Raw genomic sequence first — 72089 nt, 5'->3', positions numbered from 1 at the left:
TTAAATGAACCAAGATTTTTACGAGTAAAAATTTAAATTTTTTACATTTTTTATATATTTTTTATATGATAATTTAATATTTGCAAATGCTATAAATACAATATCTTTTACATATGTTTAATAACATAATAATTATTAAATTATATTAGTTTAAAAAGTGAAAAACTATATTTTTTTAAATTTGGGCCTATGTTACAATGAATACAATATCAGATATCTAATTATATTAGCAAATATATGAATTTATATTTATACATTCTATAATGATTATTGAATTAACCATTATTTTGTGATCTCTGGAAAGTAAGCAATGGTCTTTGCTATTATTCCAGCTTAACATGCATTTGTTTAAGATTTTATATTTTTATCAAATTTTAAAAACTTATCTGAACTCTTATTTATGCTTTTAAGAATTTAGTTATAAGGCTAATCTTGTTTTATTAGTAGTAGAAAGGAATAGTTCACAGTTGTACTCTTTTGTCATTCCTTAACATAATACAAACTCACTTCAAATAAAAATTATTAATAAATTAATCGATTTTTATCAGCCATTTTAATAATTTAACAAAATTTTTTTCAACCAATCACTGTTAAGGATAATCGATCACATTAATTATTATTTTTATTCTAATGATCCTAATTAATTTTAGCAGCATTACTATTTAATACCCCAAATTGGCTTTAAATGTTTTAATATTTACTAGATTAATTGGATTTTTATTGTAAATTTTAGGAATCCAATTCACCTTGAACCAATATAACGGTTCCTAACTTATAGCATACATTATGGTCAAGCGGTGCGTTAATAATCTAGTCAATAAATAGGTATAATTTATAAATACGGAGCGTTAACCCAACGTTTGAACCGTTTACTATAAATTCATCGTTACAGTGATTAACTCTCATTTTTCATGCATCACATTATAATAATTGACGTAAGAATCTGATAATTATCCTATTTTGTCTTTGAAAATTTTTTCTCATATTTTAGATATGCTAGTCGTTATATGGCGTTAACAGGTATATTTTTTACATAAATATTTTAAGCATGTTGAGAACTCGGGTTACTGCTTGCGATGCCGCTTATAATCTTACCTTTTCAAATATATCAAATTTCTGATTTATATGACACGAAATAGCTTTTAATATTTTACCCTTTTTTTCTCTTACCTGATTCTATTAAAATTGATAATTAGGAAGGAATTTTATCTTATATTTCGCCATTTTGTTTTTTTGTTATAAATAATAATTACCAGATTTTTTTCATTATTTATTTTTTTGTAATTTAATTTCAACCAATCAAAATTTCGCAATCATATTTATTTTTCTGATAAAATGCGAAACGAAAAACGGAGGATAAATCAATAAATCACGTGAACTTGTTCATCATTATTTATTATTATTTGTTTATTTTAATATTTATTATTATTTGTTATTTTTCTAATTATGAATTACTTTTTTATTTTTTCCTTTCTTTTTTCATTTTTATTTCTTTTATTAAATTTTTTTAAAATGATATTTTTCGTTATAAAAAATAAATTATAATTATTCAAAAAAATAAATAAATAATAAATACAATTTGTAATTATTTATCGATAAATTTTTGCTTATTTTTTTATTAAAACCTTTAGTTTAGCAAAGATTTTTTTTCTCTGGAGTTCAGCTCCAGAGATTCCAAAACTATTTTATAAAAACTTAAAAAAGTACACCTTATTAACACCTTAAATTATGTTTTTATTACTTGTTTAAAAGAACAAATACACGACTTTTAATTTTGAATTGGTAGAGGGTAAATATTAATTTGTCGAATTTTGAGAATATTTCATTAAGAAAAAATCAAATTTGAACCTGCAATTTTTAAGTTTAGGTCTAATATATCTATCCTGCCCCCCTCATTAAATTAAGATTCACACCCGCCCGGCTTTGATCATATTGTAAGATTAAGAAGCTTGAGCATAATCTCACAAAATGTTAATCACCCATCTCACTATTTTCAAGGAAATTTCGTAACAATTAGTTTATTATAGGGCAAGATGTAAATATATTTCAGACCTAGGCCGGACCAAATATTTGAAATCACCATTTAAATCAAAAATAAATAATATATTTTAAAAAAACCCGGGCCGAAAATAATTTCTGAAAAAAAATTCGGCCGGGCCGTACAAATGGTACCTCTGCAGGTCTCTGATATATTTATTATACCGTTATTTGGAATAGGGCTATATTGGAAATTTGCTGTGAATCAAATTTCAAAGCGCGGCCATACTGAAATATAAGATATAAATTTTAGTGTAATAATCGTGGATTTTTATCATTTACAGTTGCTCTGTTTTATTGCTAAGTTAATTTTAAAATACATTTTTTTTTGCGAGTGTGGAATCTAGGCCATAAGTTAATTTTGAACATTGACAAAATATTATCCCTCATAGCGAACGAAATTTTATTATTCTATCTGTTCAGTATATTCATATTTAAAAAATAAGTTAATTTTTTTTAGGCTGCTTCTATAATTAAAGCACGAAAAATGACAAGAGACTAAAATGTAATAAGGTTGATACTTTATTAATTATTTTTATATAATTAACATTCTAAATTATATTAGGCTAAAGTCAACAGCATTCTAACGTTCAAGTGCATAATGCTAAATGCTATGTTAAAAGTTGAGTTTGAAAAGTAACTAGTTACAAGTTATATTTCAAAAGAAACTTAGTTACATTTCAAGTTACTTTATAAATATTTATAGAACTCATCATTTTTAATATAATGTTTTTATTATTACAAATAATTTTGCGATTTACAAATTTTAATCAATGGAATTAAAATAAAATTTGAATAAAGAAATAAACCTAAAAAATATGCCATAATATAATATTTATTTGCACTGGAAAAAATATAAAATTTACTTGCACAAATTATATATAATACAATTTAATATTCATTTTTCAAAGAAATTGATATTAAAATTTTGTTATTTGATTTTAATAATAATCTATTTTCAAAATTACTGTCTAAAAGGCCTGCTAGTTTTTCTCCAAAAAATTAGCTTCCGGCTAGAATAAACTAACATGCTACAGGAAAGCTTAATGCAAGTGCGACATTATATTATATTTGGATGAGATCATATAAAGATAATGAATGAGATCTACATTATAACATAAATATTTAATCAAAAGAGACTTATTACAGTTATTTTTTTACAAGAGTGTATTTAACAACACTTATTAAATAGTCAAAAATCGAGCATTGCAAAATATCATTTACAAATTTTTTATTTCAAATAGTTTCCATATTAAAAAATAGGCATAATCAATACGAATAAACTAATTAATCGTTTTGTTCATGCAGAATTATTCGATTCGAATATTAATTCGTTTTATTCGAATCGATTTTCTCTATTAATTTGATCGAATATTCGATTATTCAGAAGAATTATTAATATGATTTTTAATAAAATTTACTCTTTTATAATTTCTATTAACCTATCATATCAATCTGATAGATGATATGATTAACAAGGCATAACTGCGTGTGAAAAGTTTTTCATAGTTGGAACTAATTTGCTGTCAAAAAATCATATGTTCTATGAAGAAAAATAATAAGAAAGGTTTGTAATTTATAAATTAAAATAATATGCATTTGAATTTTATTAAGATGGGCAATAATTAAAAAATTTTGTCAATATATTTTTTTTTAGAATTATTTTATAAAAAAACGAATTATTCACATCGAATACAATTGGTAAATTTTATTATTCTTGCACCGAACACTACACTATTTGATTTCTGTTCGTTTTTAAATAGGCGTAATTTATATTATATTTAAAACTGCCTTACATAGCTTTAATATTTTATGATGACTATCAAACGCCCAATTTATTGAATTCTCAAATGCTAAAACACTCTGATAGGGCCTTAGCCTTGGAGATTTTTAAAATATTTTATACCTGTACCATCATGGCTCAATGGTGATCTAAAAAATGATTATTAGATGTAAAAATAAATAAAAGATTCCTCAAGGAACATGGAATACTTAAAAATAATTTTAAATGTTCTAGATTAATTCTAGATTAATTCTATCAAATTAAGAATGAATCAATTCGATAAATATTTTTTTTTCATTTATGTTCTTTATGAATTTTTTAATCGAATAACACTTTGTTTTAGAGTATATTTTCAGCATTTAAACTTTTAAATTTTACTCTCGAAAAGCACTAAATAATACATTTTTTTTAAATTAGTGATTCCAACAAAAAATACGACACACCATCTCCAAAATCTATGAGTGAACCCGATAACTCTTTTATTCTTCCTCAAGCCTTATCTGGCAATGCGAAACCTTCCGCTACTTTGGAAGATGAAGGTGAGGAAACCGATTCTTTAATTGCGGAAAATTTGGAAACCCAATCCGAAGTTGATTCTGCCACCTTCGCCGGAACAAATAAAGGTCAATATATTTTTTGTCAAATCATATCGGGTTATTAAATTTTTTGTGCAGTTATTTATATAGTTGTTTTTAGTATTTTTAATTGGGACATATAATAACAAGTGTTTTTTATGTTTAAGCATTTACTCTTATTAAGAATGAGCTTCTTCCCTAATTTTATCCATTATTCTGGTAGTATTTCGAATATTATATTTAAGATAGTACGCATCGTTTATTTATAAAACACTTAATGTCTCATAATCCGTTCAAATTATGCAGAAAAATCAAGAAATACTTCGAAATTTTCTATTGTGCCAAGGCGGTATTTGGTACATTATCACGAATGATTAAATGAATTTTTTTATTCCCCAAAAGTTAATCATCTCATTAAAATATGGGTTATGTTTTTAACTGAATATAACTTAAATATTTTATAATCCTTGTTTATTTTTAGCTACTCTTTCATTTAAAATAATTCAATTTTTTAGCCCGATTCTAATATTTTTTAAAAACAAAAATATTGGCTCAGCTTTAAAAATGATAAATTTAAAGGATATTGCTTAGATTGGCGCAATTCTATCATTGCATCATATATCACATCAAAAAATCCAAATAACTTTGCGACTCATTTATTATTTTAATTTTTAATACACCAATTTAAACAAGGTACATGCTTTTTTAAAATTTCTTTTGAATTGAAAACGATATATATGTAAGCACCATTAGCGACAAATTTATCCATTGCCAAATTGGTATATGTTAGCACAAGGTTTTTAGTCATCCTCATCTTTTAAATTAAGGGAAAGGGAATTAAAATAGTCTCGGCTTTATTTCGAATATTCATAAATTTTTTGATCGTAAATGATATTATTTTAAAAATTCGGGCCTGGTTTAATAACAAAATATACCCAAGCTTGGTCGGCATAAGCGTATTTTTTTTATACAAAATCATGCCGTGCCGCCTTTTAAAAATAAATTTATTAATACCAATTAATTGGAAAATCATATAAATAAATCGTATTTGCCATTCATTTCCTCCGTATATTTTCAATTTCTTTTTGAAACAAAATACACCAAAAATTATGTAAAATGTCTAGATTTAATAAAATGCTGGCAAGGCCGGGCTTAAAATAATAAAAATACTAAAGACCAGGGGCCCAGCTTTAATCAAGATCCAAGTTGGTAAAAATGTGAAATTTTGAATCCGGGCTGGGTCTAAAAAGCTGACCTCTGCAATTTGATTTTTACTTTCGTGTAGTGGCGTTACTAGTTGCAAAACCGTTTAAAATAGCTATATATTTTAGCCAAACGTTTTTTTGAGCATGTGACTAATCAATTTTTTTTAAAATTTTTAGTTTGCTTAAATAATAACTACATGATACTATTAAGAAGCTTACTTGCTATGAATTAATTTAATACTAAAAAATATCTTTATAAAATCAATATTAGATTTAATTTAAATTATATGCTTTTTTACAAATCAAAATTGTTTATATTTATTATAGAAATTTGAAATTATAAGGTATTATAAGGCTGAAATTAATAAATCTAGAATTTTTCTTATTTTTAATTAAAACTTTTTTCTTACATCTTAAATAAAATGCCTTAAATTTAAAATCAATATTTTGATTTTGAAAAAGGGATTTTTATTTTTATTGACTAAATTAAAATGCCTTTTAAATTTACTTATATAGAACTCTCAGTATTTATTACGATACTTATTTCAAAAATCTTACTATCACTACTTTATAAAGTTGTTAATAATTTAATAGGTATGATCACTTATAGTGTTGTAAGGATATCTTGTCCAATATTAACTAAACTACCTCCTTTTATTTTATTTTTTTATTAATAAATTTATTTATACTCATTATACGATATAAATTAAAAGAATAAAAATATTATTACCCCTTAGATTCGGACCACAAACTCGCCAACTCTCCCGCTTTTGAAGGATACCCTGGTACTGGTTCGATTGTCAATGAAATATCACATCCAGCCCCACTTTTATCTACTGACACCACACGAAGAGGCTCAGTGCGGAGAGAAGTCAAAAAATTGTCGGCTCCAACAGGAACTACCCTCAAAAGAGGGAGCGTTTCGGGTGGGGCTCGAACTCGCAAACGTGCACGAAAAAACAAAAGGCGAAAACGTGATCACAATGGATACGGCTCTATAGACGAGGAAGATGATGACAACGATTCAGAAGTGGGTCATGATCGAGAAAGAGCAACCAAAGAAGAGCACATGGACGGTGACAGAGATAGATCAGACGAGCATGCGGTAGAAACCAATAAACGCGCCAAGAGAGGAAGATTGGAAGGAGAAACGGGACGTGGACGGAAACTCGTAGTTGCACCACTCAAGATAAAGCTGGGAGGGGGCAGAAAAAGAGGTGCTATACCTGCTATAGGAGAAGATAAAACGACTGAAATCTCTCAAGATGCTTTCATTGCTTCGGCCCAGAATGATGCAATTACAAATGGGAATGGACCGATTAGTGGTGATTTATTACCTATTGCGGCATCTGCTCGCAATAAAAGGCGTGGTGGACTACAAAATGAAGCTCCTCTTATGATAAATACGGAAACTATTTTGACAGGTGGAAACAAACCGTCAGCTAAATTGAGCTCTAACCGAAGGCGCAAAATTTATAAATTGACGGCGGAAGAAGCGGGGGGTATAGAGCCAGTTGATAACACTATATCCATCGATAAGACATCACAGAAACACCAAGATGAGGAAGAAGGCTACGAGACCGAGCACCAAGATTACTGCGAAGTATGCCAGCAGGGAGGAGAAATACTTCTGTGTGACACATGCCCACGGGCTTATCATTTGGTGTGCCTTGAACCCGAGCTAGAGGAGGCACCTGAGGGGAGGTGGAGTTGCCAGCATTGTGAAAACGAAGAGACGGCCAATCTAATTCCCCTTCACGACCCAGACGAGGAGGGTAGTGGAAGCGTGCTTGCCAACAAACTCGAACCACTCTCTGAAGGCAAGGGCGGGGAAGAATCTAGCACCATTCCAATATCGCGCCTTGAAAATTGCAAGATTTGCAAAGAAAACACAACCAATGATCCATCACAATTTTTTCTCCGTTGTGACACCTGCCCTAATGCTTATCACGTCAACTGTATAAACCCTCCCCTATCCGAGATGCCAATCGAAGCTGTGCCCTGGATATGTCCCAGATGTTTGTGCCCACCTTTGAAGGGTAAAGTGAAAAAAATTCTTACCTGGAGATGGTTGTATCACACAACACGTAAAATTAAAATGCCCGATGAAAGTGGTGGGGGAGAATGTGTTTTGCTTCAACTCGAAGACACCACGGCTGTAGAAGAAATAAAAGAGACAATTTCTTCCCAGGATAAGGATGACAAAATTGTGACTGAAAAGGATGATTCATTGGTTGCTCTGTTTGAAAAAAAGGATAACAAGCTCGAGTCTATAAAGGAAGAGATCGGCACCAAACGTTCAAGAGAATTTTTTGTTAAGTTTGAACAGTTGTCATATTGGCATTGCGCTTGGGTTTCGGAATTAGAACTTGAGGTTTGGCACCCGATTCTTTTGCGAATTTACTTCAAGAAAAACGATCCAGAGGAGCCTCCCGTACCCGATGAGGAGTTTTGCTCGTTCAAAAAAAAGAGCCATACTAAGGGCGACATTCAGAAATACGACCTGATTAATAGATTTTACAAATTTGGAGTCAGACCGGAATGGCTCGAAATTCATAGGATTATAGGACATCGGGCGACTAAAAAAGGTCGAACCTTTTACCTCACTAAATGGAAAGATTTGCCTTACGACCAAGCTGTATGGGAGAGGGACGATGCGGATATTGTTGATTTCAAACGTAACATCAAAATTTATCATCGTTTGAAAGAAACTATCGATGCCGACATCGCTATGTCAAAGAAGTTGGCTGCCAAATCGAAGCGAAACAAGCTAGATGACGCGTCCCTCAAAGAGGATCGTAAAAAGGAACTCAAAAAGAAGTTAGACCTGCAACCCGATTACATAACCAAAACTGGCGGCACTCTCCACGAGTACCAATTGGAGGGACTTAATTGGCTCCGTTACTCCTACGCTCACAATATTGACACGATACTGGCGGATGAAATGGGTCTAGGTAAAACCATACAAACCATCACATTTTTATATTCCCTTTACAAAGAGGGCATCACTCGTGGACCCTTTCTTATAAGCGTTCCTTTATCCACCATAATAAATTGGGAACGGGAGCTCGAATTTTGGGCCCCCGAATTTTATGTTGTGACTTATACCGGTGATAAAGATTGCCGATCTATAATACGCCAACACGAATTTTCGGCATTAGATGGCGCTTTTCACTCCTACAAACAGGCACATCGTTTCAAGAAGGATCATCCAATTAAATTTAACGTACTTCTCACTTCGTATGAGCTCACTACCATCGATTGCACCACCTTAAACTCAATCGAATGGGAGATATGTGTAGTGGACGAGGCTCATAGGCTCAAAAGTAACCAATCTAAGTTTTTTAAAATTCTTAACGATTACAAATTCAACTATCGTCTACTACTTACCGGCACGCCCCTTCAAAATAACTTAGAGGAGCTTTATCACCTTTTGAATTTTATGAGCCCTGATCGTTTTAATAATCCGCAACTTTTTTTGGACGAATTCGCAGATCTCACTAAAGAAGAGCAAGTTAAGAAATTACACGATCTCCTGGGTTCGCATTTGTTAAGGAGACTTAAATCGGACGTACTTTTTAATCTTCCAAAAAAGAGTGAAGCAATTATTCCGGTTAATTTGACTCCTTTGCAAAAGAAATTTTGTAAATATATCCTGACGCGCAATTTTGAAGCTCTAAACGCTAAAGGAGGACCTCAAACGTCTTTATTGAACGTTATGGTAGACCTCAAAAAATGTTGCAATCATCCCTACCTTTTTTCCAATGCTGCATTGGAAGCACCTAAGTTACCCAACGGCGCTTTCGAAGGTACAGCTCTCGTAAAGGCTTCGGGTAAATTAATTGTACTCGCTAAGATGCTCCGTATACTTAAAAAGGAAGGGCATCGCGTTCTTATTTTTAGTCAAATGACCGCGTTATTGGATCTACTTGAGGATTTTTGCGATTCTGAGGGTTACAAATTTGAGCGGATCGATGGAAGTATAACAGGCAGCCTCCGCCAGGATGCGATAGATCGCTTTAACACTCCTGACTCTCCTATGTTTGTGTTCTTGCTATCAACTAGGGCCGGTGGCCTGGGCATCAACTTGGCCACAGCCGACACTGTCATCATTTACGATTCGGATTGGAATCCTCACAACGACATTCAGGCCTTGAGCAGGGCCCACCGCATCGGCCAATCTAATAAAGTTATGATATATCGTTTTGTCACTCGTAACACAGTGGAAGAGCGCGTAGCTCAAGTCGCCAAAAAGAAAATGCTGTTAACTCATTTGGTCGTCAGACCCGGGCTCGGTTCGGCGAAGGCTTCTGGGCCTTCTTTCACTAAGAAAGAATTGGACGAGATATTAAAATTCGGAACGGAAGAGTTGTTCAAGGAGAATGAGAGTGAAGATCGGTCAATCGTGTACGACGATAAGGCTATCGAGGAACTTCTAGATCGCAACAAAGAGGAGGCTCTATCTGGTAGCAAGCATCAGTACGACGATTACCTCAGTTCTTTCAAGGTCGCTGAGTATCAATTCGAGGAGGAAAAAGCCGACCCCGATGAGGACGAAAATGACGAAGTTAAGTTGAGCCTTCTTGATGGCGATGATAGATTCATACAAATCGGCGACCTCAAAAATATGGACCAAAACGATCCGACGTACTGGGAGAAATTGTTGAGGCATCACTATGAACAGCATCAAGAAGATTTGTCTAAGACGCTCGGCAAAGGTTTTTTTAATCATGTTGCTTATTCTTATTTGGTTAATTGTTAATATGCTTTTAGATACAAGTACGTAGGGTGTGGAAGGAAATGATTAATTTGATTTAAATTACAAATGAAATCTACCTATTTTTATTTAAAAATAATTTATTTTGGGGTTTAATTAATCATCAAATTTTAAAGCTTACTCCAAAAAGCTTTGTTTGATATCGATTTCATCCTTCGATTCCTGATTTTTATTATATATATTTGTGGTAAATATTATCTGATTTTAATGAATAAGAAACATTTTACACCTATATTGATTTTATTACAATATTAATTTTTCAAACTCAGGATTTTAGTACAATTCTTTCATCTAATAAGAGCAAGATTTTATAAATTCACATGAATAATAAATCTAATTAAGAATCGAAAAGTTCATAAATTTATTATTAAATAGCATGGTATATAATTTTTATCGATAACACTGGTTGTAATATATAGTCAATTATAATGCTTGGCCATATAAAATCAAAAAAATCCGAATAAAAAATTTTGAATTTTTTTAAAAAAATACCGATAATTTAAATAAAACCCTGCACGTATGTAATCATTTTAAATTAAAAAAAATAACAGACCGTGTCATGGATTATTTAATAATGAAATTTATGGTTATCATTGTATAAATTTATGGTTTAATGATCTATATGCATTTATATATCTAACCCCCAATTTAAAGGCAAACGCGTTCGAAAGCAGGTCAACTATAACGATACCCAGGTTACTAGTTCCTCCGCTGCAACATCCACTTCTTTGAACGCTCCAAATGGCTTTGACCGTACCGTTTTAACTTCAACCATGGGAACTGCCAATCATTATGACTCGGATTATTCGCTGACGCCCGCTGAGGATATGGACGAGGAGGATGACTTTGAAGACGAGGATGATGGTGACGAAGATTTTGATGAACGCACTGACCGCTTGAATGGAGGAACAGGTGGAGGAGTGAATTTTATGTCACGAAGGAGAGTCAACCCCTCTACTGTCGACAATAAGCCCCTTCCCCCTTTGCTAGCCAAGGTTGGCGGTTCTGTTGAAGTATTGGGATTCAACGCACGTCAACGTAAATCTTTTCTCAATTCTATCCTTCGATTCGGTATGCCTCCTGATGACGTTTTCAATTCTCAATGGCTTTCACGTGACTTGCGTGGTAAGACGGAAAAGATTTTTAAAGCTTATGCATCACTCTTTATGCGTCACTTATGCGAGACGGGCGATGAAAATGCTCCAACTTTTTCAGACGGTGTACCGAGGGAAGGTATCTCACGTCAGCACATTCTAGCTCGCATCGGAATCATGTCGCTCATTCGTAAAAAAGTTAGCGAATTTGACTCTTACAATGGTCGTTTCAGCATTCCTAATTTAATACCCAATCCTCCCATCCTCGATATTTCCACTAACAGTTCTCTTCCCCAAAACGGAGAACCATTGAATGATTTAAATAATGACAATGATATAACTACATCTGATTCGATTCCCTCAACTACCTCTACACCTAACCCACTTAATTTGTTCACAAGCAGTGCCACACCCAAACCTGAAAAAGCGAAAACCTCCACAGTGATGCCCAAAAAGTTTTATTTTAACATAGCTGACGGGGGTTTCACCGAATTACACACTCTCTGGTTAAATGAAGAGAAAGCGGCTGTACCCAACCACATGTACGAAATCTGGCATCGACGTCACGATTATTGGCTTTTAGCTGGGGTTGTTAATCATGGATATGGTCGTTGGCAGGATATCCAATCTGACACCCACTATGTCATCATTAACGAGCCTTTCAAAATGGACATTGGTAAAGGAAACTTTTTGGAGTTAAAAAACAAATTTCTTTCTCGTAGATTCAAGCTTTTAGAGCAAGCACTCGTAATTGAAGAACAATTACGGCGCGCCGCATTCATTAAATTACAAGAAGATCCTAACCAATCCGTCATGACTCTTAATGCTAAGTTTTCGGAAGCTGAATGCTTGGCCGAATCTCATCAACATTTATCCCGTGAAAGCTTAGCCGGTAATAAACCTGCAAATGCAGTTCTTCACAAGGTTTTGAATCAATTAGAAGAGCTGCTTAGTGACATGAAACAAGATGTGGCCCATTTACCCGCTACCTTATCTCAAATCCCTCCCCCAGAACAAAGGCTTCAAATGTCGGAAAAGCAATTATTACGATTTTTGACTCATCCAGAGGAAGCCCAAAATTACCCATATTTTAAACCTAGCTACACTTCAGGACCATTTATATCCAACTACTTAGTCAAACCAAATAATTCCGGAAATTCGCAACATTCTTTGCCCTTAATCACTAAGTTTGATAAGGGAAATTTATCAGGACACCAATCCTCGCAATCGCCCATAACTAATACCCTGAATAGAGAAGATAGGAATAGTGTTCGGAAGGATGATCGTAAAGAGATAATATGTTTGGATGATTAAATACATTAAAATTATATATGTTCATTATTGTTTATAAAAAAATATTTTCCTATTGTAATATACTAATTTAAGTTATTTTTTATAAATTTTGAAATAAAATTTTTAAAATGTGCCTTTGCGTATGATTTATATTTATAATATACTACATTTAATTAAAATAAAAATTACCCTACTGCTATTCTATTCCTATTTGAATGCTACAATTCATATTTTTTAAATCTAGTCAAAGTTAAGTGATTAATGTTTTTTCCAATCATGATTATTCCATTTATCACCCCCTTTATTTTGACAGAGATATTGATTTATTAAAACCAGGGACGTGTATTGCGAGGGGGAGCCTGCTAATTATTTTTAAGTTTTTAGCTCCTTTTCAAAATTTTGAAGAGGGGCTGAGTCCCCTGGACAAAATTTTTTAAATAATTTTTCTATAGTGTTAAATTTGATTAGTGACGGCGCGCCGTTTAAAATTTTTTAAATGCGATTTGATTATATTTATACATTAAATTATTATTTTTTAAATTTGAATATTAAAACTATATACAATTATGAAACAACTCTATCTAACAATCTTTTAATAACGAATGAGACCTAGTTTACGAACTATTCGCATTGATCGATTCAGAAAGTTTAAAATTTCATTCCTCCCAAAGGGGATCAAAAGTTAAATAAGGGTTATTATTTCACAGTTAAATAATATACAAATCAATGAATCTGATATCTCAATCATTTGTCTAAAAAAGTATGTTAAAAAAACTTGACCATAGCTTTCTAATTACCGAACTGCAAGTAATTTATTCTATATAATAATCTTTATTTGATATTTTTATTAATAAAAATTTATTTAAAATATTTTGAACATTCGATATTAGCGACACCTCTTAGTCCGATTCCAAAATCTTAAATTAAATTTGAATTTTATTACATCTTTGCCAATTTTAATTTGACATTTAAAACTTTTTCTTGACAGAAACGCAGAGAGTCAAATAAGATAAAAGTAAGCTGCAAACATCCAAATCAATTCACGTATAGCTAAAATAGCTCGTAAACATTCCTTTTTAATCAATTATTATAACACTAGCAATCTAGAGCAGGAATGTCATATTGCTCGACCAACATACTATACCAGAACAGGATGTACTAACGATTTGGGAAAAAGTGATTAGAACCTTTCTGGACTTGCTAATTTAGTTAGAAAAGCATTTTGCATATCTGCTACCAGTACATTGAATGAATTTTTTTCATCGCTGAATTCTTACTCAATGTCAAAAGAGCCTCTCAACAAAATTATATTTATTGACGGTAATTATTTTAAATAAATTTGATTTTTAATTTATTTATATTTCTTATTTTATATTCTGTTGCATTCCAAATTTATATGTTAATAAATTTGTTTTAATAAAAATCGATAGAATATGACCTGGGTAAAAAGGCAATTTCCTAGACTATTTCAGAGAATGAAAAATACATAAATTTATATAGGGTGGGAGAGGAAATGATTTAAAAAATCATATTAAAAATGTTGGAACTAAGATAAAAAAAGGTAATAGATTGAATTAAAAATTAATACATTTCTAAGATACGTAGCACTACTGACACCGTAAATTTCTTAGGCGGTTCAGCGAGCCGTTGAAGTCCAATAAACAATATTAAAAATACCGTCGCGCTGACTGAGAATACGATGTACAGGTCTAATCAGATAGCATTAAAACAAAAGCCAATAGAAACAATGCTTCTTTTCGGAGAAGAAAATGAAATAATAAACTGAAAGGTTTTTAAATTTTAACAGTGGCGTCAACTCCACGAGGGTGGCAGAATTTTCTACCGAATGAAATATTCCAAGAAATAGATATTATTGATCCCTTAATATTTTAAACATCAAATTTTCTTTGAAAAAATTCATAATACCTATAGTGCTTTATTTAAAGCATAGAGTCAAATTCCAAGTAGTGGTGATAAATGGCTCCATTTTTAGTAGCTTTTAAGTCGACTCTAGAAAGACTAAACCAAATTTTTGAGTGATATGATAACTATCTTCGCCTCAATCGAGGTTTAAACTTAGATTAACTCACTCTTATAGGATTGAGTCGATTTGACAACATTACCTGCAAGTAATGTCCATTTATCAAAATCTTTTAAATTTTAAAAAATTTGAAATTTTAAGGTAGGTTGATAACTGTTAAGATTAATCTATCTACTTTGAAAATAAATAATAAATTAATGCCAATGAACCATTTTTTTTAATTGATTAACTGATATTTAAAAAAATTAAATCATTAGAAACATGTTGGCATAATATTTAAATATCATGTTTGTGATATTTACAAATGTCGCTCGATTCAGAAATTTAACTTTCATTAAAAATATATACTATTAAAAAATCCGAAAATATTAAGATTAAAAACAAGTTTATAATTTCTCTAGAAAGCATTATATGGTCCCGTCTGATACCTTTGAAAACAAGAGTCAAATTACTTGAATAAATTTTAATATAATAATTTTTTTATTTTATAAATTTCCAATTGGCCACTACGCGATTTGGCTAGATGGAAATAAAAAGAATCTGCCAAAGTTCAAATTAAATAAATATAGATAATCGAGCGATTTTAAGTGTAAATAATTTGTCAAATTTAATATTCATAAATATGAATCTTCGATATCAGAATGGATTCCAGATCCAATCTGTAGTATTAGATTTGTGAATTATATATATAAAATAGTGGCTACCCCAACCTCCCCCCCCCCCCAAAAAAAAAATTTTTTTTTTTAAGCAATACACCATTTGACCTTACTTGTAAACAAAATATAGTAAATAAATATTTAAAAGAAAAAAAATGTTGCCTCAATACAATTTATATGCAAAAATGCTTGGTCTCTGTTACCACATGGACAATCTGCAGATTGCAAAACTACCAAGGCGACTTCATGATTTATTACCAGAATTTGGAGTAGTGTTGTTAAATTGCCTAACTTTATACAACTATAAAACAGCGTAGCTATGTATTTATCCAAATATATTCGAATCAATCTTCAAGTTGAGACTCAACTTAGAAGCTTAATTCAATTTTTTAGGCTAAAAGCTTGACTAAGCCACAATAGAAATGGTCAAAGATAGGTAATTTAACAACACTAATTTGGAGCAACAAGACATTTGATGAGTCTGGAAAAATAGTTATTCATTATTTTCTCCTAATACTTTAGAAATATCTGATATACTAAATAAATGCATCTTAGCTCATCATCAGAATTTGGAATGTAGCAATACAATTTGACTAGTCTATAGCAAAAATTTTATTCTTTATTTTAGCTTCATATTTAAGAGATAAGTGATAGTCTAAATTTTAAAATAAGAACTTTTAATCTTCACAAACTTCCGATTTTAGCTAGAAAATCTAGCTGCAAGCGAATACAAGAATCGTGTATCCATAGATGGATCTATATTCTGACCCTCAAATCTTAATAAAAATATTTTATACAAGATAATTTTAACCTAATAAAACCGTTAAATTGATAAATTTAAATGATTTTATAATAAATAAAAATTCGAAATCTTTATAAGTTTTATTTCAAAATAGTGTTTCCAATAAAATGAAATTTTTTTAAAAAAAATATTCGGCACCGCCGATTCATGATAGCGTCAAATTTAATAAACCTGATCAGCCGATCTTTGTAAAAAAATAAATAGAACTCTTAGTGCACAACTACTTATAAGTAACTAGTTATAAAAGTAATCTAACAAAGGTAACTATACTAGTTAAAAATAACGGAAACTAGTTACAAAGGTAATTGTAACTAGTTAAAGTTACAAGTAACTAGTTATATTTATTAGTTATAGGTAAATAATTACAGATAATTTAGGTAACATAACTAACTAGTTATAATGAGGTGATAGTTAATTTTTGTCAAAAATATTTCTACTTATGTTAAAAAAAAATTTAAAGTTATTTTTAAGTTCCATTTTATAGTATTAATTAAGTTTATACAATGATCTCCAAAATTTAAAAATACGGTTTATTTACAGGGGTTCCCTTTCAAAAAAGGAAAAGTCTTTATCAAACAAGGAAAAGTTTCAATCATAAAAGGAAACGGTCCGATCAAAAAAGGAAAAGGGTTAATCATAAAAAAAAGGTCCAATCAATAAAAAGTGTCAATCAAAAAAGAATTCCCAAAAGGAAAGGAAAAGTGATCAAAAAAGGACTTTTTCAAAAAAGGAAAATCGTTATTTTTTTAAAAATTATAAATTTTTATTTTTCTTACTATATCTTTTCTCAATATTTTGTTCTTCTCATTTTTGATAATTCTTTTGTCTTTTTAAATATAATTTATATTTTCCGTTATTTTTTCTTCACCTCTCTGCTCCATATTTTAAACAATTCTTTACTTTTATTTTGACTTTTCATGATTTTTTCTCCTTATACTGTAATTTTTTACATACATTTCTAACCTTTTCAATCTTTATTTTTTGATCTTTTCTCAATTTTTTTTCTTCTCATTTTGATAATCCTTTTTAGGTATTATATTTAATTTTCACTAAACTTTTAGCAGACAATTTTTTTTATTTGAATTTTTTGCATATTAAATTATTTAATTACATATATTAAATTAATCATTTGGTTTTAGTACCTTTTTAAAATTAAATAAGTTTGAACTGTAATACCAAACGATATATAAATTAATAAAACATACTCATTTTTAAATTCTTATAATATTTATGCAAGAAGTATTCAATACTTTTGAGCAGGTAAATGATTTTTTTGTATTTTTAAAACTATATTTTCTGATTTATGAATAATTAATCTTAAAATGAGGTAAAAGTTGTAGTCTTTTTGTCATTCCTTCCATTTGTTGAGTATATATCTTAAAAGAAATTTTTATTTGTTTTAAAAAATAAAATTATGAAAATGTATTAAACAAGGAGGAAAACATTAATAGAGTTACAAAAGCTCTAATAATTGACGGTTAAAATGGGATAGTATCAAAAATGTAGAATCATGTTTTAAAGTAAGCTATAAAAGACAGTGACAAATATTAAATACTCTTGTCTCAAAAATGGAATCCAAAGGAGGTTCATGTGAACGCAAGAAATTAAATCAAGAACAGGAAGAATATATATTACAGGGTTTCCAATTCAAATAAGTAAAAGTCCCAATCAAAAAAGGAAAAGTTTCAATCATAAAAGGAAAGGGTCCAATCAAAAAAGGAAAAGGATCAAGCATAAAAGGAAAAGGTTCAATCAAAAAAGGAAAAGTATCAATCAAAAAGGAAAAGTACCAAAAGTTAGGAAAAAAAGTCCGATCAAAAATGGAAAAGTGTCAAAAAAAGTAAAAGGTCCAATCAAAAACGGAAAAGTGTCGATTAAAAAAGGAAAATCACCAAAAGGAAAGGAAAAGTGTCAATTAAAATAGGAAAATTCCAATTCAAAAATGTAAAATCGTTATTTTTTTAAATATTTAAAAAATACTTTCTCAATTTTTTTAAAATTTTTATTATTCCTTTTTATTTTATTTCTAACTTTTTGCAATTTCTTTTCTTTATTTTACTTACTATCTTTTCTCAGTTTATTTTTCTTCTCATTTTTGATAATTCTGTCTTTTTAAAAATAATTTATAAATTTTCCGTTATTTTTCTTCACCTCTCTGCTCCATTTTTTAAATAATTCTACTTTTTTTCATCATACATACGATATTCTTTTTATAATTTTTTCTCCTTATATTGTAATCTTTTACATACATTTCTAACCTATTCAATTTCTTAAAGTCATTTTTAATTATTTTTTTGATTTTCTTATCATTTTTGATAAGTCTTTTTAGGAATTATATTTAATTTTCACTAAATTTTTGACAGACAATTTTTTTTATTTTAGAATTTTTGACATATCAAATTATTTAATTACAATTACGATATATATTATAGTAAGGAACAAAAATTTATATTAATCATAAATAATTTCCCCTCCTCTACATTTTGGAATATAAATCTCCATATTTCAAAAATAATTTTTTGCATTCTCAGATACTCCTCTTTCTCCATACTCTATGAAACGAATTAATTCTTCTTAGTTACTGGGATTTTGATTTCTGACAAAATCCTTCCATTGAAAAAACACATTTTCAATGGGATTAAGATAAGGACTCTTGCCCTCTTCTCTCTATCGATTCCCTAATTTTATGATTAAGATGAAATGGAACATTATTCATCACAAAAAACATATTCATTATGTTACCTTCTTCACAATGATTTAATACTTCATTTACAAATTTACTAAAGTATATAGCCTTGCAGGCGCCATCAAGAACTTCGAATCTGAATATTCCTACAATTATAAGAGCAGCAATGATAGTTTAATTCATTGTATTTATCCCTTGAACATTTTTAATAGCCTTTTTATTTATTTGTGAATATTCATATAATCGTCCCATTGATGTTGAAACCCGCTCTCATCGATAAATATAAATTTTTCCTTCATATAGGCTACATCTACAAACCAATTCGCGTACTCTTTGCGAATCTCGTATTTTCTCTAACTGAACTTAGTGATACTCTTTTAAAGTTATACCTAAATCCTGAGAGTAACCTACCGTATTTTTTTATATTTCTACATCATATCTTTCTTTAATCATTTCACATAACCTTTTTAAAAAAGTGCAATCCAATAATATATATTCTTCCTGTTCTTGATTTAATTTCTTGAGTGCAAGTGAACCTCCTTTGGACAAACATATTTTATTACATTTTTGAGATGAAGTATTTAATATTTGTCACTGTTTTATAGCTTACTTTAAAACATGATATTATATTTTTGATACTACCCTTTTTTAACGCGTCAATTATTAGAGCTTTTGTTTCACTGTTAATGTTTTTTCCCCTTGTTACCATATCTTCATTATTTTATTTTTTAAAACAAAAAAATTCTTTATATAATATATACCAGGGATGTGAACCCGGACCAGGAACCTGAACCCTCCAGGACCCTAGTATTTTGGCTGAACCCGAACCCGGACCCTTTTTAAAAGTGGAGGGTCCAGGGTTCTAGGTGTCATAAAAATTTTAATAAAATATTTTTTTTAAAAATAATATAAATTTTTTAAAAATTTTATTAACTTTTTTTGTGGAATCATTTATTTTATCTTCGCGTTTTCTTTCAATTTTCTTCCTGGAATCCATTTTATTTAGAGATTGATATCATAATTTTCCAGTGTAATAATATTTTATTATGTAAATTTATTAATATGCTATTAAGTTTGAAAGATTTCTGTAATGATTTTATTATAGGAGCATGTAAAGTCATTTTGTCGGAAGATGATTGGTACCAAATAAAGGACCTTACTAGTGTATTAGTTTAGTTCCTTTAAAAATAACAATATTAAAATTACAATCAGAACAATTATGTTTATTTGATTTGTATGGAATATGGATTATACGCCGATTAGATTTAGAAAAATTTACAGTCCTTTTTATACGAAGAAAACATGAAAATTCGAGAGCAACAATATTTGAAAATAGTGTTGTATACGCTTCTATATATTTAGACCCTCGATAACAAGTTTTATTGAGTATTTACCAAAAACAAATGACTAAAGACCATTTTAAGGATTCATTGCATATGCAAAACTCCTTTATTTATAATATATTGAAGACTACGACAATACTATTGGTTATAGTGATAATAATAATAATTATGATAGCAACATTTATGATCTTGAAATTTTACTTTTAGATAGAGAAAAAAAAGGTCAAATTATCATCAGATAGAAAGGAGGATCAAAAAATGCCCATTGCAACTTTAATAGTAAAGTTCTCAGAAGTTAAGAGAATAAATAAGGATATAATATTTTAAAATTCTGGGAAGAAAATTTTTCAATATATCCAGAATTATATATCTTATCTAGAATCTTCATGGCTGCACCAGCGACACAAGTACAATAATTTTATAAAGATAACTATCTATTTTAGGTAAGGGTAGAACGTGAATTTTCATCTTTGAAATAGATATTGTCTACTTTACGTGGAAATCTCAAGGATGATATTTTAGAAGATATTATGATTGTGCGAGAATAAAACATTTAAAATATAAATTATTTTATTAAATTTTTCATTTGTAAATTATGATATATAGAAATCTATATATATAATAGCCATATTCAAGAAATGAACGTTTTCGTATCTTGGTAATGTTAATTTTTTTTCTATCAACTTTCCTATCTTCATAACGTTAATTTTTTCACTTTCCTATCTCATAATGTTAAAATATTTTTTTTCCATCAACTTTCCTATCATCTTAATGTTAAATAAATCGAGGGCTATTATTATCTCGCTAATGTTAAAACTTTTTTTAAAAATTTTTTTATGGCAAAACATAGATTCGACGAACTAGCGACCTATCGTTCGGTAGGCAAACGTTCTTACCATTGAGCCCCCCCTTCAATATTATATTTTGATATATTTGTGTATATATATGAAGCTTTATATACTTTGCGCATGCGCCTAATTTTGACGTAATTTTTGAATTTCTCACCAATATATTTTTACCGTCATTCAATTAATTATACCGTTGGAATCTCTTGAAATGACATTAGCTACCCATTTTTATCATGCTTCCTTCATTATTGATTAAAATTTCATAAAAGTAATTATTAAAATTTAGATCTTATAACTATTCTTTATATTATATTTAGCTATTTGACAAACAAAAATAAATCTCACAATACACCCTGACATTAGCTACCCATTTTTATCATGCTTCCTTCATTCTTGATTAAAATTTCATAAAAGTAAATTATTAAAATTTAGATCTTATAACTATTCTTTAAATTATATTTAGCTATTTGACAAACAAAAATAAATCTCACAATACACCCTGACATTAGCTACCCATTTTTATCATGCTTCCTTCATCATTCTTGATTAAAATTTTATAAAAGTAATTATTAAAATTTAGATCTTATAACTATTCTTTAAATTATATTTAGCTATTTGACAAACAAAAATAAATCTCACAATACACCCTGACATTAGCTACCCATTTTTATCATGCTTCCTTCATTCTTGATTAAAATTTTATAAAAGTAATTATTAAAATTTAGATCTTATAACTATTCTTTAAATTATTAGCTATTTGACAAACAAAAATAACACAATACACCCCAAACAATATTGGAATCTCTTAAAATGACATTAGCTACCCATTTTTATCATGCTTCCTTCATTCTTGATTAAAATTTCATAAAAGTAATTATTAAAATTTAGATCTTATAACTATTCTTTAAATTATATTTAGCTATTTGACAAACAAAAATAACACAATACACCCCAAACAATATTGGAATCTCTTAAAATGACATTAGCTACCCATTTTTATCATGCTTCCTTCATTCTTGATTAAAATTTCATAAAAGTAATTATTAAAATTTAGATCTTATGATCTATGATCAGGCCGAGCCCAGGCCTGCAATAAAATTTGTTTAGTTCAATGTCTGACTCATAGTTAATAATAAAAAAATTCCCAAGCCCAGCCCCATAATTCATTTAAAAATACAATCAGAATATGAAAGTCGCATAGGCCTTGGTTTTTTGATAAGGCCTGGCCATGTCTGCGAAAAAAAATTTCCCGGCCAATGTTATCTCTATTTTAAATTTTACTTAATATGATATCTATCACAATTTTAAATTTTATTCTAAAATCTAAATATAAAATTTAATTTAAGACATTGTTATTAAATTACAATAGAAATAAATGGAATATAAAATTAAATTTAAGAAATTGTTATTAAATTACAATAAAAAATAAATGAAAATTATATAAAAGTTGCATTGGACTTGGTTTTTTGATCAGGCCTGGCTATGTCTGCAAAAAAAAATATCAGGCCAATGTCTATATCCCATATTTAAAATTAAAAAATTTTCAAGAATCTCTATTTTAAATTTTACCCAGATATTTCTAATACCCATAATGCTTGCTCGCGGGTTACATTGCAACAATTTTACCTCTTTTTCTCTTAAATTTTAATATTTTTATAAAATATATTAATAAAGCATATTTCTTATCATATACACATAACTAATTAGTAATTACCCACAATAGAAATAAATGGAATATTAAAATTAAATTTAAGACATTGTTATTAAATCAAAATAAAAAAAATGAAAGTTGCATGGGACTTGGTTTTTTGATCAGGCCTGGCTATGTTTGTAAAAAAAAATTTTCAGACCAATATCTATATCCCATATTTAAAATTAAATTTTCAAGGATCTCTATTTTAAATTTTAGCCAATATGATTTCTATCACAATTTAAATTTTGATATTTCTTATACCCTTAATGTTCACGTGTTACATTGTAACAATTTTACCTCTTTTTCTCCTAAATTTTAATATTTTTATAAAATATATTAATAAAGCATATTTAGTATCATATACACCTAACTTAATAATTGCCCATCAACCCGTCATTCTAATTAAATTAAGTTAATTTTATAAAAAAAAGAGTTTCATATATATACAAATATATCAAAATATAATATTGAAGGGGGGGGGGCTTAATGGAAAAAAGTTTGTCTTCCGAACGATAGGTTGCGAGTTCGAATCCCAGTGTTGCCATAAAAAATTTTTTACATTAACGAGATAATAATAGCTCTCAATTTATTTAACATTAAGATGATTGATAGGAAAGGTGATAGAAAAAAGATATTTTAACATTAGGAGATAGGAAAGTGAAAAAATTAACGTTAAGATGATAGGAAAGTTGATAGAAAAAAAATTAACATTACCAAGATACGAAAACGTTCATTTCTAGATTTAGGAATTTTTTTGTGTTACCAGTTATTTGAAAATAATATTTAATTTTTATTCTATGTAACGTTAATAAATAGAATACTATGGAAAATAGACAATCTCCCAAACAATTAAAGGAAAGTATCCGCAAATTACGGAATCACATAAAATCCAAATATAATAATCCTAAATTAGTTTCATTAACTACAACTCATAATCCTAATTCAAATTTATATCTCCCACAATTGATTTATCAATTAAAACTGCTATGATTAGCGCATGCATAAGCCGTTTTCATCAAAAAATTAAACAAATCTTCCCTACCTCTTACACTTCTATTTTGGGAAATAGAAAAAGATTAAACATAACAAAAGAAGTTTTATTTTCCAATAATTTAGATAAAATATTTTTATTTTAAGGAAAGTGGTCGTAAAGTGCGAAGTCATATAAAATCCAAGAAACCCAAACCTATAGTAGCTTTAGTACCTACACCTCAAAGTATTAATTTAAATAAACCTTTTCCTATTGATATATCAACTAAAACTGCTAGGATGCGGGCATGTGCTGCCCGTTTTCGTCTAAAGCTTAAACAGATTTTCCCCACCACCTATACATCTATTCTTAAAAATAGAAGTAATTTAACACATTTTAATACTAATGATATTCACTTAATAACTGAACATACTTGCGGGCCTATGAATATCATATGTCAATTTTGTTTTTCCATGAATTTCATAGCTGAGAGACCGACCGACGGTAAATTCACACAGGTGCTGTCATAAAGGGAAGGTTATCCTTACCCAAATACCATATCCTCCTTATTTAAAAAATCTTATATCAAACCCTCAAGATAAGTTACATAATAATTTTATGAAGAACATACGTTCTTATAATTCAGCAGTAGCTTTTGCATCGATGGGCGCAAAAATTTCGGATCTTACAGGTAGTGGCCTTTATTGTTTCAAAGTGCACGGTCAAATATATCACCGCACATCTAATTTATACCCACCTTCTAATGCTTTGCCTACTTATGCCCAGTTATACGTGTTAGATACGACACAGGCTATAGATAAGCGTATACACCATCCAGCAAATAGTAAATGTAATAAAGATATTATAAAGCAATTAGATCAGTTAATACGACAAATTAACCCCTATGCTCTTAGTTTTAAGACATTAGGTGAAGTCCATCAATCTGCATTAGAATTAGCAACTACTTCTAATACAAAACTCCCAACCATTAATATGATCTTTAAAGGAGATCGTTCTAGCGATCGACGCCGTTATAATTTACCATCCTATGGATGACGTAGCTATGATTTTCAATAATGAAGATGGAGAGCCTCCTTTCAAAAGAGATATTAAAGTCTATCCTAAATCTAATGACAACGATCTCATTATTCTTAATGTATTGAGCCCAAATTTAGACCCCATGGTTTATCCTATACTATTCCCTCATGGTGAACCTGGTTGGTCTCCTAATATGATCGCTGACAATTCTGACTAACAGGAGCTCTGGTAAATAATGATACTATTTAAGGTGCTACTAAGAGATATTGCTTCATTAAAAATAATATTCCCCGTCATTTTTGACGGGTTATCAACTAGTATAATAATAAATGAATAAAAAAAAATCTTATTTTAAATCATTATTTTTATGTTCCCTGAACCCGAACCCTGGACCCGGGGCTTTCAAATTTTATTCCTGTACCCGGACCTGGACCCTTTTTTTTGTTGAAGGGTTCACATCCCAGATATATACTCAACAAATGGAAGGAATAACAAAAAATAAAATCCTTTAGATTATAACATTTACATTATTTTACGTTTATTCATAAATCAAAGAATATTGTATTAAAAATAATTACAAAAAAATTATTTTCTTGCTCAAAAATATAATGCTTCTTGCATAAATATTAAAATTTAAAAAAAGAATTTAAAAATGATTATATTTTATTAGTTTATATATCGTTTGGTATTATAGTTCAAATTTATTTAATCTCTAAAAGGTACATTATAATAACCAAACGATTAATTTAATTTAGCAATTGTAATTAAACAATTTGATATGTAAAAAATTATATAAAAAAATTGTTTGCCAAAAATTTAGTAAAAATTAAATATAACTCCTAAAAAGAATTATCAAAAATGAGAAGAAAAAAAGAAAAGATAAAAAAAATAAAGATTAAAAATTACTTAAAGAGATTGAAAAGGTTAGAAATATATGTAAAAGAATTTAATTAGAGGAGAAAAAGTCATAAAAAGAATATTGTATGTATGATGAAAAATAAGTAACGACAGAGGTGAAGAAAAATAACGGAAAATTTATAAATTATTTTTAAAAAGACAAAAGAATTTCAAAAATGAGAAGAAAAATTAATTGAGAAAATATATAGTAAGAAAAATAAAGTAAAGAAATCGTAAAAAGTTGTAAGAAAAATAAAGTAAAGAAATCGCAAAAAGTTAGAAATAAAATAAGAAGGAATAACAAAAATAAATAAAAATTCAAGAAAAATTGACATAAAAATTACGATTTTCCTTTTTTTATTGACACTTATTCTTTCCTTATAGGAATTATCCTTTTTTGATTGACACTTTTCCTTTTTTGATTGGACCTTTTCCTTTTTTGTTTGACACTTTTCCTTTTTTGATTGGGACTTTCCGATTTTTGAATGTGAAACCAGAGACCCGGAGTGAACCGTAACGAACCGTTAAACCATTACAAACCGTTATAAATATCAGAACCGTAACCGAACCGATATAATTATTTTTTGAAGGAGTAAAAAGAACCTTTATAAAAAAAGGTTAAACCGGTTCAAACCGGTTCAGGTTTTATAATTTAGGAATCAAAAAATTTTAATGTCCAGAATTATATAAACTTGCTCTTATAGTACTGATGGTTCTCGCAACATAAGTTTCTGTAGAAAGGGCCTTTCGGGGCTAAAATTTGTGTTATCGTCACAACAAACAAATATGAATCCTACGAGAAAATATATTACATATAATATATTTAAAAATGAGTTATTTTGAATCTTATATATTTTTTTTTATATAATTCATAGATGCTTATAATAAAGATAAATTAGACGATGGTGTTGCTTCAATAAAAAAAAATATTTCTAACCGTAATGAACCATTATGAACCTTTATAATTAACTGAACCGAACCGAACCTTTTTAAATTTTTTCTTAAGAACTGTAACCAAAACGTAACCATTATAATTTTTTACATATCGAACCAACCAAACTGAACCGTTATATATAACGGTTCGGGTCCCTGTGGGAAACCCTCTAAAAGTAAAGAATTGTTTAAAATATGGAGCACAAAGGTGAAGAAAAATAATGGAAAATATATAAATTATTATTAAAAATGCAAAAGAATTATTAAAAATGTGAAGAAAAATAAATTGAGAAAGATACAGTAAGAAAAATAAAAACTTATAATATTTTTTTAAAAAATAATGATTTTCCTTTTTTGAATGGGAATTTTCCTTCTTTGATTGACACTTTTCCTTTCCATTTGTTACCTTTTTTGATTGACACTTTTTTGGGGGACTTTTCCTTTTTTGAATGGGAACCCTGTAATATAATGTTTCACTTCCATCAATAAAATCTAGTGAAGTTAATTTTAAGAGAAAAACGAGTAACATTTTAAGTGCAATTTTAAAGGTAGTTTATTGTTAAAGTCAAATAAAAAATTTTTAAGCCTTAATTTTCATGAAAAATAAATATTATAATGGGATTATTCCATATCAAATCCATTAAAAAAAGCGTGATTTTGGACTGACCTATTCAGATTTGAGTAAATTTTGTGTGAAAACCTCGTTCAAATTTTAGCAATATATATTTGGAGATATCAAGGGTCAAGGTATGAAAATAACTTACGATTCTCGATTGCCATTCAATTAAAGATTTACTATAAAATAAAATACCCATATTAAATAATGATTCGAATATCAAAAAAGGTGCATATATTCTATTTTCTTACTTTTATTTATTTTCTAATATGACTGCCCATTAGTCAGTTTTAAAGTCCAAAATCCTTGTTGAATTTGTACGCTTTATGTAAATTTCAAGCAAATGTCTCTAAGATCATTCTATGCTTATCTGTATAAAAAAATTGTAAGGCCAGGTTTTCGCCTTTATAAAAAAGAGATCAAAACACAAACAGATAATATTTTTTTAGCATAATATGTAATTAATTGTTTTAATATTATTATGTTATTCTTATTATAGTAAAAAATATACAATACTTAATTAGTTAATATTACCTCTGGCAACAGATGCCTAAACGAGTTTATGTTTTTTGTTTTGAATTTTTGATATATTAACAGTATAAATTTTAATTTAGCTTTTATTGCTCCTTGTGAAATTAAAGATTTATTGTATATCTATTTTGGAGGGGTTCTAACGCGATTACTTTGCACTCTTATCTCCTAATTAATTAATTTATTAACGTTATTCAAGGCCATGGTACTTTAAAACAGGCTTAAGGCCACCCCATTATAAGAGGTAAAAATTTTATTTTTAACTTTAATTATTCTTATGAGATTCAAGTTTTATTTTTTATATCAAGTTTTTGATGGCATTTGGGGGGGGGGGCTCCATTTTTTTGAAAACTTCCTATGGAGCTGCAAAATTAGGCTCACAACTTTTAAATTTACTTAGAGAACTTGCTTAATATATTTTATTTTTGACCAAATTGTTCTTTTGAACATCGAAATATAAAATTTATTGACTATTTATTAATATGCTTAAATTGTAAGATCTGCTGTCGATATTCTTTATAAGAATTATAAACAATTGGCATTAACTATGATCCTTTTATTAAATTTAAGAGAAGGCGCCAGGTTATGTACTTCTCCTCAATATCAATTTTGATAGACTAAAATTCATCATAATGTTTTTATATATTTTAAAATAAAAATCAAATTTTTATGAAATTTTATCAGAAAAAAATGAAATAATATGGTATATTTCATTTTTTTAAGAAAAAAGAAAGGATTTTAAAATATATTCATAATTATTTAAAAAAAATTGTGAAATTGTGATAGGAACTAGAGATCTGCAAAAGTAAGTCACGCCCGTACCCAGCCTGCGGGTTGGGGCTTAATATTTTTTAAGAAAATTCGGGTCGGGCCGGGTCGGGCTTTAGAATTTTTTTAAAATATATCTAAATTTATCAATTTTATGGTGAATTTTTAATGTGAAATAAAAATATTTGATTTTATTTATAGAAACTAGACACCATATAACATATATCGTTTATTTTGAATTATTTATAAAAATTAATTTCTATATTTATAATAAATTCGGGCCGGGCCGGTGAAATTTTTCAAAAATAATTGCGGGTTCGGGCCGGGCTGGCAAAATTTTTTAAAATATTTCGAGCCGGGCCGGGCTTGAAAAATTAGGCCCGATGCAGATCACTAATAGGGACCCTGTGGTTGTAAGCTTTGGTTGTAGATTTTTATTTTTATTTAGATTCTGGTTTCTATATTTATCTCAATTTATTCAAAATCAATTTGAGGCGAATTTACAAATATTTGTCGAAATAATAGAACATTTAATTAACCATTTTATATTATCTAATAAAAATCATTTGTAATAAAGGACTGAGTTGGTAATCAAATGCCATTAGTAATATTTGAGTTAGTAGAAATCGAGTTAGACTAGAACTACAAAAGCGAAATGAAATAAGAATCTTCATAATTTACTGTAATAATTATAATGAATTATATTTTCAGGAATCTTTATTGGATAATAAAAAAATTTTTAAATCACCGAAATCTTTCATTTACATAATTTAAAAATGCAAACATTTCTGAAAGATTTTAACTAAAAATTTGTCAATTTCTTAGGATTATATTTTGATAACCAGGACAGTAACTGGAAATTTTTGTTATAAGAAATGGCAGGGTGATGGGGCTAATTTTTTAAATATATTTTGATCATATTCTCTTTGTTATCTTTTTCGCATCCTAACATTCGTCGTTTTTAAATGGGATTCGGTGATTGTGGATAAGGAATTTAGAATATGAATTAGGTAATACTAATGAAATATTGTAAAATTGTAATTAACAACTAATTGTGTATAATTTATATAATATTTATACATTCTTTTAAATAACAATTCAATTAAAGCGTAAAAATTTATGAAAAGGGCGGGGGGGGGGTGTGCAAAAAATTAGTGAAAACTACTCTCCCCTTCTCTCGTAGTAATGGCTCTATCGATTTTTAACGCCATTAATGTATTCACTTAACTTACTTACCAAGTCAGGTGTGATCTTTAGGAATTATTGCGGACTATTGGAATTATACTCTTTGAACCGGTTGTAATTTTTCAAAATATATTTGATACATAATAATATAAGGTTTGTATATGATATAATGTTTAAAAAATTTTGTAAATAGTTACAGTTAATAAATAAAACATCTGCCATAAGTTGCATATATAGGAATACGTTTTATTTATTTATAATGCTAAAGTTTCGTTTTTTCATCTACTTGATTTTTATTTTGATGATATACCTTATTTAAGTATTCCTTGTTATTATCTTTACGGATTTTGTTCAAATTGTTTTCATCTCTTTTTTCATTTAGTTTATTTTGACTACTCAATTTAGATGTTTGACTTGTTGATTCTAAAATAATATTCAGAAAAGAAAAAAATATATATAGGATGGAAGTGAAAGAAAATTTTACTTTCAAAGTTATCAGTTCGTTCTAGATATATACTACTAGGTTTTCTTGGGGGTTCTTGCATCACGTCTGGTTCTATATTATTCTTTTTCCAAGGCAAATTTTTTTCAGCCACGGTCAAGGAATAAGCTCTCGGATGGACTAAGGGATCTATCGCTGGTTCAATTTGAATTGACGGTATATTACTAGGCTTAACAAGATTATATATAAATATAAAGATGAGAAATTACTATCACTATTTATCTGTATTGATAAATATTTTAAATATGGACCTACTTACATATATCTATATAAGAATTATATTTATATTTACAATAAAAATCAAACTACTCTATAAAATCAAAATTTTACTCTATTTTTAAAGAATGCATTTAATTTAAAAATTAATTAAAATAGCCTATTTACGAAATTTTAGGCTTTATTTTTAAAAAAATATTATTTCCCATGTGGCATAATCATTTTATTATTTCCTTCCTTTTACCTTAAGCATAAACAAAATGGTGAAAAATGAAAATATATTATATTATATTATTTGATAAAAAGTATATAATCTAATATAATTATCGTATTAGATGATCGTATATATTTTAAAACCTATACTTTAAATCGTCATTATTAGCTGTAAAAATTAAAAATAAATATAATATATTTCTAAAAAAATCGGATCGGGCTGAAAAATATTTTTTAAAAAATATTCGGACAAGGGCAATGTGTAAAAAGGCAATGGTATAAGAAATGCTATATTTTTTTTAATTTAAAATCAGTGAATATACCTCTAACTATACCTATAAAAATACGCGAATCAAATATTCACATTATTTGTATCCGATTCGTATTTTCGAGTTAAATTGTATTATTCATATTCACACAAATAGAATAATTCCTTAATTCGCACTACTATTAAAAACATTATTCAATTTTATTGATCGAATATTCGATTTGCCTCAAAAATTAAATTCTTTAAGAAAAAATGAATTATTTTATTATATGATTTATAAATGAAAAGGTTAAAAATAAAAAGTTCTGTAAGGAACATATTAAATACTTAATAATTTTAAATACTTGAGAATAATTTAAAATATTAATGTATAAATAATTTCAAATATTTACATACATTTAAATAATTTCGAATGCTTATATAAATGATTTAATTTTATATTATACAATAATAGATAAAAAGTTATTTGACAGATAATATATTTCGGAGGTATCATTTGCACGGACCCGCCCGGCCCGGATTTTTTTTAAAATTTTTTTTTGCCCCGGCCCAGGTTTTATCTAAAATTCAATAAAACAATTTAAAATTTTGATTTTAAAAACAGTATTTAAAATATTTACATTGATCTCTTCTTGCTTTAATGTCCCATTGGCATGTATTGGATAATCAAAATTTTTCAAACCTAATTTAGGGAATTAATATAATATTACATAAAGATGATCGTTTTATATAAATTTGATCTTGTTGGGTTCTGTAGTTTGAGAATTTTTTCCTTATTTAATGTTAAAAAACTGTTAATGTAAAACTTGAAAAAGATAATTATAAATATAGTTATATAGTTTACATTAATTTGAGTGGAATTATCAAGCTATGAAATAATTTAAATGTTAAATTTTGATAAATACATTTTATTATAATGAATATAAAATTTATTTAAAATTGAAATGTAATTACGAAATTAGGAATAATAAAAACAATAGAGGTAAATTTTATATCTCATAAAGGTTGTATTTAATGTATTATTTTCATAATGTTTAATTCTAAATCTGCTCGTTCCATTGCTAGAGCCATTTCCATTACCTTGTTTAAATTCAAAAGTAATCACCGTCTATAGTATCTGAATATCTTAATCGTAATTCTTTATCTAGTTGAGTTATCTTTAATCGAGCAATTAATTGATCGCTTATATGTAATTCTATATTGTCTTCAAATTAACTGAAAATAGTAATAAAACAACAAGCTAAATTAAATACAATGGAGAAGAAAAAGGAAGATTTGAATCCATTATAATTTAACATATATAGTTAGGAGATAAATAATATATTAAATAAAACTTTTATGAGATATAACAGTAGGATGTTTATGATTAAATATATAAGTACAATACAATATCTTATTTATTTCAGATTTGGAAACACCCTTAATAAAGATATTTTTCTATCAAACATCGTCAAAGAGGTTAACTATGATTTAAAAAAAATCACATTAACTGAGTTTTGAACTAACTTAAGGATAATAAAAAATAGGTTATCAGAACACAACTGAACTACGGCTTATTAGAAAAATGTGATTTAAATTTATATTTATAAATGAATAATTTTTAATAAGAAAAATTTCATAAAGAGTTTCTTCGATTAAAATATCATATAGAAAACATATGGTTTAATAAATGAATTGATGAATTCAACACATATTTAAATCAAAATATACATTCGAGATTCAAATTAATATTTATTATAATATTTTATGTTTTGATATTTATTGAATTGTAAAGAAATAATCGTCAAGATTGTAAGTTTTTAATTAGAACTTATTCAAAAAATATATTTAAATTCTATTCAAGATAACTTCAATTTGATTGATATTGAAAAATAAAATTTGACCGATCTTACAATGAATAAATAAGCTAGTTCACTGATATTTTATAAATAAGCAGCCCGCAACAGCCGAAAATATGATAAGATTTTAAAAATCCGAGTCAGGTCTAAAAATTTAAAAAAACCGCGCCACCGGGCTGATTTAAAATTATATTAATTAATAGTTAAAATTTTGCGAAATCATAAAATGCTTAAATATTCATTTACTACTAATATTTTCAAATGCCCTTTGAAATAATTTACAAAAATTATTCAAAATAATTAAATTTTTTAAAATTCCGGGCCGGATCGAAGAATGATCAAAAATAAAATCCTGAGATAATATTAAGATATAAAAAAAATCATAATAATCTTGTTGCGTTTTTCAAATTAAATGAGTGAGAACGAGGAATTAAACTTTAATCTGCTATTTTAAAAAACTTGATGGATTTTTAGTGTTGTTTAAGTAACAACTAACATAACAGGTTACAAGAGTAGTTCCATTTGGGCAAAAGATAACTGTAAAAAGTTACTTTTAAAAATATGACTGTAACTAGATATTTTGGAATATAACTACAAAAGTAACTAATTACTTTTCAAGGTACTTTTAAAAATATATGTTAAATATTTATATATAATCATTCATTTTCTTCACATGATGATTTATCAATTTTAGAATGATTGTTTATTAAATTAAATGTTCATTAAATATAATATCCTATTTAAATCAAGCCCTATAGAACATTTATGCTTGGAAGGCTTATGTCTGGAGAAAAGTTAATTCTCATGATTCCAGTTTTGAAAATAGTTTATTGTTATTGTCAAACAAAATTTATTAAACCCAATTATGAAAAACGAATATTATATTGTGTTATTTAATTTTTTTTGATGCAAATATATTATATAGTGATATTTTTTTGGTACTATGTGATATATTTCAATGCTATTATTTTATTTAAATTTCTTTGATCATTATTTTTAGAATGTAAAATTATTTTGTATAATAAAATGATTATATCAAAAATGCTGAGTTATATAAAGTAATTTTGAAAGGAATTTGGAAAGTAACTAGTCACTTTTGCAATGTAATTATAACTTGTTACAAGTAAATTTTTGTAAAATATAACTAGTAACGATAGCTAATTATTTTTTAAAAGTAAATTTTTACAACACTAATATTTTTTTTGGCTTAAGCATATTATACATAAGCATGAATTAAATCCAATAAATAATTATTTATCAATTAAGATCCTGAAGTATCATTGTTAAATTTATAATATATTATACTTGTTACAGTTTGGCTCTTAAGATCTGATAAATCTGGCATACTGTTACTTGGGTTGGGTATACCTTCTATAATTTTGGGGGAATTCTTTAACGAATCACTTCTAAATTTCTTTATAAATAATTTAGTTATGGATATATTGGCATTTGAAAATTGAAAATACATATTATACTGAACTTAAAAATGAAAGTGTTAAGGAAAAAAGTTGTATACACTTAAAATATAAGCAATGTTCAGAATAACCCAAATGTAATATAGGCTCTAGAACATTTTCTTAAAATATTCATATGATGCAAAAGTAAAATTTTATACTGGTAATGGTGGGAACCTATAAACTAGAAAATACTCTATAAATTTAAAGTATATATCTATGAAAATGTAAGAAATATAATTAAATTTCTGCCCTATATTTTTAAAAATATCAAAATCAGAGTTTGAAAATATTTTTCTACACAAATATTTGAGCAAAAATTTTTTGGAGGTAATAAATTTTATGTAAAAAATAATTTGAGATTTAATCCCTTCAAGTTTTTTGGTCAAAATTTTATCATACTTTAATATTAAAAAATATTATGGAATTAAATCTTTTTTAATTTTTTGATCATTTTATTTGTGTAGATTATTTGGTCTATATTGGCTGTTTATTTTCTATAGACCATTTTAATTTAAGCAAATTTAATTCTAGTTTTATTTATAATTTCAAAGATGTTTAAAATTTTTTTTAACAGAAATTGCTAAAAATAAATTTTTATATAATTAATATATTTAATATTATACCCGAGTTTATTTTATATTACAAAATTAAAAGCAAGTTTTATTTTACGAATGGATGATGTAAACATGGAATATTCTAAGTTAAAATTGTTTTATATATCTTAATTTTATACATGATTAATATTACTAGTGAAGATGAATAAACAGAAAAAATAATTAACCCAGCATCAGCGGGGTCAAATATTGAATTGCCTTGGCCAATTTATAAAGCCCATTTTAAATAATCTCTCATAAAATCTCTGGTGAAAAATATTTGTTTTGTCTTCAAAAAAATACTAAAATATCAGTTAGAATTACTTCAACATGTAACATTGTATAACACTTAAAGGTAAATGCTCAATAAAATATTAACAATTTTACAAGTAATATTATTTATAATTTTAAGAGAAAACATAAAACTCTTTGCAAATAAAAGAGCAAGAGGAAAATAAATCAAATTAAAAAGACCCATTAATATTTTTGCAAAAGACTTCAAAAACATAACCTCCAGTTACTAAAAATCGTTCCTTTATTAAATTTGATTAATAGGGGGGTAAAATACGAAGATGGAAATATTATCGCAACCATGTTTCATCCTTATTTCAAACTTGATTGGACTTGCATTCAATAGTAGAAAATAAGTTAATGCAACAATTCAACTATTAAAAGTTTCCAACTGATTGTAAACAGATAACCGCTGAAAAAAATCAAATAATTCTATTAAAGTTGTTATTCATAAAATATAACACCATCTTGCCGTCAAGTACCCATTGATATACTTTAGTGAGACAAAAAATGTTTTTAAAGATAAACGCGAATTAAAAATTTTTTGAGAATGAATGACCTATTACTAAAATCTTAATAATATTTAATAATTTAATTATATATCGTGTATAATACATGAGATAACAACTCAATTTTTTTGAGCTCTCTAATTTGTATTTTAACAAAAGAAATCTAAATTAGACATTTTTCATACCTTACATAATTATAAAATAAAATGTATCTTGGGGAAATTATATCAGTAGCTAGATACATTTGTAAGAATATATATATAGATAAAGATTTTGAAGGTGTACCTGTATTTAGATACGTTTTTAGACTTATATATCTCAAAGGTGTATCCAGGATTTTGCTAAGAGAGAGGGGGCACTATAAATCAATTTTTTCCCATATTGGAGATCTTTAGGTTCATTTATTATAGACCTTAGCCTATATTAGATTATAATAATAATTTTGGGTTTTCACTTTTTTTAAATAAAAATGTTTTTTTCTAAAAATTTTGAATTATACTCCCTGTTTTAAAAATTTATTAACATTTATTAAATTTTTTTCCAAATTTTTTCTTGCTTATATATTGTATATACATTATTTAGGGAGAGGTAGATGGGAGAAGGGGTGTAGGGTTTTTAGCTTTGATGATGTTCAACGAGAACAGGCAAATTTCCGATGAGGGAGGGGCCCTTTGGATTCGGGCTATTAGAGCATTATAAAAAAATAAATTAAATATAATTTTAATTATCAAATTTCATATAAAATAAAAATAATCCATAAATAAAGAGAATAAATATTTATCTTTAAATAACGTTAATTTTGTCCCTGTGGTCACCTACACACTCAGAAACTTTTGGCACAAAAAGTAGAGAAAAAATTATCAGCTAGCCATGGCGATCCAAAGAAATAATTCAAATTGAGACAAAACAAGGAGATGAAAATAAATAGATCTTATCTAATTTAAATCCGAGGTTCTAGGTCATATTTAAAAATATATTATAGTAGCGCATTATTTTTTCTTTTTAAATAGCGAAGTTGTTAAGTCAGATACATAGTCTAAAAATGCATCTAGATACAGGTACACTTTTACAAATGTATGTAAACAGATACAATTTTTATCATACTTATATACAGGGTTCGCCGTTCTAGAACAAACTCTTATTATGAGATCACAAAATATATAACCAAGATAATATTAAAAATGTCAATACCCTTATTTTTATCATTCTTTCGACCTAATTTTCCTGTAAAGCGAGCATTAAAAAATTTATTCATTAAAAGTCAGAGGAGTATCTATAAAATGATTTAAAAAAATTATAAATAAATTTATTTCCTTAAAATAATTTTGTGCATCAATGGTATTGATTTAATAATTAATGGGCGTCATGGCTAAACAAGGATTTATATATTCCTTTATGGTCCGCACAAATTGAGTGTTTACGTTTGCAGTACGTTTTCCAACGTACATTATAAAAATATCCCCACAATCTTGAACTGATATCTAATTTAAAGAATATTTATATATTTTGTCTATATTTAAGTTTCAATATTTTATATATAAATTTTAATATTTTATATAATAAGTTTTAATTTTATATATAAGTTTTTAATATTTAAATATAAGTTTTAATATTTTATATAAGTTTTAATATTTTATATAAGTTTTAATAATTTTATAAATAAGTTTTAATATTTTATACATATATATTTTTTTATTATATTAGTCTTAATATTTTTTAATTAAATGCTCATAGTAAATAAAATGAATTTTGCATTCAAATATTTTTATTTTTAATATAAAAAAGCGTTAAATAAAAGTATATCAAAATAAAACTTGAAAAGTATCTAAAAACAGATATAGATACCTTTAAAATAGTATCATATAAATACAACATTTTTGTATCTAGATACTTTAAGAATGTTAAATAAAAATGGAATTTTAAATATTTTATATTATTGTTTTTTAAATAATAATAATATTTTTATATAAAAAATATTCTAAATAATCCAAAAAAAACGATAAAGAATCCCATGAAATTTGATCCTATAAATTTAAAAAAAATAATCTTAAAAATTTGAAAATTTTTTATTTTGAGGAAGCTTCAAAATCTGAAAATTATTTATTTCAAATTTAATTTTTTGCTCATTTCTAGAATATTTTATTTTTTCAATTCTAACTGGTAAAAAGGCATTTGTGATCTTGTTTGAATAACGTCGTAATGTATTTGTTATACCGGAGCCTAACCGTACCAGCTTGTTAGAGTCCTTATATTGTTCTAAATATTTGTTTTTATATAGAATGTATCAGGATGTCGAACCGTTAAGTATGAGGTTTAGTTCCAACAGTTTAAAACTGTTAGGCTCCTTTTTCAGTTTTTTTGGAAAAATTTATTTGGATTTCTTCGCTTTAGGTTTAAAATTCAAGTTTTGTTAAAGAAAGAAAGAAATAGTATTTTATACTTTATGAACCTTAGCCAATACTCTCGATATTTTCCAAGGGGATATCTACATGCACCAAGGGTTTTATATCACAACAATATCTCAACTATCCTCTAACTGAAAAACATATAGTTTAAAATAGTGTCAACCTTGCCAAAAAAGCAAACAATTACAATCTATAGAAGTTATTTACTCCTTTAAAGAAAACTCCCATTTTTAAGCAAAAAATTGTGATAAAATATATGAATTTTTCTAAAAATTATATTTAATATACTTTCTATGATAGGGTGATGTTGTTTGTAATTGGTATTAGAATATCTGTTGACTAAAGACGGCAAGTTTACAGGGTCATCATATATATCTTGACGACTGAATCTTTTCAGATTCTATTTTTTGTTATACAATTAAAATAATATATAATTCATTTTTTTTTGAATATTTGTTTATCGGATAGAAAAATGCTAAATTTTAATAAAATAATTTTTCATCATGTTAACTTTTTGATTATTGATAGTAAATCTAAGATCTTTTCTAAATTAAAACCAATCAAAAAAATTTCTCATTTTGTTGAACTAAAGCAAACCCCTTCTAACACCTTGAGTGATCATGCTATAAAATATATAAATAAGTATGTTTAACAGCGGTTCTCCTTTTAGGCATCAAATTATCAACGGCGTCATGCCATTTAGAAGCTATCCGATTGGCGTAAGCTTCATCCATATGACTTGTATCCAAAACAGGGAGATCGATTGATTTTCTTTGATCTTTTCTGATACCTCTGCATAATATTAAATATGAAACATGTATCCATTTATAAGTAATGTATAATGTGCATTTCTGAGAGCGGTCTCAATGTAAATATTTATTTTGGGCTTTACAAGCTTTTCTAAGAGTAAGAGGTCATAAGCGAATCAAAATGATTGAATTATTAAGCTTAATTTGAATTTTATGAAAATATTAATGAAGGTAAAGATACTTCGAAATTAAAAAAAGAATTATACCAGCCGATTGACCGACCAGTTATTTTTCATGGAATGCTGTCTAGTTCGGTCTTCACTTCACTAGACTAGACAAGATAATATCAAATTTTAATATTTAATAAATCAATAATCTCTGAGAATCTTGTGAGGTAAAAAAATTATATATAATAATTTAATTTCTAACTATATTAAAATACTTTATTATTTGAAATATAGGCATTTTATTTACTTAAAAAAATAAATTGATACAGGCGAAAATGTGCTAGGAGCGATTGATTTTATAGAAAAAGAATTAAAAGTTAGTGTCTTGAATTAAATAAGGATAAAATGAAAATATTATGGAACCCCTACTGACAATTGTAACAACTTTAAAATTATTGATCGAGAGTCAATTTTATTATTAGGATCTCCGTTAATTAGTGCCATAACTAGCTTTAGAGAATACTATATTTTGTGTAATAAAATTAAAAACCATACATCGAAAAATTCCGGTTCATCAATCCTTGTATTTGATAAGGAAATCGTTATGTCTTTCCAATATCAATTTAGCTCATCTTCTTTGTTTCAAAACTTTTCCTTCCTTCTCTCTCTAGATATGAAAGCAAAAACTCCCTAGAAGTTTTCCCGAATATACATTTCTCCGATTTTTCGACCAAACATGGTACTTGCGATTTACCACAATTTGGTATCTCTATTAGCTGCCTTCCTTTTATGCAGGCTTCAATGCTAAGAGATTATTAGTAAGCTTGCAAAGGGGAAAGATAGTTTAATTGAAGCTGTCTATGACTTATAAATAAAATATTCTTGCATTTTATCTCCCCCACAATCCACTACAAAAGTAAGTTTTCTCAACCCTCTTATAAGAAATATGTAGGTAAAAATTCCCATTCAAGGTACTCCCACTTGGGAAAAACTTGAATATGAATGGATAGAAAAGGCTATAAGTACCAATCATGATCTGATGCTATCAGATCAAGAGTTGTGGGTGTCATTTAGATATAGACTAGGCTGCGACATATGTCTACCTTACAAATATAAAAAGTGTGGAAAAGAGTTCGATTATAAAATAGACATGGCTTAACTTGCTTATATTCTAAAAGTAGCCTCCACAGAACAATTAATTTGATTATTTCAAATAAATTAGGTTTGGCCAACTAAGCAAATCGGCTTGTACCCATTCTCTTATCACTTTCCGATGGCAAAAGACCGGACTGCTTACAAATACTGCTTGGTTTAGGAAAATATCTTGGGATTTCACTTTGCTTCCCAGTTTTCCTCTAACCTAAACATTGTTCTGATTCAACAGCTGAAAGGTCAAAAATCAGATAGTATCACCACCTTTCTGATTTTCATCTCCCTCAAAAGTCAATTCAACCAGAGGAATCCTTGGGTCCAAGGCAAAAAGATTTTAGGTCAAAAAAGTTTCTTACATAATGGGGATCGTGAATTCTCTTAAAATTTTACAATCAATTAAAATTTTTAAAGTTTCCTCGGAATTAATGACTGCCTTCTTATCCGTATTCTATATTTTTTAAAATAAACAACTCAATGTACCTTTTTAATATGTTTTTATATATCATTTTAAACAGAGATCTGAAGGCCCGACCCAACCTAAAACCCGGCCTAGATATAATGGTATGGCTGTAGTAAATTTTTAAAGTAAAGCTAGGTGGGCTTAAATTTTTTATACCCAGGCCTGGCAGGACAGAATATTTTCATTCTATTAATCCAATCAGGGCCGGGCCGAAAATTTTAAATGTGATCATTGTATAAAATATAAATATATATATATAAATAATAATAATTGTTGTATAATTGAATTATATATCACATTCATTCCACTTCTCATATTTCATAACATTTTAAAACAATTTTATATAAAATATTTTTATATAACTGGACCGGGCATAATGTTAAAAAATCCGGGCCATGCAGTTATTTTTAGAAATCTGGGTCGGATTGTACAATTGGTACTCTTACAGGTCTGTGTCTCTAATTTTTATATAGTATATATATATATATTTTTATAAATAGTTTAAATGTTATTTTTAATATATTTTTTAAAATAAATAAAATGCCTCGTAAAAAAAATAGCAAAATTCATAAAAACTTACGTGATTTCTTCCTTGAGCATAATAATATCACCATGATATTGGTTTAATAAATTTTTAGCTTCGTACACGTTCAATTTTTTGCAAATATCCACAAGATTATCGTCTCTGGATGACAATTTTTTTACTAAGTAAGGTTGCAGGTATTTGTATTGGAGAAATTCTAATCTGTAATTTTCAAAAAAAGAATAAAAAATCTACAACTTATAATTTCCAATTAATTTCCTCTTATTGAATGTAAAAATCTCAATTTATTGGCATATATTATACCTAGGGACATGAAATGGAATGTTTACGAAATGTTACGAGAACGAAACATAGGGAAAATTAATTATGGGACGATAAACAGAATTTCGAGAAATATGCCAGAAGAGTTCTGGAATGTTATGAAAAAATTATATAAAGATTCATTTAAACTATCCTATTAGTAAATAAATTCCAATTTTTCACAAACATAACTATAACTATTATTGACCATTATTTAATATTATTATTATGTGATTTTAAGATTATAAACACATTATTTTTAGTCAAATTTTTATAATTGCTTTGTTATAAGAACAATATTATTTAAAAAAGATTTAAATTTAAGTGGAAACGTTTTGTGCACTAGACCTATATAAAAATGATCGAATATTCAATTCGTTTTATATAATTTAAATTGAATAGTAACGAATACGAATAGTAAATTATTCGTTATGTTTGAATAGGAAACTTATTCAAATTATTATGTTTTAAATAAAATTAACTTATTTGTCATTAATATTGATAATATCAATCTGATAAGTTATATGATTAATAACGTATAATCAACTGCATGTGAAAGGCTGTTCTCAGTTAATTTGCTATAAAAAAATGGCTTTGTAAAAAGAAGAAACAATAAAAAAAGACTTTCTGCCTTAAAAATCTTGACATTATCTTTCAGATAAAGACTCAATTAATACTAATATAAGTATCATAAAGACCAATAAATAAAATTAAACAATTTAAGGAATGCGTTTTTAAAAATGGAACAAGATTCTTTTTCCCGGAACGGGAACCAACAGCACATAGGCGTAGCCAGGATTTTCCTAATGGGGGGGGGGGGGAATTAAAAAATTTTTGGGGGCTTCGCCCCCAGACTCTATTTGGACGAGCCTTCGGCCGGGTTACCATCTATATATAGTCATAAAATACTTTTACAAGATAGGAGGTTAATTTTAATAAAAAAAAATAAGCCTGGAACAAATATGAAATATATTTTTATTAGTTTATATAAAATATAATAAATTACTTGTATATACATTAATATAAAAGCATGGTAATAATTTATTCCAAACAAATATAAGAAATTTATTTATAAAAAGTAAGTAGACATATAGTTGATACTCTATTATATACAATTGGATACAAATTACTAGGTAAAATTCCACTTTTAAGACATATTTGATAGTTAAGAATATATTACAGTTAATATTTTAACAAATTTTACTAATCAATGCTCTTGATAATAAATATAGCAACAATTAGCATTCAATTAATTAACGCCATCTATTTATTTTAAATAAAAAAATGATATTAAAAATTAATTTTTATATTATTCATTGCTCAATGTCTTTAAAAGATATTTTCAGATGTCCTTATCAATATTAATAGTTTTCTGTAAAATATATAAATCACTATATTGGTAAAAATTATTTGATTGTCATATGATAATTGATTATTAGATATACTATAAATCTACGACATATAATATTCCACTATTTGTATTGTGCTTTAATTTTTTTATTTAATTTATGATTTCACTTTATCAATAATTTTATAATTATATTTTACTTTTATTAAGATATATAAATTAAAATTACTCACTTTATAAAAAATAATATTTGATATATTATATTATTTAGTAATTTTATGAATCTATTAATAATAATTATAATACATTTCACTTTTGTCTAAAGACTTATCTTTGGCTTATATTCCATTTCTTTAAAAACACTTTTGGTTCACTTTTTTTTATATATAAATGTTTTTTTCCACAAATGTATAAATTATGATGAATAGTTTTAGTTTAAAAAAATATCAACTTTTACATTCTTTCATTCAAATTATTGTTTAAGATATATGCATACATTTTTGAGGGTCAGGAAGTGGGTGGAGGACTAAGGGGGGTATTTTATATTAGCTTAAAATGATATTCACAAAAAATGATAAATTTCTGAAGGAGGGGATTTCCCCTACCCTTCTATTTCGGCTACGCCTATGCAACAGCAACTCAGAGATACCCTTGTTCCATGTTCTTGAATATACTATGTTTAAGTATCCATGTTAGCTACATATACATGGTTTCCCATTTAAAAAAGAAAAAGTCCTAATCAAAAAAGGAAAGTTTTAGTATTAAAAGAAAAAGGTCCGATTAAAAAATGCATCAATCATAAAAGGAAAAGGTCCGATTAAAAAAGGAAAAGTCAATCAAAAAGGGTAAAGTTCCAAAGACTTAGGAAAAAGTTCGATCAAAAAGGGAAAAGTGTCAAACAAAAAATGGAAAAGGTTCAATCAAAAAAGGAAAAGTGTCAATCAAAAAAGGAAAATAGGAATTTTTTAAATTTTTTTTCTTGTCAATTTTTCTTAAATTTTTATTATTCCTTCTTATTTTATTTCTAACTTTTTACGATATCTTTATTTTTCTTACTATATCTTTTCTCAATTTACTTTTCTTCTCATTTTTGATATTTCACTTTTGTCTTTTTAAAAATACAGGGTTTCCCATTCAAAAAAGGAAAAGTTATAATCAAAAAAAGGAAATGTTTCAATCATTAAAGGAAAAGGTCCGATCAAAAAAGGAAAAGGTTCAATCATAAAAGGAAAAGATTCAATCAAGAAACAAGAAAAGAAAAGACCCGATCAAAAAAGGAAAAGTGTCAATCAAAAAAGTAAAAGGTCCAATTAAAAAAGGTAAAGTGTCACAAAAAAGGAAAATTCCCAATCAAAAACGGAAAATCGTTATTTTCTTAAAAATAAGAAAATTTTTTTTCTTGTCAATTTTTATAAATTTTTATTTGTTTTATTATTCCTTCTTATTTTATTTCTAATTTTTGTGAGATCTTTACTTTATTTTTCTTACTATCTTTTCTCAATTTATTTTTCTCCTCATTTTCATTCTTTTTATTTATAAATATTCTCTGTTATTTTTCTTCATTTCTTACACCATTTTTTAAAATAATTCTTTCCTTTTTTCATCATACATAACAATATTTTGACTTTATGATTTTTTCTCCTTATAGTTATCTTTCACATACATTTCTAACTTTTTTAATCTCTTTAAGTCATTTTTAATCTTTATTTTCTGATCTTTTCTCAATATTTTTTTCTTCTCATTTTTCATAATTCTTTTTTGTAATAATTTTTAATTTACACTTAATTTTTATTTTTCAATGGCAAATTTGAAAAATAAGAATTTAAAAATGATTATATTTTATTAATTTACATATCACTTGGTATTACAGTTCAAATTTATTTAATTTTAAAAAGGTACATTACAGGCGCGTACGCAGGAATTTGGTCTGGGGGGGGGATAATAAATTTTTTTAAGAAATAATATTGTTTTTTAAAAATATCAAGCATAAATTTATTAGGACTAATAACTATTTCTAATACACAATTTTAAATTTATGTGAATTATAAAAAAATTATATGTAAAGAATCACTTAAATGACCCAAAATAGAAATTTGAATTTTTTGAGCCTTTACACAAAAAGTTTCTTAGGAATAATTGCATTTTGTATGTTATATATTTATAATGTAAAATCCAATCTTCGTTGTAATTGAGCTAATTTTTCAATTATCTCATCCTTGCTTGTCGTCAAATGCCTATGAATATTCAAAAGATTCAAACCTTTCAATCTACTTTCAGATGTTGTACTTCTTGGTATGTTTTGGGCCGGACAATATTTTAATTTTTTTAAATATACCCGAGCCAGGCCCGAAATTTTTTTAAAAAAACACCCAAGCCGGGCCTGAATTATTTTAAAAAAACACCCAATCCGGGCTGTATTTTTTAAAACAGTCTATATTTGAAATCGTTATTATTAACTATTAAAATCAAAAATAAATATAATTTAATCCGGGCCGGGCCTGAAAATTTTTTTAAAAAATCCGAGTCGGGCCTAAAAATTTTTTTAAAAAAAGCTGGGCCTGGCCTGAAAATTTTTTAAAAATAACCCAGGCCGGGCCGTAAAAAATTTTTAAAAAAAATCCGGGCCGTGCCCTGCAAATCTTATTTCTGCAGGCCTCTGTTATTCTTCTTAAAAAAGAAAATGTTCTCTCATTAGTTTACTAATGGGAAGAGTTTATAAACCCTTTTATAACATTGGGAATTTAATCTAAAATGTGTTTGAAATAATGCAGAGCATCCATAGCATTTTTTGGGACTATATCAACCATAGTTAATCTTATAAACATAGTTATTCAGCTAGTAAGGCATCATAAGATACTTTAACATCTTTATAATAAAAATTCTAACAAGTATTTTTTTTCTAAAAAAGGTTGGGAATATTTGGGTTATAAATGTATCTATATTTAAGATATACTCTTCTACTGATCCTATATTATGTTTTAACGATGAGCTTGACTTGCTACAAGTCGATTTCTTTTTCCCTGTTGGACAAGAAGTTTCAGAAATAATTATGAAATTTGAAAATGGTAGATTAATATTACGCTACTAAAATTTTGAAAATAATAAGTAAATATTACGCCGAAAAACTTGAAATCGAAATTAATTGATAATAACTTAGTAGATAAATTTGATAATAAATGTAATTAAATATAATTTAATATGAGATACGAATAAATATTAACAAATATAAACAATAATATTTCTGAAAAATATATCCGGCATCTGCATTTTTTGGCTTTGGGGGGGGGGGAGGTTTGCTCCCCCCTTCCCTCCCCCGCTGCGTACGCCAATGAGTACATTATAACCAAACGATTAATTTAATTCAGCAATTATAATTAAATAATTTAATATGTAAAAAATTTTAATAAAAAAATTGTCTGCCATGGAGAAATAAAAATTAAAGCGAATAAAAATAATTATCAAAAATGAAAAAAAAAATGAGTAAAGATCTGTAAAATAAAGATTAAAAATGACTTAAAGAGATTGAAATGGTTAGAAATGTATGTAAAAGATTACAATATAAGGAGAAAAAATCATAAAAAGTCAAAATATTGTTATGCAGGATGAAAAAAGAGGAAAGATTTTTGTTAAAAAATGAAATAAGAAATGTAGTAGAAGAAGTGAAGAAAAATAACAGGAAAAATTTATAAATTATTTTTTAAAAAACAAAAGTGAATTATCAAAATTGAGAGGAAAAAGAAAGTAAAAAAATCGCAAAAGGTTAGAAATAAAATGAGAAGGAATGATAAAAATTTAAGAATTATCAAGAAAAAATATCAAAAAAAACGATTTTCCTTTTTTAATTGAAACTTTTCCTTCTTTGATTGACACATTTTTTTTGATTGAACCATTTCCTTTTTTGTTAGACATTTTTTTCTTTTTTGATTGAACCTTTTCCTTTGATCGGACCTTTTCCTTTTTTGATTGAACCTTTTCTTTTAATGATTGACCCTTTTCCTCTTTTGATCGTACCTTTTCCTTCTATGATTGAAACTTTTCCTTTTTTCAGGGTTAAAACTTTACAATACTTTTCAATATAAGTTTAATATCTATATCTTTTTGAAGAAAATAAAGAATATTTTACTGAAATTTGGATAAAAAGATTTATTATTAATGAAAATTTAATATAACAACTAAAATAATTATAATGATAAAAGCAAAAAATGATAATAATAATATTTTAAATTTTATTGTTACTTTACATTCCTTTTTCCAATATTATTTCATCCTATATATCTGTATATTTTATATTTTTTTAATAGATTAATTTAAATGTAAAAAAAAAATCATATGTGTTATATTTTTAAGTTAATGGATAAATTCTTTAAAAAAAGAAATAATAAAAAATCGATCGTTAATGGATACTTTAAGGTAAACGTTTAATTTAAATATAATAAAAAATCAAGTTAAATCGTTTAACAAAAAAAATACAAATTTTATAACTTTAATATAAAATGTCTTATGGACATAAGAAGAATCAAACTAACCGATCGACAAAAAATCGATTACATTAACACTTTTAAAGTTGAATAAATTTTTTCAAATAATAAATTTAAATGTGATTTGTATTTGAGCAGTCATAACAAGATATTTCAGGCTATGCATGGAATTTTCAACTGATTACCTGTTACCTCCATTTAATAATGAATATGTACCTAAAAAGCAAGTATAATTATATTTAAAAATTTCTAGTTAAAGTTTTTGTTTAAGAAATATGGATTCGCTATTTTCGTTTATTCTATTAAAAAATTTTCGCGATAAAATTTTTAAAAAAAAATATGTAGACTAGGAAAAATGGCCGTTAGTTGATATGATTATTGGCTGAAATATAAAATTATTGAATTTTGAATATTTATTAATTTTTTTATTTTCGCTAGTAAGTAGGTTTGAATTAATTGATGAAGGAAAGAAGAAGACGCAGATTGCGTCCCAAATAAGGGATTTCCCGTTGGACCTGAGGGTACAGGTTAAACCGTCGGGTCTGAGGCCGTCCTATAATGAAAGATTGGTTAGTTCGAGGATGTTGGGTATTTTAGCCAGCGTTATGGATGATTTTATTAATTGCTTTTGCCAGAGATGGCGACTTTGGCTGCGGGTGCATAGGCCGTGTCGGGTGTTAAGTTGAACGGGTAAGTTGCATTGTTGGCAAGTGTGGGGCTGTGTAAGCAAGCATCCAAGTCTAAATCCTATAGTAACTCTTAGTTGCTCATTGCCTAAGAGATTATATAAGGTTTGGCTTGGAAGTGCTTCGAGCCATTCATGCCTACCATATTTATCGTTTTGCATGTCGTTAATATTGGTGGGGTTGAGGCTATTTTGTAGTTTCTTTATTAGGGGTTCGAAAATAGATTTGTTGGAAATTTCGGTTCGAAATGTAAAACCGTCTGGGGTAAGTTGATTCCATCGTTCTTGCTGCTGTTAAAAGGTCATCATTGGGAGTTATGAATGATGAGATCACTGAATTGAGGGATAAGCGAATTGAGATAAATAAAGATAGGGATAATAGTTGTAAAGGAACCAAGTCGATGACAACTAGTTTAGCAGGTACGTGGACAAGGTGTCAAAAATTTTCATAAATTTTTAATAATTAAAATATATTGTATTTCATATCAAATCAACTGAAGATTCAACCCGACCCTTTTCTATTTTATTAAAATTTTTATGATGGTAGTATATACACTAACTATTAAAAATATAAAATAATTCCCAACTCACCTTACTTCATGCATATGGCCATCTTTAGAAATGCAAAAATTCCAAAATAGACTATATTTAGTTTTAAATACCTCAAAAAGTAATTAAATTAAAAACATAATTTAAATTTTATTAAATAGCTCTAAAAAACCCCTTTTATATGATATAAAAATTATTTTATTGGAAATAAGTCTATTACTAAAAACCGGAAATAGAAAAGAGAAAATGCCTATAAGATAAAAATTGCTCTTTTTTTCTTTTAAATTTCTTACAGATAAACCTTATACATTATAATATTTGCACAAAATTCTAAACTGGTACGAGTACTGGCCAAGAGTTATACTTTGAATAAAAGTAGTATGGCTAAAATCGTTCATAAATATCATTCATATTGAAATTTATAGTAATTTTTTCAAAGTTTCAAAATAAATAGAAAATTTTAAATTTTTACATATTAAAAAATAGGATAGTGGACATTGATGATCTCTGGGTTAGGCCTAGTATATTTAAAAGAAGTTTGACCGTATCAGGCTTAAATTTTAAATAAAAGAAATAAATTTTAAAATTCTTGGATGAAATAAGTAGCAAATATAATTTTATTTGTTTGTAGAATGATCATGATAATTTTGTTCAGTGTAATGTAAAACTGTATTTAAAAAAATAATAATTTCTATATAATATTCGAGCCGGGGACAAATAATATCTATTTCGGGCCTGATTTTTCGGCAAAAATAAAAAGATATTTGTTTGGGATATATTTCTTAGGCTCTATGCAGATCATTAATAGACATTGTGTCATATTCAACACATAGGTTTAGCTATTTTATTTTAGAAGGAAAATGTAAAAATATACTTAGGAATTCATTTGGCCGTTAAAAATCTATTTTCGAGAGTGATTTCCATTCATAAATTTTTAACGTTGCTGACAAATATATATAATACGCGGCATATAAATTCCCGCATAATTATATAAATCCATAGGTGTTAGTATATGATTTTTCATAAGGACGTTGCAGGCTTGCTATAGCCACTTACCTCTTAGTAATTCCCCCCAAACTATCGCAAAGAGTTATACCAACATGCAGTTGCAAAAAATTTCACTCTACCTTGATCTAAAAATTATTATAATGTTTGTAGAGGTTAATAAAGTTTTTTTGTCTTTATTCGATCTTTATCTGGGTTGAAGAGATTATTAAGCTTAACCTTATTATTTATTCCTTATAATGCTTCCAAATTAAAGCGGTTCGCATTATATTTTATACAATACAATTTGGTAAATGTTATTCAAAACACTCTGATTTTTTAGGATTTTCGTTTTAATGCTATTATTCAAATATATTGTCCACTTTAAAAAAAAATAAACTACTATACATTTGGTAATATAGGGGTTAAGTCATACTGCACTTTTTATTTTATAACATTTCCTGTTATCTATTTTCGGTCTTTGGTAAAAGACTTATTTTCAATAAAATAAATTTTATATCATAAAGGGTTATTCTATAGGTTTTAAACAAAATTCAAATCATGTTCTTAGCCGAGATATTTTAAATTAAATATTGTGTATTTTAGAATTTTCGCGTTTCTAAAGTGGGCCGTATCTCATGATGTAAGCCAATTTGAAAAGTAAGAGTTTACATTTTTATTTGTCAGTGTATATTCTACTAACATACAAATTTTTAAAAAAATTGAAAGGGTTGACATAAGAATCAACTTTTTTTGGTTGATTTAATATGATATTATTAAAACTATGCAACTGCAAAATTATCACCTAGGTAAATTTTTTCATGTTCAAATAAGGTATCAAAGTATCTTGTTATTCAACATGATTTATTATATTTAATAAAATATATCTTAGGCGTTAGGCCTATTGCATCATGCATCTCCATTTATGGAAACTTAACAGTTCTTTGTATCAAGATAGAAGATCTCTGTTTATGTTTTTATTACAATATTTAGTTGTAACCAAAAACTTACCATTTTAATTCTATGATGAATATTGTGTTTCCATCGCTAATATGTCTAATTTACGTATTTTAAAGCCTAATTTAATCTTTCATTATTTTGTAATGTTATAAACGTTTTTTTCTTAAACTATATCGAATGGTATAATATATAAACTAAATTTCAAATAATTTTGTAGAAGAAAAATATCATTAAATGTAATCTTCATTGACTAGTTTCTATGGTAACTTATCTCCCAATTATAAAAATATCTTTAGATAATATTTCTCCCAATTATAAAAATATCTTTAGATAATATTTCTCCCAATTATAAAAATATCTTTAGATAATATTTCTCTGAAGAAGAGGTTTACCGATTATATGAACTCTATCTCGTATGATTCTATCTTTCAAATTAGTACTCTTTACACATCCTCTATTTTGAGTAAGCTAAAAAAAGACCGAGATTTTTAATTTTATTATAATGTCTAAAATAGTCGATAGACTTGTGGCTAATTGATTTGCTATCTTTCTGCCAGAATTTTTTCTTAGGTATTTTAATAATGATATCATTAGGCACATTTGTAGTCTTATCTGTTACCTCTACTCATTTTAAGAAAATAAAAATTAAAAAGTTTACAAATTGATTAGATTATAATATATAATTGTAAAAAATAAGTAACTAAACAATTTGCTAATTTAAAAAAAAATAGGATAGATAAAATATGGCCGAACATTGTAGTGATCATAATGTAGTGAACTGATTTTTTTCATAAGGTATACTTTTATATTTTCTTTATATTAGATATGAATTCAGCTAATAATTTTTTACTTTTATTAATATAAATATAAATATATATATCACAAAATTTTTAAAAAAAAGATTGATAACTTTTGTAAAAAAATTAAATGAATGTAAGTTAAAATCAAGGGGGAGTTATGAATCAGATGGGATAATATATAAATTATGAGAAATGTATTATATATATAAACTTTTCTCTTAAGCGATTCTTGCCTTGCCCACCTATAATATCTTCAGCGCCGGCCAATAGGTGATCCATGCACTAAAACAAAAAATATTTAAATTCTCCTATTTGAATATCTCAAAATATTTTTTGGTAATTTTAAAAATAATATATCATTTACTCTGTCGAACAGTATCGTGGCCATGTTTCTGTCTTTTTCTTGAGCTTTTTTTACTCTCAAAAATTCTACCAATGGTCTTATTGTTAACCCCTTATATAGATATTTTAAATTTTTAAAATTATTTAGCGTAAATATTATGAGCTTTGCTATTTAATTTAACAAACATATATTAAATAGTATATAAGAATCTATCCTAGAGATGGCGTTCTAGCTCATTTTTTTTATAGAATTCTAAACATATGTGTGAATAGTAAAATTTAGACTAAAAAGATAATAATAAATTGTAATATAAATGTAATTGTAAATTGAATTTAAATTGAATATAATATTAACTTTTCGTTTGTAAATTACATAACCTGAAGGATTGAATTTATTATATATATATACGTGATATTTTGTATTAAATATACTTTGACTTACTTTACTTATTTTACTTATTTAACAAAACACTTCATTGGCGACGATTTTTAGATAAGATTTATTTGATTTATTAAATTTAAAGTAAAAGACTCAATGGAAGTAGCTCCTATTAAAGTTGAAGATTCAATGGAAGTAGTTCCTATTAAAGTTAAAGACTCAATGGAAGTAGTTCCTATTAAATTCCATATTCCAGAATTCGTCAAAGAAAAAGTAAATATTCAGGACTACTTATTTAACTTGGAGTTAATTTATAAAGTAAGAAATATTATAGATTAAAATACAAAAAAAGACCTGCTTTTAGCCTATATCGGAACAGACAATCTTATCAAAATTAAAAACTTTCACTTTCCAATAAATTTAGAGATGATAAATTATGATACTTTAATAAAAAGCTTAAATTTGGCGTTCAAGGATAGTTCGAGCATTTTCGTAAATAGGAAAATTTTTTTTACGCTAAAAAGATGCAGTGAGACGATTATTGAATTTTCAATTAGGGTTAAAACTGTCTGTTCTCTTTGTAATTTTAAACCGCCTTTTGATGAACTTTTAAGAGATATATTTATCCTAGGAGTAGGCTTACCTGAGTTGGACAAAGAACTTCGGTCAAAGTATATCGAAGGCAATATTACTTTTGAAGAGACCGTGCGTTTAGCGATCGCGCTGTCTTCGTTGGAAAATGAAACCCAGACTGAAGTTAATAAAATAATTAAAAATAAGCCAACAGAGGGTTCGAAAAATAATTATTTTAGAAATAATAATTATACAAACGTCAATAGATTCAATAAATAAACACTTTAGTAATAATTATATTCCTAATAATAATTATAGACCTAGTATCAAACCTAACTCTATTCAAAAGAAAGTGATATGCTTTCGTTGCGGTAAGGCAAACCACATAGCGAAAGATTGTAGAACCCATGCCATACAAATGATTCTGCCACGGACACCTCGCCTGTCATTTTCAAATAAAGCAACCATCGATGCGAAGATAAATGGATTGCAGTTAGCTATGGAGTTACCGGCGCCGCGTGTAGAGTGATTGATGAGGTCACCTGGAATCGTATTGGCAGACCACAACTATCACTGGCTTATAAATTAGTGGGATATAATCATATCCAAATCGAAGTACTAGGTAAATGTACCGTAGAAGTCAAAGTAAAAAATATTTCGAAATTTTTACTTATTTGGGTAGTTAAAGGGGAGAATTCCCTTATTTTTGGGATGCCTTTCATTAGAGAATTTGATATAAAACTACCGGAAGAAGTTCGTATTAATAAAATAAATATGAATGTTCCCTCTTTAAATACGATTGCTTCAAAATTCCCTCAAGTTTTTAAAAAAAAATTAGGTGAAATCAAACTGCAAAAGGCAGTCATCCGAATAGAACCGAACACGTTACCGATTGCATTACCAGCAAGAAGAGTTCCTTTTCCGTTGCGTCGAACCATTGAAGCTGAGTTGGACAGACTTTTAGACGAAGGCGTTATCGAGAAGGTGGATCCAACAATAACTCCAATCACTTGGGCTACGCCAACGGTTAATATCTTAAAGAAATCCGGTGCCGTACGGATATGCGGAGATTTCGTTTAACAATCAACAAATATCTAGCGATCGATAACGATTTACTACCAACTTTCGTCGACCTAACAAATAAGATCGCGGGTGGTAAAATATTTTCAACAATAGATTTAAGTGATGCATTTTTACAATTCGGAGTTAGTCCAGAATGTAGGGACCTTTTAGTAATTTCGACACATGTCGGTTATTACCGATACCAAAGAATTCCATTTGGTTTGACTAGCGCTCCGATAATATTCCAACGCTTTATGAAAAACCTATTAAAGGGAATTCCTATGGTTAGTGTATTTTTAGACGACATAATTATTGCAGGTGAGAATAATTCCGATCACATAGTTAATTTGGAAGAAGTATTAAGAAGATTTGAGAAGGCTGGACTGACCACGACGACCGATAAAATTAAAATTGGAGAAAAGTCAGTCACTTATTTAGGTCATGTTATTGACAGTTTCGGAATGCACCTTACAGAAGATAAGATTAGCGCTATAAAAAATTTTAAAACACCTTCCAATGTTAAAGAACTACGTTCATTTCTTGGAATGGTGAATTATCATGAGGCATTTATTAAAAATTTGCATTCTATTTGTGCGCCTTTACACCGACTAACGAGTAAAAATGTTGGTTGGTTTTGGCCAGCTAAAGAAAATGAAATATTTACTAAAGTTAAAAATATATTGTCAAAAGAAGATACAATAATTCCTCATTCAGCCGATATCCCTGTCGTGATTACTTGTGACGCTTCCAAAGATGGTCTAGGAGCTGTTATTGCACACCGATTTCTTACTGGCCAGGAGAAACCGATTGCTTACGCATCGAGGACACTTTCGGCGGCTGAAAAGAATTATGCCACAATTGATCGGGAGGCTTCGGCCATCATGTTCGCTATCGAGAAGTTTCATCAATATATTTTTGGAAGACATTTTATCTTGGTTACTGATCATAAACCATTACAATATATTTTAGGTGATAAAAGAGATCTTAACAAAATAACAAATAACCGTTTAATACGGTGGGCGACGAAGCTATTAAATTATGATTATGAGATAATATATAGACCAGGTAATCAAAACAAATGTGCCGATGCTCTGTCCCGTTTGGGGGTAGAGAAAGCAAAAACCAATGAAGTTACAAAAAAATTCGAAGAAGAAATCAGAGGATTAAAAATTAATTAATAGAAGATTTATCTTTCACTCGCAGTAAAGTCGTAAGTGAAACGAGCAATGATATAAACCTAAAAGAGATTATTAAATTAATTAAAAATCATTGGTATATCGATAATATAAATAATTATTCGGAGATTGTAAAAAAATATATTTCGATTAAAGATAATATTTCGTTCGAAGAAGGATTATTTTTTATAATGATAGAATTATTATTCCAGATATTTTAAAAAAGGAGGTTTTAAATGTGATTCATCGAGGACATCCTGGGATAGTGGGGATGAAATCATTATGTAGATATTACGTTTTTTGGACAAATCTCGATACTGATGTTGAAGACTTTGTTAAATGTTGTAAGAGTTGTCAAGAAGGAAGGCCGGGAGCTAAAGAAGTGCCATTATACAATTGGAACATTCCTACCCGACCTTGGGAACGAATACACATTGATTTGACAGGCCCCGTCTCTGGAAAGTATTGGTTAATTTGCGTAGACGCTTTTACCAAATGGGTTGAAGTTGCAATTTTAACACATATTAATTCGGCGAGTGTAATAAATAATCTGCTTAATTATTTCGTTAGATTTGGGTTACCTCGCTACATTGTCTCAGATAACGGTACTCAGTTTACTGGATCTGAATTCAAAACGTTTTTTTTTAAAAAACAATATAAAACATTTTAGATCGGCCCCTTATAGCCCCAAATCGAATGGTTTGGCTGAACGATATATACGGACGATAAAGACGCGTTTCTATGCTGGAAGGAGATGTGGCACTCCGGACCAGTTAAATTTAGCGAATGTTTTAATTACTCACCGTAATACTCCCAATGCAACTACTGGTAAATCCCCTGCCGAGATGATGTTTGGAAGGTCGCTTAGGACGACATTAGATCAGTGGAAATTATCAACGAGAGAAAGGACGGAAAACGCTCTATGGAAACAAAAGTACTACAAAGATAGAAGTTTTGAACCTCGGGAGTTTGAAGAGCAGCAAAAAGTTTGGATAGCAAACGAAAGGACAGCAGGGTGGCATGAAGGAAAAGTGTTACAACGAAAAAGCGCAATATTGTACGATGTGGAATCAGAGGGGATCGTTAAAAACAAGCATGCAGATCAATTGAGGGATGCACATACACAAGAGAAGGAAATACCCGTTACGTTGACCGAAGAAGTGGAAAAGGCAGAACATGAAAATACAACTCTTGAAAAAAGAGTTTCGAAACCCCCATTACGGTATCACGATGAATAGTGGGGAGAACTGTAATATAAATGTAATCGTAAATTGAATTTAAATTGAATATAATATTAACTTTTCGTTTGTAAATTACATAACCTGAAGGATTGAATTTATTATATATATATAGGGGAGACCGGGGTAAAACGATAGACATTTTGCATATTTACCATAAAAATTTTAAACAAGAGTCAAACACAACAAATTATAGATCAATGTGTAGCCCCATCTCTCTTCTACAAGATAAAAAAAAGTGTAGCCCTCTACCTATAATATTTTAGGAGCTATGATTAGTTATGTAAAACTACTCATTTTCGCCATTTTACTCTGGGTACAGGGTAAAATGGATAAGCACTAGGATAAAGTGGTTAAAATAATATTTGACACATATTTATTGTTTTATTTAACAAATATTACAAATTTAAGATTTATTTATGATTTTTATTTAAAAACTAATCGATACAATAAGGACATGTAAAATAATTATCATAATTAGCACATTTAGAATGTGCCCATTCAAGGCACATTGTACATTTTAGCCATTCATCGCCCTCGCGACTATTTTTATAGTTTTTATTACAAATAACACATAAACAATTATTTTTTGATATCTTTTTTTTTCTCTGAATTAATAATTTTTTTTTATAAGGTGTAGATGTTAATATTTCTGAATTCTTTTTTTTAGATATTTTATCCGATGAAATATTGAATAATTTTGGAATAGGTATTATAGATGAAGGATTGAATACTTTATTATAATTTTTTGAGCATGATGGTAACATATCATGATAAGGTTCATCAATATCATCTGGAATATTTTCGTTCAATAATATAGATAAATCACTATCATTATTTTGAGTCACTGTAAGATTTTGAGTCACTCTAATATTTTCATCATTATTTTCAAATTCAATATTTGAGTTAGCATTTGAATTATTACAGCAGATATAATCTTGTTCTGTAAATATATTTGGGTTTAAAGGAAATATGCCACATGCTAAGAATCCATTTAATATATTATTTGTGTCACTGCCCTTGGTATTTCATTTTTTAACACTCCTGGAATATCATAAATCTGAAATTGTTGCCCCACATGATTTTTAGATTGAGCATTATTAAAATTATGAAATACAATATAATTTCAATTGAGCATTTTTATTAAAGTCACCAAATTAATAATATTTAGATTGAGCATTATTAAAATTATGAAATACAATATAATTTCAATTGAGCATTTTTGTTAAAGTTACCAAATTAATATTGATATTTAGATTGAGCATTATTAAAATTATGAAATACAATATAATTTCAATTGAGCATTTTTATTAAAGTTACCAAATTAATATTGATATTTAAATTGAGTTATTAAAATTATGAAATACAATATAATACAAACAATATAATTTAATTACTTGTTAGGCGTTAATCCCATAAATGACCTACTTGCTTCTAATATGTAGTCACACAATCTAGATTCTTCTTCATTTGTAAATATTTGTTTATGATGATCTGAACTTTTAATACCAATTTTACATCTCCTTCTCAACGTTGTATAAGGTATGTTAAATTTTTTAGCAGACAAATTTAATGAAGTATTATTTGTTATTTTATATTTTATGGCTTCATTTATTATATTTACATCTCTGTATATGGTTTTTCTTTTATAATTTCTCATTATTTGATTGATACAATAAAAATTATAATAAATGAATTAATGAAAAATTAATGTGAATATTTTATATTTTAACCGTTTTACCCATAACAGCTTTACCCCTAGGTGACATATATTATAAATATCGTTATTGCGTGACTTCTAATATAGCTAAAGATGTCAGATAAATTTTATTTTATAGCTAATACATTAAGAAACATGTGTGCCAAATTTTGAATCCTGAGGATATGTAAATTTTACTAAAAGCAAAATATACTAGAGAATGATTTTTATATTTTTTGGGTAAAAAACAGTTTTTTGACAAAATATATAAAACCAGGTAAGTTTTTTAAAAGATGAACATAGGTAAGAAATTAGATATAAAAATACATCTTCACACCAAATTTAAGGTCTTTATACTCAATGGTTAAAAAGTTATTCGCGTTAACATTGTTACCCCGTCAATCGCTTTACCCCGGTCTCCCCTACGTGATATTTTGTATTAAATATACTTTGACTTACTTTACTTATTTATATATTTAAAAAAAACTAAGTATGTTCTTGCTTTTCTGAATAGATTTCAGAATCAAGAAATGATTAAAACGATCAAGGACATAGGTATATTACTTGAAAAATACATTTTCCTAGAACTTATAAAAATGATAAAAGTTAAATTAAAAAAATAAAGTAAATAATTAAATGAACAGATACTATATTTGCATTACCTGAAAGAACGAAGTGAAAATGACTACGGTCATGGTTGTTGTTACAAACATTCTTTTGTTCTGTTGCCCTAACACATCTTCATTTAAGAGAAGGGCTAAAGAAAATGAAATAGCACCTCTTAATCCTCCATAGATCATAATAAAGATATCAACTTTGCTCAATTTAGCTAATCTATATCTATTAATGAAAGGAATGAGAACCAAGATACCTTGCCAATTTTTTCGAATAAAATTAATTATATTTACGCATGAATGAAACTCATTAAACATTTATATAATATACATTGTTGTGCTCATTTAATGTAACATAATGAGGATTTAATTTAAACACATGCATCAGGCGCGTAACCAATGAGGGGGGGGGGGAGGGAGAAATCCCCATCCATCGCAAATTTGACTGTTTTCATAAATATCATTTTAAGCTAATAAAAATTTTACCCTCCACCCTTCCACTACCCCCCCTCCCCCCAATCAAAATTTTACAAATGTTTGAATATCAATTTTCCAACATAAAACTTATTTTTTATAAATATATTTTATTAAAATTTCCTTTCCTTGTTAGTACATTAACATTATTCAAAAATATTAATAAAATGGAAAAATTTTAAGTCAAAGAGATTGAAATCAAATGGTAATTTATTTTATTATTATATATAATTATTTTATTAAATTCAAAATTATTAGTAAGTTAGAATTAATAAGTATTTTTAATATTAATTATCAATAAATATCTATAATTTTTTTAATATTTTATTTTTACCTCGATTTTGTAGAACAAAAGAAATAGAAATACAAAAGTTAAATAAGGCTGAGCATGAAAAAAGGTAATGTGTCGTCAGAAGCGATATCATTATTGAATTCAATTGATCAATCAGAGTTTATCATTGCTGCTAGTTGCATCAATAAATTATTTTCCTATAGCTCACTACTTTGTAGAAATTTACAAAAACCAAATTTAGATTTGGTTCAGGTTATTGATTTGGCGGAAAATATATTAACAGGTAGATACAATAAGAATGAATGTAGATGAATATTTTCATAATATTTATATAGACGTTGAATCGAAGGCTAAATTTTATGATATAACACTAATTAAACCTCGTCTAGCACCTGGGCAATTATTGAGATGAAAAATAAATATTGGCTCAACTGAAGAATATTATAAAATATCCACTTTCATCCCATTCTTAGATACTTTTTTATCGCAAATAAAAGTACGGTTTTTAGATAAAAAACAAGTCTTTAGAAGATCCATAATCGTTTTCTAATGCCACTATTGGTAAAATTAAATATTTAGAAAAATTTTATTTCTATGATTGAAATAAATTTAATCAGTGAATTCGAATTGTGGTATAAATATTTACTACGTTTAGCTATTTTACCTGAGTAAATAGAAATATAATTATTATTAAATTATGAATAATTTACATAAGACCCGGCAAAGGCCGGGGGAAAGCTGGATAAGAAGGGTTTGAGAACGAATACCCCCCCCCCCCCCATAAGAGAATCCTGGATACGCCACTGACATGTATATATAATTAAATTATTTCTTTTGTTGTACATTTGTGATCATAATTATATATGCATGTGTTTAAATTAAATCGTTAATATGTTACATTAAATCATCACAACACTGTATAAAATGTGAACTCTATTTACAAAAAATGAAGGTTCAATTATTGATATTATACCTATAGCCCGATAGAACAAACAAAAGAATAGTGTAAAAAGGGTAAAAGCGGTGTTCCATATGTGGATATCGACCACAGTTGATAGTCCTAAAAACAAGAAAATTATGCTTTCGCAAATGCTACTCAAAGTCTTCATGGTGTATTTGACTGTTATATTTGATTTTAAGGCTATGTTAGCTTCCACAAACTGTCGCATTATTAAGCCACAAAATACGATTCTTTGAAAAGATAATTATAAAATAAAATTATTTTTTATTAAATTTTTTTTATTGATGATAGAAAAATTTATGGTTATGGTAAAAGTGAGTTATATCCGGCTTTTTAAAATTAAAACATAAAGTGATTTTTTACTTTTTGATAAATTATATTGCATCTTCTCTAATATGCAAGGGCTCGTTTATTGTTTAAATAAGGATTAACTTTAAGCTAACAAAAAGCTTACGCTAAAATTCCTGAAAGCGTGAACATATCGGCTACGATATACGATAAATATGCTAACAAGAAAACGAAAAGAGGCTCTATAATACGAATTTTGTCGGTGTACCTTTTCATGGTTTTTAAATGAGTATCATTAATTATATAAATTATACGAGGAATATATGCAAACAGCAAAACATTTATCCTATTTCACAAACTAATCATTACTATCGATTCTCAAACTATCTAAAATAAAAAACTCTTTTACCGACGCAGATTGTTTGAATAGGGTTAGGGTTTTAAGAAATTAATTTAAATTCTTGTTAGAATATTTTAAAAGATAGTTGAAGAAAATATCAAAACCTTTTAATATATACGCATGATCATTATATAAAAATATAATGCTTATGTACTTAGTAAGCCAACCTGTGAATAATCCGAACAAAATGCCGATCAATGTTCCGCCAAAGGCCACTACTCCAAAAGATATTACGCCAAATACGATGTCCCTCGTGATTATGTTTTCCAAGCCAATTTCACTAAAAGACCCAAACATATTGTATAACACCTGATAATCGTAAATATATTTTTATAAAAGCTAGTAAAAAAAGGGGGATAGTAAATACAAGGAGGAAGGGAATTCTAAGAAAAGGGCAATAAAGAAATCGAATAAAAGAATATCAAAAACGGTTCTTTCTTTATTATCCCGATAAGGAGAATACAGGCGCGTACGCAGGAATTTGGTCTGGGGGGGGGGGGGAGATAATAATTTTTTTTAATAAATATTATTGTTATTTAAAAATATTGAGCATAAATTTATTAGGACTTATAACTTTTCTAATACACAATTTTAAATTAATTTGAATTACAAAAAAATTATATATATAAACGGGCATTGAAAAACTATAAAATAAATATGAATTATAAAATATAAAGTGAATATAACCACGATATGAATCACTTAAATGACCCAAAATTGAAATTTGAATTTTTTGAGCCTTTAAAATTTATATATAAAGTATAAAAAATTTAAATGTTGGAAATATAAATTAATAAACAAAAATTTTCTTAGGAATAATTGTATTTTGTATGTTTTGAGCTAATTTTTCAATTATCTGTCCTTGTTTGGCGTCAAATGCCTATGAATATTCAAAAGATTCAAATCATTCAATCTACTTTCAGAAGTTGTATTTCATAGGTATGTTTTTCAGAGACTTGCAGGTCCGGCCCCCGAGCTGGATCGTATTATAATTTTTTTAAACATACCCGGGCCGGGCCAGAAATTTTATTTTCAAAAAAACCAGGGCCGAAATTATTTTTTAAAAAAAATCCGGGCAGTGTTCTGAAAATGGTACCTCTGCAGGGCTCTGTTATTATTCTTTAAAAAGAGAATGTTCTCTCATTAGTTTACTAATGGGAAGAGTTGTTAATATATATAACCATTTTAATACATTGGGAATATAATCTAAAATGTGTTTGAAATAATGCAAAGCATCCATAGCATTTTTGGGACTGTATCAACCATAGTTAATCTTTTAATCATAGTTATTCAGCTAATAAGGCATCATAAGATACTTTAACATCTTCATGATAAAAATCTAACAAATTTTTTTTTCCTATCACCATCTGAAAAAGGTTGGAAAGTCTTTTGTGGAAGTAATATCTGCGGATTGGTAAGTGCTGCTTGATGAATTAAAAACCATTCATTTATTTGGGTTATAAATGTATCTAAGAGATCGGACATTTGTTTTATAATACTCTTCTACTGATCCTATATTAATGTTTTGACGATGAGCTTGCTTGCTGCAAGTCGAGGTGGACAAATTTAAACATGTATAACTCTGCTTTTGTGACTCAACAATAACATATAAAATATGTTTTTCATCAACATTAGCTCTAATTTTCTTGAGTTCTAATAAAATGCTCTCCGCTATTCTCATCTTCTTAATCAAGTAAATGTCATGTTTTTGAAAAGTATTACATAAAATAGTTGTATAATACATTCTAATGGAAAAAAAATTTGGAATAAGTATTGAATCCAATAATTTTCTTGCTTCTGAAGAAATATTTCTTTCAAGCCATTGTGATATTTCAGTAATAGCATTAATAATCGGCTCTTCTAACCCCATAAAAGCTGTTATGCTTTATGGCGGAAACTCGATCTCGTTGGACAAGCTTGGAATTTCTTTCTTCCTGTTGGACAAGGAGTTTCAGAGATAATTATTATTTGACTAGAAATTTGGATAAATAATACGCCACTAAAATTTGAAAATAATAGGTAAATTACGCCAAGGAAAACTTGAAATCGAAATTAATTGATAAAATAACTTAGTAGATGAAAGTGATAAATAAATATAATAATATATATATGAGATAGGAATAAATATTAACAAATATAAATTAATATTTTTGAAAAATATAATCCATCATCTGCATTTTTGGGCTTGGGAGGGGGGGTTGTCCATCTTCTTCTCCCCCCCTCTCTGCTGCGTACGCGCTTGTTGGGAGAATATAATATAGAACTAGAACCATTTTTATTGATTTAGATGATTTGGAAATTACTTACTTATTGTCTTTTTATAAAGTAATATTATAAAAATAAACTTACTATGGCCACACCATCGTTCAACAATGATTCCCCAAAAACGATAATATGAAGAACCTCATTAACGTTTGCCTCCTCAAAAACAGATAAAATGGCTACTGGATCAACGGCTGATATTAAACTGCTAAAGAGAAGACAGTGCATGAGTGGTACATCGACTCCAATTATACCTTATAAGAATAAGATATATTAAGTATATTCAAGATTTTGCCATTGTTTCGGTGGTGAGATGTTAAAGAATTTATTTGAGAATAGATTAGTATTTCATAAATAAAATTATATTTATATAAATTTTTATTAACCATTATAAAGTTATCATTATGAAAAACCTATATATAAAAAATTTCCTAACCTACCTCAATAAAAAACGTATGCCTTGATTTATTTGTTCATCTATTTCTAAAATTTTTAAAAATATTGAAATGGTTAACCCTTTCTTTTAGAATATGTAATATAGTATAATTCATTAAGCATATAAAGAACTTGAAAATATTCAATTATCATCAGCCCTTTCAGAAATACGAGATAAATAACAAATAGAGAGAAATTCACTATTCGAATCTTATTATTATTTTAAATTTCTTTTGAATATACTTTTAATTAATTAAATATAAAGATTATCTGCTATCAAAATTAGAGTTAACTTTTCATAGCATAGTGAGACTATGCTGACCCCATTCATTAAAAAAAATTCTTATAAGTAGTGATTATTAAGTAGGTTAATAATTTTATGTAAAATATATGCCTGCAAAATTATTTTTGGTTTCACTCAATAGTTTCTGATTATACTTGTTTTTTTTAGTATATTTGGTGTGGCCATAGACCTACTTTAATTTTTGGAACTTATTTTTGTTTTAGCATTGAAATATATAATCTATAAAAAAATTTACATAATTTTTATTTATTAAAAATTATATTTATAAGAATTTTTAAACCTTAGAGAAATATTCTATTTCATCCATTTTATTTATAAATTTTTTATATCATATTATGGCATTCAATTTTTTTTGTAAGTTCTTTAACATTTTTGAGAAACTGTTGACACCAACGTTATACCTCATTTAATCTAATAATAAGTCAGCTTAAAAACGGCTCACTCCCAAACATTCTCGAACCTACCAATCTATCATTAGAGCATAGGCGCATCCAGGATTTTGTAAAACAAATAGCCCTCTGAGTTAAGGAAAAAATTAACGTCTCACTGTAAGCTCAGACTTAATATATGGTTTCCCCTACCATTCCTTCCCATATCTAATTTTAAATGGGACCCTAAGTTATAGATGTGAAGTCTGATTTTATAACCTCATGATTAAGCTAAGGTAGTGTCAATTAATATGTATAATCAGATAAGAGGACTAAAAATTCATAGGAAGTGATCATCAAACATAATTTTTATGGCCTTTGACATCTGGATGTTTACCAATTTATTTATACTGGTGATTAGTGATCTGCATCGGGCCTAATTTTCAAGCCCAGCCTGGCCCGAAAGTTGTTTTAATAAAATTTTGCCAGCCACCCGAACCCGAACCCGAAATATTTTTTTAAAAGTTTTGCCGGCCCAGCCCTAACCCGAAATTTTTTTTAAAAATATTTACCGGCCTGGCCCGGCCCGGCCCGAATTTATTTAAATATAAAAATTAATTTTTTTAATTACTCAAAGTAAAGGATATATGTTATATGGCGTCTAGTTTCTATAAATAAAATCGAATATTTTTATTTTACATTAAAAATTTAACATAAAATTGATAAATTTATATATATTAAAAAAAATTTCCAAAGCTCGACTAGACTCGGCCCGAGTTTTTAAAAAAAATATTAGGCTCGACCTAGTCCGAACCCGATTTCTTTTTAAAAAAATAGGGCCTGGTTTGGGCCGGGCCTACTTTTACAGATCTCTACTGGCGATAGTATTTTTATTTTATATTCATAAACTCAATTATATTGCTATTCAATAGATGTTTCAAGATTTAATTTGCTTACTAAATAATTATGTTAGACCTCTCAATTAAGACTAATTTTTAATTTAAAATAAAATCAATGTAATCTTAATAAATACAAGAATATTCCTTATATAAATTCATGTCATATCAGCTAGAATATAAACTTTTAAAATATCCTCATTTAGAAGAAAATATGAAAACATTTAATTTTTACATTGTAAAATAAAATAAAAACTTTAAATATTAATTTAACATTCTCTAAAATTCGAGTTACATATGATCCTTAAACTGATTGAGTGTATTGTATGATACTATAAATATTTATTTGAAAGATATCTTAGTCTAATATTATAATATACTGTTTAGAAAAATTCTAAGAAACATAAAAATGATTGCAATAGGTTCTTGCATTTTCGATAAATCTTAAAAGTGATTTCAGAATTTAAAAAATATTTGGTTGACCCCAGTTAGATTTTAACAAACTTATATAACTTGTCATTAAACTCATTCCTTTAAAGTCTTCGACTTAAAAACTGAGAAATTCATCCTCAGCATTTACATATACTGCTAGGCTTGGAATCGTCAGAGTTTAATTTAAAAATATTGGTCTGAATATTTTAGCTAATAAATTTCTGTCAATATAATATGAATGATATAAAATTTGAATGAGTCATATTTTACGACACTATATAAATATTTTAGTACCTGTTCTAATGATACCCCACAATGAAAAACCCATAGCCAATGTATTCCACAGGGTTCCTACCACTGCAAGGAGTAATATCGTGCCTATATTTTCAAAAAAAGGCCGGAGTGGCATGAAGTATCCTGCATCTAACACAATAGGCGGAAGCAAAAAAAGAAAAAAGAGAGAGGTCGAAATTGTGTAATTGATACCTTGGATTTTGGAATAAAATAAAACTAAACCCGTTACAACGCCTAATAGTAGAAGCATACAAGACTCCGGAACGTAAGAAGACGGCTTTGGTGATAAATAGAAACCTTAAAATTTTTCAAACATTAGTTTAAATTTTAATATGTATTTTTTTAAAGATATAATTTACATTTTAAAATTTCTTGCAACAAGGTATCATTTCAACTTCAAGTATTATTTTCTAACTTGTATTTTAAACTTATTTTACATATCTATCACAAAGGTCGAAGTTATATTTTAAATATAAAATTGAGTTAGAAATGATGCTTTATGAGTTAAAATATTATATAAAAAATTATTTAAATTGAAAAAAATATAATATACAAATTAGATCTAAACTCTATCAAAGATGAAACTGAAATGAATTTGTTATCTTAAACTTTTGGTATGAGAATTATAACTCACAATTTTTTATATTTTTTCATGTTCCCATTAATAAAAATGTGAGAGCTCGAGAAACTAATAATTATTTTAGTGAAAGTCAATAGTCCAGTCCTATTAGTCTTAGACCGATAGGAACAAAACGATTGATAATGTGGTTCTTTTAAAGACTGCTGTCCGGACTAGCAAAAATAATAAAAGGGAGTTAAGATAGGTGGACTTTAAGAACTATTATTTTTTAAGATCTTTTTGGTCCGGTAATAATTTGGCATCGGGCATTCATTGAGAAATTTAAAAGTAATTTTCAAAGTAAAAAACTCATATTTTAATTTTTTTTTAACTCTTCAATTAGATATTCGTTTTAATTATAACGAAAACTTTGTCTTAATAATATTTCAAAGGATTTATATTTTATTTCTCTAATAAAAACCAATATATTATGTAAAATATTGTATTAGTTCATTTTGATTTATAACAGTGAAATCAATTGAATTAAATTTAATTGCTTATTTAAATTTTATATTCAAAAAAAATTTCATCAATGTGATAACTTTTAATTTAAAATGTTTGTAATAAATCTAACAAAAATATTTGGTAGAACATTCAGAAAATAAAATTAAATGCTAAAAATATTTGAAAAATAAAAATATATTAATATATTAAAAAAGAACACTACAGGCTAAAATAATAGAATTTAAATGATAGCGCCATGAATAAATATGCAATGCAACTTTATTAAAAAATCCGAGTTTATATCCTTTGGTAGAAGTAAAATTCTTCTTGCGGCTAATGATAGAATTAGAGTTTAAAAAAATCTCGGTTAAAAATAAAGTTTAATTTTTTTTAAAATTATAAACAAATCTAGTGAATTCTCGGAATGAATTGGGTTAAATAACACTTCTTTTTAGACTATTTTATAATGTTATGGTTCGGAAAATTGTAACGTTTTATTCCACTTTTGCCATTAAGTAAGGAGCACTCCGTATTATATGGACAGTTTTTTCAAATAGTATTTATGGGTTAGGTCCAAAGGAATTAAAATAAATTTATATATTTTTACGCTTTAAGTTATTAAATTAAACCATGACTAAGATTATTAGTTTGTTTTAATAATTGTTTGAAATTGTATAACTCAATATATATAAAATTTGAATAGAAGTATAGTGAATCAATCTCAAGATAGATATTGTAACACAATGAAAAATTTTAACTTCTGACTGATTTCATTGTATATAATGTCATAAGTTTTAAAAGAATCAAGAAATATCCAGGATCCTCAAATGTTTTAAATAAATATCCATAAAAGAATGATAGTACAGTATTATCCCGGTTCAATAATGATATAGGGAATTTTTATTCCAAAACGCGTTTTAAGCGTGTTTTCCTTTATTAATTTTGATTTTATTATTATTGTTTTTAAATTCTATTTTTAAAGTTGTTTTTCTTGGCCTTATGAAAGTAAATAGGTTGAATAAGGTATCAATCGTTAGCTAATCAAAAGATCTATTCAATTATAGGTCAACTTCTCACTCAAAGGCTAATTTAGGTTGATATGAGCATCAAATAAAGGCTAATTAAAATGACTGAAGTAATAGCATTCACCTTTGGTATTAACAGGGTATTACTTGGTCTGACGGAAGGGGGCTGTAATAATTTGATACGGATACAAATAAAAGATATTTTAATTTAAATATATTTTATTAGCAATAATAGCATTTACATTTGTTTTCATTGGGTGCGGGGTGGATGGAGGCTGGAGAAAATAATATATTGATCTCAAACCGAAGTTAATAAAAAATGTTTTAATAATTTGTTTTTAATTAATTATGACTCTAAGTGACCCGTTCTATATCCTAGGAGGGGGGGGGCAAATTTTTATTTTTTTTATGACATAAACAATGAGGGTCATAAATGAAGAAAATTTATCTTTTGACTGCAATGATAGTATTCATATTTGATTTCAATGGTAAGATTGGGAGGGGGGGGGGGTTAAATATAAAATTTAATATGGGCATCAAATAAAAGGTAATTTTAACTTTTTAAAACATAAAAATAATATAGGGGTATCAAATAAAGACAATTAAATATTTTTTGACTGCAATTAAATTAGGATTATTTTATTCGACTAATTTTATATCATTTGATTTAAGTTTCAAATTAAAGCGAAATTATACATATTTATACTGCAATATTAATAATCTCTCTAAGCAAGTTAGATCACAAGGTGTCAGAATTACTTTAAAAAAACTTTTATAACATAATAGTTAAGAGATTTACTCACAACATAAATCGAAAATTTTTGACTCATATGAAGTCCCATCCATTAGGACCATAATTGATATTTCATTCAAATCAAAATATATTTTTAATCGGCTTTCATGATATATCCTTATTAAATAATATGTTATAAAACTTAAAATTCTTGACTCCCTTAATCAATAGATATTTTAAATACTTTTGTTTGATATCCATATTAAATTTTTATTTTTAAATCACCCCCCCCCCTCCCTTCCAGAAATATTTGACCCATTATGACAAATGTAAATATTAACATTGTAGTCAAAAGATATTTTAGTTAGATTTCATTTAATATCCATATTAAATATTGATGTTTAAAATAAATGTAAAATAAAATCATAGTTAACATTACAGCCAAAAAATGTTTTATTATTTGATACAATACATCAAATTATGTTTTAGACATTTCACTCCTCCCCCTCCCCGCACTATCACCAGGACATTATCTCATTCATTAAGACCAATGAATACTCTTATTGCACTAACTGATATTTTAAATATCTATCATTTAATATCGATATTAAATATTTATGTTATAAAATTAAAATTCTTGATTCCCCAAGTCTAGATGCACACATTAGGAGTAATAAATTACATTTCCAGAAGATATTTAAATTGTATTTTATTTGATATCCATATCAAATTTTCGTGTTTTAACCCTCCCCCCCCCCACACTGCCCCTCTGTAGTAAGTGTAATTTATAAGCGCTTAAATCAAATGTGAGGACTATCATTGCCTTTAAGTGGTATTTTAAGCTTTCATTCAATACGCATGTTATTGAATATTTATGTTATATAATTAAAAAATATTATTGGCCCCCAAAACCTAGCTTCAGCCATTTAGAGTAATAATTAATATTACAATGGAATTTTTTTAAATTGCCTTTTATTTGTTGCCAACATCAAATTTTTATCGTTTATCCCCCCCTTTTTTTATCCATAATTTTTTGGCCAAACTCGGTCCAGGCTTACAGTAAATTTTTTAGGCCCAGACCCGGCCCATATTTAATATAAAAAATCTCAAACCCGGCCAAAGCCCATATAAATTTCAAAAAAATTTCCCAAGAAGGCTCAAACCCATATCCAAAAATTTAATCTAGTGTATTTAACAAAAATAAACTATATTTAAGTGTATTTCGGCAATCATTTTGTTTACAATACTGAAAATAATAATTATTAGAAGAAAACAATGACTATCTCTTTAAGTTAACAACTGTTTAAAAATCGAAGTTAAAATTTAGCTCAAACACAGCCCAAGCCCATTAAAATAAAAATTCAAAAACCCAGACCCGGCCTGGCCCACTAGATAATATAGTATGCAGGCCGTGGGCAGACCCTGCCCATGAAGATCTCTGATTTAAATTACCTTTATGTAATGTCTATCAAAATATTGAGTGGATAATAAAAATATTCCCGATCCCAAAAGCTTAGACTGGCCCCTTAAAAGGGAGAAGTTGTCCTTCAATTGGATTAGCTTTTTGATTAGCTATCGATTGATATCTATATTAGATATATCTACTCTATAAGGCCAAGAAAAATAACTTTTGAAGATAAATTAATAATAAATATTAAAAATAATAAGCAATGCGAAATGCGCTCAAAACGCTTAATAAGATTTCACATTAGTGATCTGCATCGAGCCTAATTTTTCAAGCCCGGCCCGGCCCGAAATTTTTTAAAAGAAATTTACCGACCCGGCCCGGCCCGAATTTATTTAAATAGAAATTAATTTTTATAATTACTCAAAATAAAAGACATAGGTTATATGTCGTTTAGTTTCAATAAATAAAATCAAATATTTTTATTTTACATAAAAAATTCAATATAAAATTAATAAATTTAGATATATTTAAAAAAATTTCCAAGGTCCGACCTGACCCGATTTTTTTTAAAAATAGGCCCGGCCCGAACCCGATTATTTTAAATAGAATTAGGCCCGAGCCCGGACCGGGTACGGGCCGGGCCTAACTTTGCAGATCTCTATTTCACATTATCACAAATTGAATTCTTAAAGGAATTCCTTAAAAATAGTGATAATTCTGTTCTGATTTCTATAAAATTACAACATAAATATCATTATTTCAATTTATTATTTTTTTACCATAAATTATTGAAAAAATATAATATTGGCCATAAATTGGGTATTATTTTTTACAATAGAATCGGTTTAATATCAAAAATAAAATTCTTATAATTGTATTTTGGTTTGTATATAGGAATCGGTTTAATATCAAAAATAAAATTCTTATAATTGTATTTTGGTTTGTATATAGATATTATACCTAATTTGGCTAAACTGGCTAGAAGCATCCAAATAGATATCATAAATGCATTTTCTACGTGTTTAAAATTAACTGCAGCTATTTGATACCTGAGTATTTTAGGTTTAGAATGTCCGGTTTTGGTCCCACCATCATGATCTGCCGCAAAAGATTTAACGATGAATTCCAACAAAATTATAGATAAAAGTATTATTGATATGACATATTTAGCGTGAGATATTCTGAGCATTTTCTTTTCTTCCCAAATTTGATTTAGTTATAATTACTATTCCTATTTATATAAATTTTGTTATATACATCCAAAAAATATATTTTGTTATGATTTATTGTTGTAGAAAAATTATTGAATATTTTTTCTGACTTGAGATTAAATTTAGACAGAATAAAAGAAAATACAGGAATACAAGAGTTAACCTTTAATTCAAATAGCATTATAATATTATAACACAAAGATGATAATTTTTTAAAGTAAAAATCAAATGATGATATATAAATATTTTAAAAAATTTTATGTTGACAAATTTTGACTTTATAAAAACTCGAAATATATTTTTTTTAAAAAAGTCTAAATTTTAGAAATAAAAAAATAAACCATTATACTGTATCTAATTTTATAAAATAGGTACCACACATCAACATGCAAAATCATTTGATATAATATTATTTGGAATATTAAAAACTAATCCCTTCTAATAGAATATATTGATTTTTTTCATACCTTTAATAATAAATATTTTTCCCCAAAATTGAATTAGATTTGAAGGTTAAAAGATTTTTGTATTATGAAAATTATCTCTTTTCATAAAATTTTTAAATTAATTTTTTATTAAGATTTTATGATATAATTAAAATTATAATATGCCCTTTTTAAATCAAAAACTAGTCAACCTAAATTTAAGAGAGGAACCAACCCTATAATAAAAATAGCCAACACCCAATAAAAAAACTTATTATATATTAAAAAACAAATGTTTGACTTGCTGTCTTTACCTTTATTTTTTTTAAAATTTATTAGACATGGATTATTAATATTAGTGCCTGATAGGTATTTCAGGAATGTCTGATTCGCAAATTTTACTTAACATTCAATCCAATATTAAAAATATTATCTAAAACCTGACTCAATACCGATCTGATTTATATTTTTTTACTGAAATTAAACAGTTAAAAACT

At 27.3% G+C, this 72089-nt stretch overlaps 2 protein-coding genes across 4 annotated transcripts in view; one reads left to right on the top strand and one right to left on the bottom strand.

Moving 5' to 3' along the window:
- LOC135923641 (chromodomain-helicase-DNA-binding protein 5-like) overlaps positions 1–12902 on the top strand; it is a 12921-nt gene extending 19 nt beyond the window's left edge. The window contains exons 1-4 of one of the 3 annotated variants that reach the window (XM_065458501.1): positions 1–24; positions 4238–4443; positions 6338–10318; positions 11032–12902. The exon at positions 1–24 is cut by the window's left edge and continues 19 nt beyond it. In XM_065458501.1, coding sequence (XP_065314573.1) covers positions 5–24; positions 4238–4443; positions 6338–10318; positions 11032–12785 — 5961 coding nt within the window. In that variant the 5' untranslated portion in view covers positions 1–4 and the 3' untranslated portion in view covers positions 12786–12902. Of the gene's footprint in view, positions 25–1001; positions 1021–3493; positions 3605–4237; positions 4444–6337; positions 10319–11031 lie in introns of those variants that run through there. The other 2 variants (XM_065458503.1, XM_065458502.1) reach the window with 2 other exon arrangements.
- Positions 12903–30177: 17275 nt separating this feature from the next.
- Positions 30178–71145, bottom strand: LOC135924159 (Na(+)/H(+) exchanger protein 2-like). The gene is made up of 15 exons (XM_065459208.1): positions 70917–71145; positions 65728–66024; positions 63086–63252; positions 60891–61045; positions 60503–60604; positions 60061–60278; positions 58370–58578; positions 51604–51693; positions 51451–51521; positions 41172–41336; positions 38717–38855; positions 38352–38463; positions 37817–37914; positions 34114–34222; positions 30178–30442 (listed from the first exon to the last, which is right to left on the bottom strand). Exons 1-15 carry the CDS (start codon positions 71143–71145, stop codon positions 30438–30440), a joined length of 2166 nt encoding a protein of 721 aa, XP_065315280.1. The 3' UTR covers positions 30178–30437.
- Positions 71146–72089: the final 944 nt, after the last annotated feature.

Source organism: Gordionus sp. m RMFG-2023, chromosome 2, assembly GCF_954871325.1.
Source record: "Gordionus sp. m RMFG-2023 chromosome 2, tfGorSpeb1-WG-v2, whole genome shotgun sequence".
Classification (NCBI taxonomy): Eukaryota; Metazoa; Nematomorpha; class Gordioida; order Chordodea; family Parachordodidae; genus Gordionus; species Gordionus sp. m RMFG-2023.
Note: the sequence above shows the minus strand (reverse complement) of the source record. Positions and strands in the feature narration are given on the sequence as shown.

What these genes read in the sequence shown, in the direction of transcription:
- LOC135924159 (XM_065459208.1), bottom strand. Translation starts at nt 71,145, where the DNA reads ATGCTCAGAATATCTCACGCTAAATATGTCATATCAATAATACTTTTA. An exon ending in ACGCTTTCAGGAATTTTAGC is followed by an intron (nt 60,279 to 60,502) that starts GTAAGCTTTTTG and finishes ATCTTTTCAAAG; the next exon opens with AATCGTATTTTGTGGCTTAA. An exon ending in TCACAAATGCCTTTTTACCA is followed by an intron (nt 34,223 to 37,816) that starts GTTAGAATTGAA and finishes TTATTTATAAAG; the next exon opens with AAATTTAGAAGTGATTCGTT.